The sequence below is a fragment of the Mauremys mutica genome, chromosome 9, assembly GCF_020497125.1.
Source record: "Mauremys mutica isolate MM-2020 ecotype Southern chromosome 9, ASM2049712v1, whole genome shotgun sequence".
Classification (NCBI taxonomy): domain Eukaryota; kingdom Metazoa; phylum Chordata; order Testudines; family Geoemydidae; genus Mauremys; species Mauremys mutica.
This window is the reverse complement of record NC_059080.1, coordinates 37,903,592-37,970,976: the sequence shown is the minus strand read 5'-3', so window position 1 is coordinate 37,970,976 and position 67,385 is coordinate 37,903,592. Positions and strand designations below refer to the sequence as shown.

General features: G+C 50.6%; 3 protein-coding genes across 13 annotated transcripts; 2 read left to right on the top strand and 1 right to left on the bottom strand.

Moving 5' to 3' along the window:
• Positions 1 to 8,499: 8,499 nt before the first annotated feature.
• Positions 8,500 to 37,207, top strand: SYTL4 (synaptotagmin like 4). Of its 6 annotated transcripts, none has more exons than XM_045029767.1 (17): positions 8,500 to 8,575; positions 15,346 to 15,527; positions 20,042 to 20,257; positions 21,024 to 21,133; positions 21,421 to 21,535; positions 23,343 to 23,456; positions 24,240 to 24,369; positions 24,480 to 24,570; positions 24,868 to 24,971; positions 25,695 to 25,781; positions 26,517 to 26,695; positions 26,996 to 27,098; positions 28,639 to 28,800; positions 29,975 to 30,080; positions 31,226 to 31,325; positions 35,454 to 35,662; positions 36,006 to 37,205. In XM_045029767.1, exons 2-17 carry the CDS (start codon positions 15,418 to 15,420, stop codon positions 36,146 to 36,148), a joined length of 2,079 nt encoding a protein of 692 aa, XP_044885702.1. In that variant the 5' UTR covers positions 8,500 to 8,575; positions 15,346 to 15,417; the 3' UTR covers positions 36,149 to 37,205. The 6 variants fall into 6 exon arrangements, with proteins under 6 accessions (XP_044885702.1, XP_044885701.1, XP_044885705.1 ...); XM_045029766.1 differs by lacking the exon at positions 8,500 to 8,575 and adding an exon at positions 8,577 to 8,647; XM_045029765.1 differs by lacking the exon at positions 8,500 to 8,575 and adding an exon at positions 8,675 to 9,158.
• A 200-nt stretch (positions 37,208 to 37,407) lies between these two features.
• On the bottom strand, positions 37,408 to 55,856 carry SRPX2 (sushi repeat containing protein X-linked 2). 4 transcript variants are annotated; one of them, XM_045029778.1, is made up of 12 exons: positions 55,625 to 55,856; positions 52,320 to 52,518; positions 50,298 to 50,486; positions 46,682 to 46,765; positions 46,255 to 46,446; positions 43,936 to 44,112; positions 43,237 to 43,363; positions 42,969 to 43,090; positions 42,316 to 42,495; positions 40,080 to 40,213; positions 39,882 to 40,003; positions 37,408 to 39,256 (listed from the first exon to the last, which is right to left on the bottom strand). In XM_045029778.1, exons 3-12 carry the CDS (start codon positions 50,365 to 50,367, stop codon positions 39,076 to 39,078), a joined length of 1,389 nt encoding a protein of 462 aa, XP_044885713.1. In that variant the 5' UTR covers positions 50,368 to 50,486; positions 52,320 to 52,518; positions 55,625 to 55,856; the 3' UTR covers positions 37,408 to 39,075. The 4 variants fall into 4 exon arrangements, with proteins under 4 accessions (XP_044885713.1, XP_044885716.1, XP_044885714.1 ...); XM_045029781.1 differs by lacking the exon at positions 43,936 to 44,112; XM_045029779.1 differs by lacking the exons at positions 52,320 to 52,518; positions 55,625 to 55,856 and adding an exon at positions 52,561 to 52,691.
• A 214-nt stretch (positions 55,857 to 56,070) lies between these two features.
• TSPAN6 (tetraspanin 6) lies at positions 56,071 to 66,447 on the top strand. Of its 3 annotated transcripts, XM_045029788.1 has the most exons (9): positions 56,123 to 56,243; positions 56,987 to 56,999; positions 57,837 to 58,025; positions 58,347 to 58,421; positions 59,876 to 59,974; positions 60,818 to 60,970; positions 61,830 to 61,913; positions 64,715 to 64,803; positions 65,610 to 66,447. In XM_045029788.1, the coding sequence occupies exons 3-8, from the start codon at positions 58,014 to 58,016 to the stop codon at positions 64,781 to 64,783; spliced, it is 492 nt and encodes a 163-aa protein (XP_044885723.1). In that variant the 5' UTR covers positions 56,123 to 56,243; positions 56,987 to 56,999; positions 57,837 to 58,013; the 3' UTR covers positions 64,784 to 64,803; positions 65,610 to 66,447. The 3 variants fall into 3 exon arrangements, with proteins under 3 accessions (XP_044885722.1, XP_044885721.1, XP_044885723.1); XM_045029787.1 differs by lacking the exon at positions 56,987 to 56,999 and having other exon boundaries at positions 56,071 to 56,243; positions 64,715 to 64,800; positions 65,608 to 66,447; XM_045029786.1 differs by lacking the exon at positions 56,987 to 56,999 and having other exon boundaries at positions 56,073 to 56,243.
• The last annotated feature ends 938 nt before the right edge of the window (positions 66,448 to 67,385 follow it).

Here is a 67,385-nt window from a genome sequence, read left to right as displayed (position 1 = left end):
TTACATAACTGCGCTCAAAAACAAAACAATGTAAAACTTCAGAGCCTACTAGTCCACTCAGTCCTACTTCTTGTTCAGTCAATCGCTCAGACAAACAAGTTTGTTTACATTTACAGGAGATAATGCTGCCCTCTTCTTATTTACAATGTCACCAGAATGTGAGAACAAGCATTTGCATGGCACTTTTGTAGCCAGCATTGCAAGGTATTTATGTGCAAGATTATGCTAAACGTTTGTATCCCCCTTCTTGCTTTGGCCACCATTTCAGAAGACATGCGTCCATGCTGATGACGCTCGTTAAAAAAATGCGTTAATTAAATTTGTGACTGAACTCCTGGGTAGAGAATTGTGTGTCCCCTGCTCTGTTTTACCTGCATTCTGCCATATATATCATGTTATAGCAATCTCGGATGATGACCCAACACATGTTGTTCATTTTAAGAACACTTTCACTGCAGATTTTACAAAACGCAAAGAAGGTACCAATGTGAGATTTCGAAAGATAGCTACAGCACTCAACCCAAGGTTTAAGAATCTGAAGTGCCTTCCAAAATCTGAGAGGAACAGGGTGTGGAAAATGCTTTCAGAAGTCTTAAAAGAGCAACACTCCGATGCAGAAACTACAGAACTCGAACCACCAAAAAAGAAAATCAACCTTCTGCTGGTGACATCTGACTCAGATAATGAAAATGAACATGCGTCAGTCTGCTCTGCTTTGGATCGTTATTGAGCAGAACCCGTCATCAGCATGGAAGGCATGTCCCCGGGAATGGTGGTTGAAGCATGAAGGGACATATGAATATTTAGCTGATCTGGCATGTAAACAGGGGCGGCTCTAGAAATCAGGCTGCCCCAAGCAGCGCGGTGCGCTGCGCCGCCCTTCCCCGGTCCTGCGGCGGGTTCCCTCTTCCCGCGGCTCCGGTTAAGTTCCTGCAGGCATGACTGCGGGAGGTCAACCGGAGCCCGGGACGAGCGGACCTGCCGCAGGCATGACTGCGGCGGGTGCCGTGGTCCCGCGGCTCCGGTTGACCTGCCGCAGGCATGCCTGCGGGAGCTCAACCGGAGCCGCGGGAAGAGGGGACCCGCCGCAGTCATGCCTGCGGCAGGGCAGCCGAGCCGCGGGACGAGCGCCCCCTCCGCAGTCATGCCTGCGGCAGGTCCACTCGTCCCGGGGCTCCGGTGGACCTCCCGCAGGCATGACTGCGGCAGGTCCGCCGGCCCAGCCTCCCGCCCTCCCCGGCGGCAGGGGACGCCCCCTACATTTTGCCGCCCTAGGCACCAGCTTGTTTTGCTGGTGCCTAGAGCCGCCCCTGCATGTAAATATCTTGCAACACTGACTACAACAGTGCCATGGGAATGCCTGTTCTCACTTTCAGGTGACATTGTAAACAAGAAGGGGGCAGCATTTTCTCCTGCAAATGTAACCAAACTTGTGTGTCTGAGCGACTGGTTGAATAAGAAGTAAGACTGAGTGGCTTTTTCCTTTCCCTATTTATCTGAGTTAGCTGCCCAAATCAAAGATGGTCGCTGTGTGCGCTGAGCCCTGGCACAGGGGAAGAGTGGCAGCGAAAATCAGCTACCCTAGTTGTTCCAGATCAGCTCTGTGTTTTCCTCCAAATGTCACTTGCTATTCCTTCACGGAGTTCATATGTGCGAAGGGGCTGCTCCCTCTACACCTCAGGATCCTGTTGGCCAGGCACATAGTTCTGGGAAGGCAAGCCGATGGGGGAGCCCAATGGTATGTCACAAGCCGATGTGTCAGCATAGGTGGTGGACAGTCAGGAGTGAAAAAAAATTACCACCATGCCCTTGAGATGAGCAAGACAGTTGCTGCCCTTCTTTGTTGGGAAGTTACTAGTTGGTACCCACAGAAAATGCATGGAATTGAGAGATCACACGTTGCTCCCTATTCTCATCTGCTCCTCTTCTCTTGCCCACTACTTATTTGTGACTGGCAGCGTACCAAGGGGTAGAGGTTGGCCCTCACGCAGGAAACAGAGCAGTTGGGTTGGTGTATTTAGCTTTGTATTCTGATTGCAGACCTGAAGCTATACTGTACACCTGCATGTCCCTGGTTACGAGAACTGTGCCATCCAAATGGCAGAGCCTCTCATTTCGAGTATATGCAGAGAAACAAGGGAAGTGATGAAACAGGTCACTGATACGCAGCTTTTTCAATAACACAAGATTCTCCCACAGTGAACAATCCATGAACAACCCCTGCTGGACATGGGCCAAATAATCCAGCCCAACAGGTCACACCCAGCTTCCCTGTCTGTGAGTTGCTGCCTAGGAGATAGCATAATAGCTGCTGCAGTCACCTCCTCTGTGTGTACACACGCTGCTGATACTGCAGTGATCTGGGTTGCCCAGGTGTTACATACACACCCACCCACCAACCAACCACTGCCAGCCTCCAAAGCTTCTGGCAGTCCACTTTGAAATGTGGCAATCTCTTGCTTTTGAGCGAGGGGCTGATAGCACTGACTACACCAATTACAATATGGAGGACAGACGGGTGTGATGCCTGCTGCACAATGCATCTGAATTCTGGTCTCAGAGCATCTTGGGCCCCAAATAGTTCTGCTAACACAGCTTGATCCTGAGATGCAGCAGTGCATGTAACGGTAAACTGCTGCCAGTGCAAATTCAGTTTTGGCCTATAGCACTTTGGGCTCTGCACCTTGTCCCTGTCTTAGGTCCTCACAGCTCTCCCCCAGGCCTGCTGTGCTGTCCCTGCAGCTCCAGCTCATGTTCCATTCACACTACCCTGACTGTACATCTGTGCCTGGATGACCCTACAGCCCTGAGAGCTGGCTGAGGGAGAAAGAGAGAGTGTGGAAAGAAGTCTCTTGTGCTTTTAACTCTCGCTCATTCCAGATACAGCATTGCCTTTATGTGCTTCCCTCTGCCTCTGATCTCTTTTCCCTGAAGGACAATAGCAGAGAGGCTGAGAACTCCCTAGAGGGTGGTTTTATGTGCACACCTAGGGCTCTCCTTTATAACACAGAGATAGAGCAGAGTGTAAATGATGGTGATTCATGTGTATTCTATGAGCCACCTCCCCACAGCACAGGATGTCACTGAATCTAGAGCAGTGCCTTAGAGTAGTAATTGAATTCATTTTAGGGAGCTCTGGGGAGCAGCAGAGTGGGCCAGTCAGGGTGAGGGAAGGAATTAACCCAGGTGATGCTGGCATGGTTTTTGAGGGTTCAGTCAAGAAGAAGTTCTGCGTGTTCCTGTCCTTTCCCTCTGCAGAGGGAGAGCTTTGCAAACTAGTCAGACCCCACCCAGATTAATTCCTACTGCAGCAGTTTCTGTGTGTGCTCTCTGGGCGGAGCTGGCTTCCCCAGCTCTCATGCTGCAGGAGCCTTCATGCAAATAAACCACAAGCTCTACTGCAGCAAAACACACTTTGGTAACCAGAGTGACCTGACCCAAACCTTTGGGTCTAACTGCCCCCACACTGGGGGGAAGGAGATGACCTGAACAGGATCTGTAGCTGAGTTTCACACTAGGTTCCTGTTTCTGTAATGGGCTGAACCAACATCTTGGACCCAAACAACCCTGACTATTAAGGATTCCAAAAGCCAGAAATGAATTGTGCTGCTCAGGCCCTTTTCCAGTGTAAAACAACCTCCAAATCCAGCATGCAGGGCCCTTCTAGAAACCAATCCTGGGAATCCAGGATAAAGCACTTATGGGGCATATTTGAGTAGTTCAGAGAAAGGGGAAGGGGCCCAGTCAGCTCTGCATGGTCAGGAAATGCTGGTGACGGATGCACATGTGTTCAGACAGGAGAGGATGGAGTCTCCTTGCCCTTTTCATTCCCACGCTTTTATGGCAGCCTTTGAAGAGCCTTCCCATGAGCATCTGAGCACTGGGAAGCAACACAAACAATTGAGATTTTGTTCTCCTCCTAAATAAAGAAAAGCAGTGATTGGTTCTTCCAAGACTGTCTGCTGTGGCACTATAGCCTGAATTACTTTAGCCAGTAGAATGGCCTGTAATCACAGCACCTGTCAAAACTATATCAAGGAGTTTTACTATATCCTTAATATATCTCACCTGTTATAATCAAAGCCTCAGCTTGCTTTATATCCTGTGCTTAAAATAAGCCTCTGTGGCTAAGGCACCGGGACATGTCTGCATAAGGACATGCCACTCAGAAGAATTTGAAACAGAAGAACAGATTCTATGTGTCCTTGGGTTGAAAAGCAACCTGCAAATGCAGATGATTGAAGAGGTGTTTAACCTGGCTACAGTATAGGAGGCAAAAGACATTCTTTAATGCTTTGATGAGCCATTCAGTGTGCTGAGATACGTTAAGGACATAATACGACTCCTGGGTATGGATCTCAGCGTGCTGCCAAAAAATACACTTACCCCAGAATGACCAATGGGCACGGATAAAATAAAACCTGAAATTGACTGGAGGGTAAAATTAGATCTTATTGAGCAAATACAGATGCCAGCTGACTGGGTTAACAGTATCCACACTGGAATCAAAACAAACAAGGATTTGTATATTTCCCTCCCTTTGTACTGGGCAGAAGTATAAGGAAGTCTTAATGTGAGCATTGGTTTAATATCATGTTTTGTGTTTCTTCCCTACATCCTAGGGACTGATTATGGTAGGGTTTGTCTTCTGTTTCTTTCCACCTTGTGTTGCTTGGTGTTTTGATCTTTATTTATTGGCTGTGATCATTTTGTTGTTAAATTGTACTAGTAAAAGAAGCAGCAGCAGAATTTATTAGCAATGCAGTGCAGTGGCTGAGGGCCAGTTTCATCTCAGCACATCTCACTTGCACCATGTGAAAATCACAGAATCTGCCAGCCAAGAGCTAACCCGCATACTAATTGCTAATTCATTTGCACATGCAAATATTATCTGGCTCACACAGGGCTGCTCCTCTGAGCTGGACCAAATCCAGGAGTTCTGCCCCTACCCTCCCATAGATTTTAGGGTCAGAAGGGATCAGTATGATCATCTAGTCTGACCTCCTGTACAGAGAATTTCATCCAGTAATTCCTCCATCTAGCTAAATAACTTGTGGTGCAAGTAGAGCAGATCTTTTAAACAGAGAGTCTACCATGTCCTTTGGGTAAACTGTTCAAATGGCTAATTATCCTGTGTTAAAAATATCTGCCTTGTTTCTAACATCAATATTCAGCCATTAGATCTTGTTATACCTTTGTCTGCTATATGAAAGAGCCATGTAGTATTGTCTGTCTTCTTCCTCTGTGAGTACAGTACTTCTAAGACCATGATCAAGTAACTCTCAACCTTCTCTTTGATAAACCACATAAAATGAGCTTCTTAAGTCTCTCATTGAAAGGATGGTTTTCCAGATCATGAATTGTTCTTGTAGCTCTTTTCTAGACCTTTTCAAATTTTTCAACATCCTTTTCAAAGGGTGGTGATCAGACCTGAATACAGTATCATCTCCCTACTCCTACTTGATAATCCCCCATTCAAGGATTGCATTAGCCCTCTTCCCCATCACATCACTTGGGGAGCTTTGGTTCTCTGCCATGATCGCTAAGTCCTTTAGTGTTCCCCTTTCACACCGCACATTTACAAGCACTAGCCAAGGGGATGCAGAGCAGAATTCAGGTGTGTTAGATTGCAGGACTAGAATTGCAGGGGATGCTGGTTTGTGCATGCACACGCTTGTGCATGTAGGTGTCAGCACTGGACTATCTGGGCTGCTGCATGTCAGAAGTAAGATGTGCCAGCAGAGTTGTGTGTAGGCCCAGGACTGCAACTGCAGTGATGCTGTGAGAGCAGGATTCAAGTGCGTTGTCAGAGGCATGCAGCTTGCCTGGTCACCCACCTGTCCTATGTACTGTAACTGGCTGTAGTGACTGCTATCAGCCCCTGATTTCATGAGCACTGGAAAGTTGCCTATGATTTTTCAAAGAGAGAGAGAGTGAAACATTTCAGAGAGGACAGTGCAAAGCTTGAGGGCTCAGCGGTGATGTCGTGTGTGATGTGGGGGTGGCACAGAGAGAAACGAGGCCAGTGTGGGATTGATTAGTGCAACCATTGTGCTGACTCTCAGGCAGCAGTCCCCAGATAAAGGAGCAGGCAGCTATCTACAGGGTGTGACCTGTTAGGCTGCAGTGGTTGGGCCCACGCAGATTTAATGCTCTGAATACTAGAAATGTCTCCTGGGTTAAACTTCGTTTTAGCCACTTACTGTGTCTTGTTTAGGTTGGGGCATAAGCTTTCGTGGGTAAACCCCCCCCCCACTTCTTCAGATGCCTAAATAAATCTGTTAGTCTTTAAGGTGGCACCGGACTCCTTGTTGTTTTTGTGGATACAGACTAACACGACTATCCCCAATACTTGTTTAGGTTGTACACTGGCTGTGCACTAACCTGAACTTCCTTTACGGAATAAACTACATTTTCAAGATAGGACATTCCTAAATCGGAACTAGAAGAGTGTAGTAAATGTATTGGGTCAGCATACTACCCTTTCACTTCCAGGATTAGAATTCACTGTGCAGATCACCAATGCATTGAGTTTGATGTTCTTAGACTAGGGTGGTGGAAGCATTTGCTCACTTCACAATATGGAAAAATGTATCACTGCTAGCAGTATTGGCTTGTGTTTGTTATATTGGATTACTCAACTGTGGCTTGAGGTGGGAGCACGCTGCCGGTCAGGATTAAGATAGACAGAGCTGTGGGCGGGCCCCAGGACTGGATTAACAGTGTGATTGGAGATCAGCAGTGAGGTGCATTGGTATTACTGTGCGTGTGTCAGAACTGACACCTGGCTGGCCTGATTTATGTCTGGCTCCAGACAAGTCCTGCCTGTCAAGCTCCTTCAACATCACAAAGCCCTACAGCTCATCAGATCCAACCTCATGCAAGACTGTTCAGGCAGCTGCATCACAGCAGGGTGGGTCTTCAGGGGAACAGGTGTGAGAGGGAAGTTCTGCAGTGTCACCTTAGCAAACATTTACTGAGCAGCCGTGTTAGGGCCTGCTCCTGAGAAGTGCTGGGTACCTCCAAATTCTAACAGATGCAGGTGCTCCACACCTATCAGGATTGGGCCCTCAGCACAGTCCTTTTCATTACTGCTAGGATGAGGGAACATCCTGGCAAGGGCTCAACATTCAAGTCTTTCTCAGTGTGACTGAGTTAGTTTCAGGTTGTGTAGTGTGTTAATGTGGCAGCTCTTCACCTCCAGAGACTGGGGTCCAGCTCTGGCTCAGGGCAGACCATGAAGAAAAATTAGTTCCATGGTTGCTTGCGTGTGCTTAGAAACATTTGTCCATATTGCAAAACTCACCATACGCAACCCTGGGCAATGCCAGAGTGGGGTTTCTGTTGTCCAGTGGCCTGTCACTAACACTGGCCATTACCAGCTTCTTCAGGGCAAGGTGCAAGAAGCCCCAAAGTGGACAATTCTGGAATAGCCTTCCCAGAGGGGAAGTTTCTCACCAACAAACTGAGTTGTTGGCTTATGCCTTCAGAAATAAGAGTTTATATCCCTTAACGTAGTTAATCCTTTCATCTCATTGGATACTCTCCTTTTCCACATCCATATCTAGTCCTTTTTTTAACCCTGCTAAGCTCTTTACTATCTTGTAGCAGTGAGTTCCACAGATTATTATGCATCATGTAAAAATGTATTTCCTTTCATCAGTTTTAAATGGATTGCTGTTCAGTTTCATTGACTGCCCCCTTGTTCTTGCACTGGGGGGTATAGGGCACCTGAATGGTCTCCTCGCCATGTAAAGCTATGCCGAGTTGATGTCTGATGCCAAGTGATGCCATCCCTGGAACTCTAAGGGGATGCTGCATTGTCATGGCCGAGATACATTGGCAGAGCTGGAGGTGGGACTGGAACAGCAGGTGTTGGCTGGGGTGGGGGGAATGGTCCTGGAACAGGGCACGCGGTGGCTCAGGATGGGGGGTTACCAGTGCAAGGGGGGCTGGAACAGGGCAGGCGGTGGCTCAGGATGGGGGGTTACCAGGGCGGCAGGGGGCTGGAACAAGGCACGCGGGGGCTCAGGATGGGGGGTTACTAGGGCAGGGCTGGAACAGGGCAGGCGGTGGCTCAGGATGGGGGGTTCCCAGGGTGTGGGGGTGGAACAGGGCAGGCGCTGGCTCAGGATGGGGGGTTACTAGGGCAGGGGGGCTGGAACAAGGCAGGCGGTGGCTCAGGATGGGGGGTTACTAGGGCAGGGGGGCTGGAACAGGGCAGGCGCTGGCTCAGGATGGGGGTTACCTGGGCTGGGGGGGCTGGAACAGGGCAGGCGCTGGCTGAGGATGGGGGGGCCATTACCAGGACTGGGGGGCTGCAGGGCGGCGGTGGAGCTGGGAACGGGGGCAGGCTTCCCGCCCGTCACCGGAGGCCCTTGGTGGGGGTGTCCTCCCTGTCCCCCACCCCGGTGCTAGGGGCCCTGTGCGCTCGCCGGCTCTTCTCCGGCTGGGCACGGTCCCTTTAAGGGCGGGAGCAGGTGAGAGGGGGCGCGGCCCCTTTAAGGAGCCGGCCCCGCCCACGCGGGGCGAAAGTTTCTGCCTGGTGCAGCCGCCGGGCCGGGAGACGCCGCAGGTATCGCCCCGGGCTCCGCCCAGCCCCCTCTTCCCTGCGGCTGCTGGCAGCGGATCGGGGCGGTGTCCGCAGGCAGGTCCTTGCGGGCGGGCCTGGGGCCGCGGTGCGTGCAGGGGGCGGCCTGGGCACTCGCTGTCTCCGGCCCCCACACCCGGTCCTGGCGGTGCCCGGCGCTGGGGGCCAGCGGGGACACGTGGGTGCCGGCCGGTCCCTGTGCCGGAGCGGGGTGTCCCCCAGGCCGGGGAATTGCTGGGACGCTGCTGTTCAGGGGCTGCGGGAAAGAAGCTCCTGCTTTGGCCGTGGCCTCACTCTCTCCTTGCCTAGCCAGGGGCTTTCCAGGGCTGAGCGATCGCTGAGCTTGCGGCGGAGCCCGGACACCGCCGAGTTGTGTGTTGCTTGCGGTGCTGGCCCCAGGCCAGCTCGCTGGGACGGGCTGCTGGTTGTGATCCTGACTTCCTGGCATTCTTGGAGAGGTTTGTCTTTCGGATAGCAGAGCCTGACTCATTACAGCCGTGTTTCCTACGTAGCAGCACAGCTGGGACAGCACGGGCAGAGTGTAGATGCCAGTTCTGGAGCGTGTGTGGTAAGCAAGTTTTTGGGGATTGCTGTGCGGGTAGCAAACCCCTTGGTGCGGTGGTGGGTAGATTGGGGGTGTGCCGCATAGTAGTGCATGGCTGGAGTTTGTCATGTGGTGGGCATGAGGGGTCAGGCTGCCTGGCAGTTCACTGCTTAAGCTGGTCAGGAATTTGCTTCCACTCCCAAACCTTCAGTCTCCAGCTCTCAGGGCAGGTCAGTGAGGTCGGGAGAGGAAGGATTGCAGCTTGTGTTTGGTGGGGAGGGAGAGTTTATCTCCAGCTCTGCGCTCAAGAGCAGAGTGAACTGGCCAGAACCTTGTACAGCAGTCCCAGGCTTCCTGCCACAGGAAAGGACCATGACTCTAATAACTCAGTTCCCTGTTTCATCTGGGTGGTGGGAGAATGCATTTATTTGCTTCCCTGAGGCACACATCCTGTCGAAGAAAGGGGGCTTATAAGTACGGAGGTAGAGGCTGTATTTCTCTTAGGTGCTTGGACATTGCTTGGCGTTCATGTGGAATAATAGCTATGGGACTGTTGTGTTGAAACCTTCTCCACTTGTTAGATCCTGCTAATCTTCATCTGTGAGTCACAAATACTTTCTCTCCCATTTGCAGAGGTGCTTCTGTGTGTAGAACACTGGAGACAGACCAATTTCAGAGTATGTAAGGTGATGCATTGTGGTTTTGTTTACGTGTACAGATGTCAGAGAGAGTGTGGTTGGTGTAATTTGTGTGGCCAGAAGGTGTAAATTAGAGAAGGGGGTGGTAGCTTCAGTTCACACCCTGCAGTCACTTTCCATGCTAACTCCTTTCTTCTGACCTTTGGCATGGCAGCTTGAACTTGGGGGCCCAATCCAGAGATGGTGTGGAAGGGAGGATGCGGGGAGAACGTGGAGGGATGGAACAGCTTCCATGTGAGCAGAGATTAAAAACTCTTGGACTGTTCAGCTTAGAAAAGAGATAACTAAGTGGGAATGTGATAGAGATCTATAAAATCACTTTCTCCACCCCGTCATGAATAAGGAAATATTAATTGTCCCTTCACATAACTCATGGACCAGCTGTCACCCAATGATATTAATAGGCAGCAGCTTTAAAACAAACAAAAGGAAGTACACCTCTACCTCAATATAACGCTGTCCTTGGGAGCCAAAAAATCCCACCACGTTATAGGTGAAACCATGTTATATTGAACTTGCTTTGATCCACTGGAGTGCACAGCCCCGGCCCCTCCCGAGCACTGCTTTACCGCATTATATCCAAATTAGTGTTATATCGGGTGGCATTATATCGAGGTAGCGGTGTACTGTCGAAGACAACCTGTGAAACTCATTGGCAGGGGATGTTGTGAAGGCCAAAAGTATAAAAGGGTTCAAAAAAGAATTAGATACGTTTGTGAAAAATGAGTCCATCAATGGCTATTAGCCGAGATGGTCAGGGGCACAACCCAATGCTCTGGGTGTCCCTAAACCTCTGATTGCTAGAAGCTGGGACTGGATGATGGGATGGATCACTTGATAAATTGCCCTGTTTTGTTCATTCCCTCTGAAGCATCTGGCATTGGCTGCTATTGGAAGACAGGATGGTGGGCTACATGGCCATACTGGGTCAGACCAATGGTCTGTTCTTGTGTTCTTTGGGCTATGGGTTACATGCTGGGAAATGAGAGCGTTTAGAGTTCAGCTAGTGTAACGCAGAGTGGGTTAGAAGAAGATGTAATCTAAAGAGGTATGCACTCCCTCTGTATTAACCAGAGTTGGTCCAGAGCTTATGCACTTCTTAAATACAGGTAGGTGATTGCTAGGTGAGGGAGGGTTCTTGCAGGGTGCCCCCTGGCAGCCTTTCCTGTGCAGTTCCACATACAGGAAAGCCTGACAGTCCCAGACATTGTGAGTAAGTAAGGTACTGCCAAATACCTGGTTAGCTTCCCCCTGGGTTGGAGGGAAGCCAGCATGTAGCCCTAGGGCTGTGTAGCTACAAGAGAATAAAAAGCAGTGGCCTTCCAGGCTGGACTGGGATCGCACGGCTCTTGGCTCTTTGGAGGTGGAAGTGGGTGGGTACTTCCGGGTCTGAGTCTTGCTCTGGCACTGTCCTGGAGGGTGCATTGTTCCTAGGGAAGCATTGGTTCTCTTGTCCTCAGCCCCTCCCCACTTCACTAAAGAAGCAAAGCCTGGGGAGTTGGAAGTATAGTGATCAGAGAACGTAGGAGGAGGTGAGTCTCCCTTGGGAGGCCAGTTCACTCTGTCAGAAACAAGAGGTTACTCAACCTGTTCAGCTTCATTCTTTCTCTTCATGGTCACTTGGGTACAAGAGGACTTTGCACAGGGAGAGGGGAATTGGGGCTGACCTCCTTGCATGTAGCTCCTGGGCTAATATTTTTGCATCTGCAAACAGCCTCCAGTGTCCTGGGTCCTTCTCCTAGTCTGAGTGTGGACACTCCATCTTCAAGTGGTGACCCTTCCCTGCTCTAACCCCTGGGTTGTAGAGGCCCTTGCAATGAGTGTCAGGGTGTTTACTGGAATGGCTGCTTTCAGGGGGGACCTACAGGAACAAAAGCACCTTCTGGAGTGGCTGCACTAAAGAGAGAGCTTGTTGAACTTCTCAGAAGAAATGTCTCAACTTTCATCTGTCTGGATGCATGACTGAGAACTTAAAAGTTAGTTTGAGAAAAGACCCGTCCAGTCCATCTAAGTATTGCGTCCAAAATGGGTACTCCTGAATCCAGAACTAAAAGGGAAGATGCTTGTCCCTCTGCAGACCTGCTTTATGATGCCTAAGCATTCATTTGGCTGGTAATTTAGAAAAGCCAGTTCTAAACCAACAGAATCTCAGCAACTTTCCCTTCTTCTCTCAGCCTGATTGGTGCGCCAACTACCTTAGAAGCAGCTCACTGTTGATTTTCTTCTTCAGGCCTAGAACTCTAGATACCCATCTATACAGATCCCATTTGTGAGGAAAAGTGCTACAGGGGAGCTGAAAGGGGAGAGAATAAATGAGGGCATCACCAAAGCCTACTGATGGTGGGATGGTTGAGGATATTGTCTCTTCCAGATGTTCGCCCAGTCCCAGTGAACCCTTCTTTCCCAGAACGTTATGCTACAGAAAATGTGGAAATGGCCAATACAGCTGTGATTCTAGAGAATACAGAAATGTGATTCAAATCTGCATCCTGCTTCTTAGCTAAAATCCCTGTAGCTGATACAGACTCAGCGGAATGTGTCAGGAGCATGGAGCTCCAGGAATGGGGAGAGCTAGGAATAGCCCACCATAACTGATTACTCTCGTTATAGTTAGTATGGCAACACACATTTTTTCATGTTCTCCGTGTATATATATCTTCCTACTGTATTTTCCACTGCATGCATCCAATGAAGTGGGTTTTAGCCCATGAAAGCTTATGCTCAAATAAATTTGTTAGTCTCTAAGGTGCCACAAGTACTCCTATTTCTACGGCTAAGAGTCTGAGGCATATATTCTGGGTAGGGCTTGATAATGGTGACTGAGGCTGTGGCTACACTTAGCACTTCAAAGCGCTGCCGCGGCAGCGCTTTGAAGCGCTAAGTGTAGTCAAAGCGCCAGCGCTGGGAGAAAGCTGTCCGTACTCCACCTCCCTGTGGGGAATAACGTACAGCGCTGGGAGCCGCGCTCCCAGCGCTGGGGCTTTGACCACACTGGCGCTTTGCAGCGCCGCAATTTGCAGCGCTGGAGAGGGTGTGTTTTCACACCCTGCTGCAGCGCTGCAAATTTGTAAGTGTAGCCAAGCCCTAAGTAGGAAGTGAATTGGTGTATATAAGCATGTTAACTGGGTGCTGGCAGAGAGACTGTGTCATTACTTTGCTTGTTCCTGGATGGTCTATCTAAGTGCCAATCACTGTATCCAGACAAGACTTGTAACCAACTTACTGCAAGTCGTGAAGTAAGAAATGCATCTTACTCCTTGACATGGGGCTGAGGGACTGTTTCAGAGAGGCTATGAATAAAGTACTGGTGGTGACTTCAATTAGCCCACTAATATTCCCCATTGCTTTTGATCTTATTGCTGTTCTTTTCTCCATTCCTTTGGAACCCAGATGCTACCTTCTTGCATGTTTGTAGAACACGGCCATTTAAAGGAACATGGGCAGTTTAAAATTCATATGTTACCTTTCTTAGCAACCTAAATAAAGGACATCTTGGGTTATTAAAAATGTAGTGGTAACGTTTTTTCATGTCGTTCTGCTTGAACAATGATATGCTGCTCAGTTTCACTCTCCAGTTCTCACATGGATTAGCACAGTACTGTAAACCAGAGGGTGATGCTTTTTAAACACTCCAGGCGGTATTTCTAATCTTCTCAGAATCTTGTGAAAATACTTTTTTTTTTAATGATGAAAAAACATTGAGGCCAAATCCCTTGGCTTTTTGTCTTTAACATTGCACCCATCACAATGGGAATGGTGTGCCTTTTTTTTAAAACCCCAAATCTTGCTTAAATAGACTGAAAATGGGACTAAGGAACCGCAAAGATGAGTTGCTTAGTAGAGGTGGCTCTTTAACTAAAGGTCAAGCAAAACCTGGAACCTAAGTACACCTCTACCTCGATATAACGCTGTCCTCGAGAGCCAAAAAATCTTACCGCATTATATCTAATTTGATTTGATCCGCTGGAGCGCGCAACCCCGGCCCCCCGGAGCTCAGCTTTACTGCGTTATATCCGAATTAATGTTATATCAAGTGGCGTTATATCGGGGTAGAGGTGTACCCTAAAGAGGCGGTTTACAAGATGGGGTTATTTGTACAGAGTTGATATTTGGTGCAGGTTTTTTCTCTATATAAACAAGTTTAGAAGTTTGTCACACCGGGTACAGTAAATTCCAATATGCGACTTATTTTTGCTTAGTGTCTTCAGTTTGAAAATAGCACGGGGTTAATATATGGCTCAGTCTTGATCTGTGCTCTCTTGTTAATTCATAGGCAAATCCTAAGGCCTGGGTTGGCTTTCTTTTGTATTTAAAAAATAACAAAACCAAAACAAACAAAAAACCCCAACACATTTGAGCTAGAACTCAATGAGATTCTCAACTTCCTTTTGGGAGTCCTGGCCTCCTGCTCCTAGGGAGTCCCTGATTCCCACTGTCCTGAGAAGTCACAGCACATCTGTAGCCATTACAATGAGTGTGATGTCATCTAGGAGGCAGGAAGGTCACTCAGGGGCAGCATCAAGGGAATGTGAATTTCCTGCTGGCAGTAGGGGCAAATTCATCACTGGAGATATTCGGGGTCCAGACCAGGAAACGAACCTGCAAGGCTCTGGGTGAACAAGGCAGGGGCAGTGCTGCTTTTGACAGCAGCGTATGCTTGCTGTTGTGTGCTTCAGAGCCCTGAGGAGCCTGTTCCTGAGATGGGAGAGGGACACTTTTTTTGAAGGCTCTTGTGTGGTGTATCTGACCCTGGTGTGCTGAGCTGGGACCTGGGAAAGTGACCTAGATACGGTCCAAGCTCTATAGAAATACTACAAGCAACTGCTCATGGCAGCTTAGCGATGGGCCTGATCTCTTTGCTCTCCTGCCTCTTCTGGGCTCCGAGGGAAGCCTCGTAGGCCAGATCCTACATCCTGTGCTTCGGGCCCTTGCAGTAGCCTTACTTCCTTGGGGTGGGGGAGATCTGCAGCTCACAAGGCCTTGCTGTGCCTGGACACTTGGGCCTGTGTCAGTAGGGGAGGCGCAACGCTGTAACTCTGAACTCCAATCCATCCTGTTTTGTTCTTCCCTCCCCCCCCCCCCATTCCAGGCTGGGTCTGTCTGCAAGTGCTGGATGCAGGCAGGAAACTCCAGGTGTGTTGGTGGAACGACTCAGCCACAGGATGTTCCCATGGGGGCTCATTAAGGCCACATGCAGGGGGCTAAGAGCTTCCAAAACACTGAACTCTCTGAACAGGCTGTGTAATTTAGTGCTGGGAGGGCAGCAGAGGCAGCATGCTCTTAGGCTGGGCGCAGGGATGAAGCTGATCATGCTTTAGTGACTAATGCAGGGACTTGCCACAGCCTTGCTGTGAGGTAGGACCAACAAAGTGCAGTGAGGCAGAGTAGATACAGGGGCAGTTGATGGCCACCTGGAGTTATCAATGAGTTATTGCTTCATGCAAGTGCACAGGGGCTTAGAAGAACCCAGGAGTGTTGCACTTGATTGTACTAACTTGCTAACTTGCCTCCAGCTCTGAGGAATCCAGCTGCTTCAGCTCGGAGGAATCCTTTCAGGAAAAGGCAGGCGATTCCCGGGATAAGCCATGTCGGAGGCTGTGGACCTGTCTTTCCTGTCGGAGGCAGAGAGGGATATGATCCTGCAAGTCCTGCAGCGAGATGAAGAGCTCCGCAAGGCTGAGGAGAGAAGGGTCAGGTGAGAGCCTGGGTAGGGGGGAGAGGTTTTTTTCCTTCAAAATCTTCAGCTGCAGTCTGCGTCCTTGATGGCTGGTAGAGTTTTGCCTGTAAATGGCAGGGTGGGGATGGACATGGGTCTTGTAGTTAGCTGCCCTACTGGTATTGTGTTCTGTTCCTCCTGGATGGAGAGGTAAATGGTGGCTGCCCAGACATCACTGCCCTGTCCTGACTTGCTCTAAGGGTACGTCTACACTACGGGACTATTCCGAATTTGCATAAACCGGTTTTGTAAAACAGATTTTATAAAATCGAGTGTGCGCGGCCACACTAAACACATTAAATCGGTGGTGTGCGTCCATGGTCCGAGGCTAGCGTCGATTTCTGGAGCGTTGCACTGTGGGTAGCTATCCCGTAGCTATCCCATAGTTCCCGCAGCCTCCCCCGCCCCTTGGCATTTCCGGGTTGAGATCCCAGTGCCTGATGGGGCAAAAATCATTTTCGCGGTACAGCCTCACCCCTCCCTCCCTCCCTGACAGCGGCAGACAACCGTTTCGCGCCTTTTTTGCTTGGTGAACCGTGCAGACGCCATAGCACAGCAAGCATGGACCCTGCTCAGCTCCATACCGCAATCGTGGATGTTTTAAACACCTCGCTCACTCTCGTGCAGTATATGCTGAACCAGGACCTTCGAACCGAGGCGAGTAAGAGGCGGATACGGCAGCGCGGCGATGACAGTGATGAGGACGTGGACACAGAATTATCTCAAACCGCGGGCCCCGGCGCTTTGGAGATCCTGATGGTAATGGGGCAGATTCTATCCATTGAACGCCGATTTTGGGCCCGGTAAACAAGCACTGACTGGTGGGACCGCATTGTGTTGCAGGTGTGGGACGATTCCCAGTGGCTGCGAAACTTTCGCATGCGTAAGGGCACTTTCATGGAACTTTGTGACTTGCTTGCCCCTGCCCTGAAACGCCATAATACCAAGATGAGAGCAGCCCTCACAGTAGAGAAGCGAGTGGCGATAGCCCTGTGGAAGCTTGCAACGCCAGACAGCTACCGGTCAGTCGGGAATCAATTTGGAGTTGGAAAATCTACTGTGGGGGCTGCTGTGATGCAAGTAGCCAAAGCAATCACTAAGCTGCTGCTACGAAAGGTTGTGACTCTGGGAAACGTGCAGGCCATAGTGGATGGCTTTGCTGCAATGGGATTCCCTAACTGTGGGGGGGCGATAGATGGAACCCATATCCCTATCTTGGCACCGCAGCACCAGGGCACCCAGTACGTAAACCGGAAGGGGTACTTTTCAATGGTGCTGCAAGCACTGGTGGATCACAAGGGACGTTTCACAAACATCCACGCGGGATGGCCAGGGAGGGTTCATGACGCTCGCGTATTCAGAAGCACTACTCTGTTTAAACGGCTGCAGCAAGGGACTTACTTCCCAGACCAGAAAATAACAGTTGGGGATGTTGAAATGCCTGTCGTTATCCTGGGGGACCCAGCCTACCCCTTGATGCCATGGCTCATGAAGCCATACACAGGCAGCCTGGACAGTGGTCAGGATCTGTTCAATTACAGGCTGAGCAAGTGCAGAATGGTGGTGGAATGTGCATTTGGCCGTTTAAAGGCGCGCTGGCGCACATTACTGACTCGCTCAGACCTCAGCCAAACCAATGTCCCCTATGTTATTGCTGCTTGCTGTATTCTCCACAATCTCTGTGAGAGTAAGGGGGAGACCTTTATGGCGGGGTGGGAGGCTGAGGCAAATCACCTGGCCGCTGATTACGCGCAGCCAGACACCAGGGAGATTAGAAGAGCACACCAGGAAGCGGTGCGCATCAGAGAAGCTTTGAAAACGAGCTTCATCAATGGCCAGGGTACAGTGTGACTGCTGTGTTTGTTGATGAACACCCAACCCCCTTGATTGACTCAGTCCCTGTAAGCAACTCCCCCTCCCCCTTCGAGTACAGCTTACTTATGCAAATAAAGTCACTCTCATTTAAAAAGCATGAATTCTTTATTGATTCATTATAAAAAGAGGGAGAGAAGTAAGGGTGTGCTTTGGGAGGAGGAAAGGAGGGATGGAGAAGGCCATTAAAAAAATAAAATTCAGAGTAACGACATCCTTCTGGTTGGGCTGTCCACGGGGGTGGAGTGGGCGGGTGCACGGAGCCTCCCCCCACGCGTTCTTACACGTCTGGGTGAGGAGGCTAAGGAACATGGTGAGGGGGGAGGGTGGTTATACAGGGGCTGCAGCGGCACTCTGTGATCCTGCTGCCGTTCCTGAAGCTCCACAAGACGCCGGAGCATGTCAGTTTGATCACGCAGCAGCCCCAGAGTTGCATCCCGCCACCGCTGATCTTCCTGCCGCCACCGCTGATTTTCCTGCCGGTCTTCCTGCCGCCACCTCTCATCTCGGTTGTCCCTCCTGTCCTCACGTTCATCCCTCCTGTCCTCACGTTCACTGGCCTCTTTCCTGTAATTTGAAACCACGTCCTTCCACTCATTCAGATGAGCTCTTTCATTGCGTGTAACTTCCATAATATCCGAGAACATCTCATCTCGCGTCTTCTTTTTCCTCCGCCTTATCTGTGCTAGCCTTTGGGATGGAGGAGGGACGCTTGAAATATTTGCAGCTGCATGAGGGAGATAAATATTTAGAAAGATACATTTTACAGAACAATGGTTATACTCTTTCACAGTGAAAAGCACTATTCACCGTACATAGCACATGTGATTTCCCTACAAGGTCGCATTTTTCATCTTAATAGTGCCTGCTTGCAACTCTTGGGTTACAGATATCAGACACAGGTCCAGGCATCAGGATTCAGCTTGCATGCGGCCATGGTAAGCCACTGTCTCAGTGATTTACCCCTCCCCCCCCAACGCATGGCTAATACCACGCTAGCTCCCTGCTAATCCACAACCTTCCCCCTCCCCCCCACCCACTGCTTGTCCGGTAGCTTGGGGAAGATCGCCTCGCCGGTGACCAAACAGAAAAGATCATCGGCATTTCACTCCTCCCCTCCCCCCACTTCGCTACGTGCAGGAAAGTGTTTTTTTTAAGATGCTGCATTCCACGAACCCAGTAGAAAAATGGCCACCCCCCCTTACTTAAATTCCTGATTTCTAACCAGGTTATCCTGAACGATATCACTTTGCTGAGGATAACAGAACAAGATAAAGAGCGCATGCTTCTTGAATGCCAGCAGTCACCGGGACCATACGCCGCTATGCTTTGCCACGCAATGATACCTGATTACTTGCTACATGCATGGCGTGGTAAAGTGTCCTACCATGGTGGGCGGAACAAGGATGCCTTGCCCAGAAACCTTCTGCAAAGGCTTCTGGAGTACCTACAGGAGCGCTTCATCGAGATGTCCCTGGAGGATTTCCTCTCAATCCCCGGACATGTTAACAAACTTTTCTAAGTAACTATACTGTCTGCGAATGCGTCCCAAGTCCTCAGGGCAAATCAATCATTAAAAAAGGCTTGCTTAAAAAACACTGTTTGCTATTTGCAAAGGTACACTCACCAGAGCTCCCTTCCATGGCGTCATTCTCTGGAATAGTTGCTTGTGAGGGCTGGGAGCAGGGTAATTCCGTCAGGGTGATAAAAAGCTCCTGGCTGCTGGGGGTCACGGAGTGCTGTGTGCTCTCTGCGAGGTCTTCCTCTTCTTCTTCCTCTTCATCTTCCCCGTCTGACATGGCAGAGATTACAACCCCCACCTCGGAATCCACGGTCAGGGGTGGGGTACTTGTGGCGCAGCCCCCTAAAATTGCATGCAGGTCATCATAGAAGCGGCATGTTTTTCGACCTGCCCCGGACCTTCCGTTTGCTTCTTTGGTTTTCTGGTAGGCTTGTCTGAGCTCCTTAACTTTCACTCTGCACTGCACGGAGTCCCTGCTGTGGCCTTTATCCGTCATAGACTTAGAAATTCTTTCAAATACTTTTTCATTTCGTCTTTTGGAACGCAGTTCTGTTAGCACTGAATCCTCTCCCCATATAGCGATCAGATCCATTACCTCCCGAGCGGTCCATGCTGGGGCTCTTTTTCGATTCTCAGGAGACTGCATTGTTAACTGTGCTGATGAGCTGTGCGTGGTCACCTGTGATGATGAGCTCTCCACGCTGTCGAAGCAGGAAATGAATTTCAAAAGTTCGCGGGGCTTTTCCTGTCTACCTGGCCAGTGCATCCGAGTTGAGAATGCTGTCCAGAGCGGTCAGTGGTGCACTGTGGGATAGCTCCCGGAGGCCAATACCGTCGATTGCGGCCACACTAACCCTATTCCGATATGTTAATACCGATATTAGCGCTACTCCTCTCGTCGGGCAGGAGTACAGAAACCGATTTAAAGAGCCATTAAAATCGATATAAGGTGCCTCCTAGTGTGGACGGTTGTGGCATTAAATCGGTTTTAGGCTCCTAAAACCGATTTAAACGCCTAGTGTAGACCAGGCCTAAGAGGCAGCATCGACGCAGGGCTCGGTGTGGTTTTTAACTGCTCCTGGGTTTTGCATCTGAACAGGCGACTGAAGAATGAGCTGCTGGAGATCCGGCGCAAAGGGGCCAAGCGGGGCAGTCAGCGCTACAGCGAGAAGACGTGTGCCCGGTGCCAGCAGAGCTTGGGCCGGGTGAGCCCCAAGGCCAACACCTGCCGTGGCTGCAACCACCTGGTGTGTCGGGACTGCCGCTCCTACAGCATCAACAGCACCTGGCGCTGTAAAGTCTGCACCAAGGAAGCGTGAGTGTTACCCTGGGGAGAGTTCAGGCTGAGTGTCTCTCTCTGCCCAGACCATGCCTGCCTTCCTTATCCTCCCTGTCGCCAGGCTTGCAACCTGGATGCCATCCTGCTCTTCTCTTCCCCTGCTCCCACACACAGTAAGGCTCTTTCAAAGACCTCACGGCTTACTCCGACATCTGTAAAACCCATCCGTCCTTCTCTATTGCTGCTGATTGTTGTCCTGGTTATCTCCTGCCACAGCTGTTCCACTCTCCACCTACCCTGGAGTCCAGCCTTTCTTCTTCCCTCCCAGTCTGTTCCAAGCACTTCTGCAATGAGTCTTCCCCTCCAATGCCCCTCGTCCCATTCTCTTTCTGCACCAAGCTGGCAATAGGCAAGCTTTCAGTGGTGAAAAACAGACCCCTCTCACCTCTCCTGCCCTGCCTTACCTGTGTCCCTTGTCTCTCGCCCACTTGTAGCTCTGCAGCATCTCTCCTGCTGCTGCTCACACCGGGAGAGCTTCCTGCTGCCTGTGCACCAGGCATCCTGTATCTGTTCCTTGCTGACAGTGTATGTAGGCCTTTTTGGAACTGCATGCCCAGGGCTAGCCTGACAGCCCTTTGGGGCTGAGATCTTGTCTTTCTATGCATCTGCATCCTAAAATTGCCATGCTCATCTGTATTGCTCCAACAGTGTTTCCTCCTGCAGGGTGGTAGAGTAAAGGAAGCAGAGAACACTGACCTTACACAGGGTGAGAATGACCTCTCACCGCCTCTTTCCCCTGCAGAGAGCTGAAGAAGACAACCGGTGACTGGTTCTATGACCAAAGAATCAATCGCTTTGCAAACAGGCTGGGGAGCGACATAGTGAGAATGTCCCTTCGGCGCAAACCTCCAGGTAGGAACAGCCAAGCTCTGGGTGGGGAGGGGCCCTATCCTAAAAAACCACCTCTGGGATGCAGCCTAGTTGGTGGCCTCCATGTGGAGAGGCCATGGACACAGGCCCCATTTCACCCCAGGGGGCCCTCCAGGTTGGATGGAGGCACTTGTTTTCTTGCTCACGGCAATGTCAGAGTTAGCACTTTGATGGGGAAATAAGATGCCTGAGGTCTCTGCAGGCTGCCCCTCCTGGGCTGCTCTCCTGCCATCTTGGTTGCCTTGGCATTGTTTTTTATTTTCTTCCAGCCAACAAAAGGGAGACAGTGGGGCAAACCCTTCTCCAGCAGGCACAGTCGAACGATCCAAAAGACTCCCCCATGGCAAAGCAGAAGAATCCCCAGGAGCGACAGAAGGAGCCCAGGTGAGTCTTGAGTCCATCCTGCAGGTGTCCGCTATTGGAGCCTCTGCAGAAAGAGGGAACTAGATCCCACCTTCACTGCATTCACCTCAGATTTCTCAGGGAAGCAATGACCTGAAATCCATGTGCATGGGGCAGAGCAGTGGGCTTTGAGAAGATGTTCTCTCTAATGGGAAGAGGGCTGGTAGCTGTAGCGGGCATAGACCAGCATTTCTCAAATGCGGCCATGTCAGCCTCCAAACCATGGGTGGAGATTGGGGCCGGGGGCAAAGCAGTGCCCAGCTGTTCCCCTGAATAGCTGGTGCCAAAGGCAGTGAGCTGTGCTGCCTTGGTGTATGTGCTGGTGCCACCAGCAGGGATCAGTGCCCTGCACCGTGCAACTTCCTCAAGCACATCTGGAGACACACGAGGTCAGAGCGTGCAGTGCTGGAGGCAGCTGTGGCTTTTGGTCCCCGGGGCACTCCTTTAGGCAGCTCCCCCATTCCTGCCAGGCCACCCAGCTTTCCCCGGGGCAGGCTCTCAATGAAGAGCTGTGGGAGGCAGGGACAGAGAAACAGGTTTGTTAGAGTGGCCATCGGCAAGAGTTGGTGGCTGCATTCTGAGGTAACCAAAAAATTTGTTGTGAGAACCCCTGGCACAGACTGAGTCTTGCTGTCGGATGCGACAGCAGATGACTGTGGATCTCTAGGCCTTGGCAAATAGATTGGGGAAGATTCCTTCCTCAGTTGCCCTCCCAGCCGTGGGGCAGGGGACCTGGGCTGTCTGTCACTCCCAATTTCCCTCGCACAGACAGTCAGATACTACGCCTGATGGGCGTATTAGAAAATCACTTCAAGGTGTGATGTAAGACTGGACAAGAACCATGAATTGCAGAAGGGCTAAACCAGTGCTGTTGCTCTTGCCCTGTTCCTTCAGCCAGAAGGCCCCCAGCATGATACCCTCCCCTTGTTGGTGAGATGCTTTGGTGCTTGTCGGTGGCACTTGATCAGCTGGCTGTGCTTGTGTCCCATGGGCTTTGTGTGATATTCTGCCTCTTGTATCGTTTCATATGGTCAACCATGTCCTCCTGTTGCCTGCGGTGGGAATGATACAATCCCTTGGCCACGGGGCGCTGAGCTGGAATCTATTGTCCCAAAAAAGGAACCATGGGAGATGGGTGTTATCCCAGCCCATTATGCTTTCTGGCACATAAATGACTAACATGGCTACCTCTCTGATATCTGGCACCAAAGTGGCTTATCTGGGTGATGGCATGAAAATGTAAATTACGGTGGCTGTCCGGTAATGCCTCTTAGGCTTATGGAGACCGTATACAGCTAAAATAGACCAGACCTTTTTAAAGCTCCCTCAGCTTGTTGATGCTCCTTTCCAGGCCCCTTCCTGATGCTGTTAGATGAGGAGGATTTGCTGTTGTGTAACCCAACCCTCCAGTGGAGTTTTCCAGAGAGCTGCAACAGGTCTCCAAGCCGATCCAGCTCTCCCATGATCAGTGTGGTGGTGGTCTGATGCAGGTCTAATCTGATCAAACCCTTCTCTTATTGATCTACAAATCCACCATGTGGCTCTGCTTATCTTAAATCCATCTCCTGCCCTTATAAATAAAATGGCTGCGTTCAGGGGCTGGTATTTTCCTCTAGGCCCTGTGCAGCAAAAATCAAAGTGCTGCCAGTTGCCCCAAAGGCCAATATTGCCATACAGCATAGTGGCTGACACCCTGGATCTCCCTGTCTCTCAGGAGGGGTGGGGCCTCCTGCACTGCAGTCTGGAACTGCCTTTCCTACCATAGGGACAGATCTGTTCTTTTTCCCAGCATGCCTCCTGAAGCCTTGGACCCCCGAGATGGGAAGAGTGATACCGAGTCCATGGAGAACATGAGTCTGGATGGGTATAGACCCAATGCCGCTGGCACAGGTGTCAGCTCCAGGTTAGAGATTGATTCCTGTGCCCCGAAACTGTCAACAGGAGCTGTCAGATGCTTGGCTCTTCCCACTTCCTGTGTTGCTGTCTTCTCCCTGCCTCCCCCTCTCCCCCTGTCTTAAGTAAATGGTTCAAAGGGCAGATGGAGGGTCCTTTAAAGATTTGGAGTAGGAGGAAAAGGGCACGCTTTAGGGATGCTTCTGAAGGTGAGCTGGGATCCCACTTCCCAGGAATGCTTAGCTGAGACACTAATGGGGAGATGACTCCCTAACCTGTTCTAGATGCTGCTCCCCTCCCCTTCCAACAGGTACAGCTGTCTCCCAAACCCTGGTCCCTTTAGAGCCCATTGCTGCTCTGGTCCGTGTGCTGAACAGGCTGGTGCTCAGCTGCCTGTAAAGTCCTGATACGCCCAGGAGGCCTGGAGCCACAAGAGGAACTGGGAGCAGTGCTGCTGCAGCCTAAACAGTAGATAACTCTGAGCTGGCTGTGATGCAGGCAGAGTGGCAAGTGCAAAATGCAGTGCTAGGGGAAAACTGTGTTTAAATCTTACACGGGGTAGGCGGGATTCCACCATGTCTTCCCCTGCTCATTCCTTTAGCACATGGGCTGGTAGATGGAGACGCTCTAATGTCACTCAGAAGGCTGTCCCGATGCTTGTTGAGAAAGTCAAGATATTGGCTGATAAGCAAGCTTACTCTGGTTGCTAGGCAGTACCCCCCCCCCCAAAAAAAAAAAAAGCTCTCATGCTGGATGGATACAGAGCTAGTCTGACTTTTTCCTCTGTCTGCAGGAGAAACTCCCTGGATAAAACTGTCACTTTCCAAGAGGGGAAGCAAAGGCCTGGTCCTGTGGGCTCCAACGTATCCACCTTGCCCATCCCCACCCGCTCCAGAGACACTACTCCTGCTGGCTCAGAAAGTGTATGTGTCCGCTACCACCGCTGCAGTGATCGGGTTCTCCTGCCCTGTGAGGTTGGGGGTTATACACAGTCTAGTTCCCCCTCTCTGAACAGCCTGTTTTCCCTTCATAGGAGGCTCATGTGGGGAGCCATGGTGCAGCGTCCGCAGATGAGAATGAAACCATATTCAAGAAGAATCCCAGGAGAACCCTGAGACCTGCAGGTGAGTTGCCGCCTGAGGACCCTGGCAGCTGTGCTCTGGGAAACAAAGCACAGGGCTGAGTCTGGATACCTTGATTCTGTTCCTGCCTCTGCTGCTGACCTGTTGAGCGACCTTGGGCAAGTCACTTCACCCCACCTCAGTTCGTCCGCCCTCAAAAGGGGAATAGTGAAGCTTCCCCACTTCTGTAACACACCTTGACCAGTGGATGAGCAAGCACTAGATACGCCCGTAACAGTGTGCTAGCACTGCACTAACAGCTGGGATTGGAGGCATCTCACCTTCCTGTCTCTGACACAGACTACACCAAGTCAGTGATTGATCTGCGCCCGGAGGAGCTGGGAAGTGAAAGTGGCTCCATGGGAGACAGAAGCAAGTCAGTCCCAGGTCTCAAAACTGAAGTGGTGAGAGCCTATTAAGCTGCATTGAATCAACTTGTTTGCTTAACAGAGGGAGGCTTCTCCTTCACCCCACCTTTCTCTGAGGCCTGTGGGATTGAGGGGGAGTTGCTCCCCACCCGGTCTCCTTCCATTTCAGTTCAGCTGCAGACTACCATGCTGTTATCTTAAACTCCCAGTGAAGCTCAGACCCTATTGCACATCTGCGGGTCTCCAGCCTCACATCTTGTCTGAATGAGCTCTCTGGGGCTGTGGGGGAGGAAGTTAGTCAGGTCACTGCTCTCCTCTGTGCTGGCCTGCCTGCTCAGGGCATCTTCCCCTCGTCCAAGGCAAGTACACCTGATGGGACTGGGTGTTGGGCAAGAAGCCTTCGGGTATGTCTACACAGCAAATAGCACCCCGCTGCAGCAAATCTCAGAGCCTGGCTTAACTCACTCGGGCTTGCAGTGTGGGGCTACAGATGGCCGTTTAGAGATTGAGGGTTGGTCCAGAGCCCGGGCACTCAGACCCTCCCCGCTTTCCGGGTTTCACCAGACCGAGCCTGAACATCTACATGGCTATCTTTAGCCCTGCAGCGGGAGCCTGAGTCAATTGACCCAGGCTCTGGGACTCACTGCCGTGTAGATGTACCCGTAGTGGCTGGGGCTGCTTCCCTGGCAGGGTTGCTGCCAGAGGGTCTAGCTGCCTTGGTTTTCCGGCTGGTATGGATGGCCATATCCCTTGTTGCAGGATGAGGAAGAGGAAGACATTGACAACCTGGTGGAGATCCATCGCCGGAGGACGGCCAGAAGCAGCATGCGCAGCGGCACCTCTTCGGTGAGTCATAGACTCATAGAATGTTAGGGTTGGAAGGGACCTCAGGAGGTCATCTAGTCCAGCCCCCTGCTCAAAGCAGGGCCAATCTCCAATGAAATCATCCCAGCCAGGGCTTTGTCAAGCTGGGCCTTAAAAACCCAGGGAGATTCCACCACCTCCCTAGGTAACCCATTCCAGTGCTTCACCACCCTCCTAGTGAAATAGTGTTTCCTAATATCCAACCTAGACCTCCCCCACTGCAACTTGAGACCATTACTCCTTGTTCTGTCATCTGCCACCACTGAGAACAGCCGAGCTCCATCCTCTTTGGAACCCCCTTTCAGGTAGTTGAAGGCTACTATCAAATCCCCCCCTCCGGCTTTGCCACCAGAGTCCCTCTGGCTCTGCTGCCACTCCCTGCCTCCCCCCCCCCCGCCCCGCCCCGGGACTGCAGGAAGAAATGCTTGAGTGAGGATTGGGGTTAGGAAGCAGGGAGGCAGCACTGTTTCGTGGTTAGAGCACAGGGTTAGCTAGGTACTGTGCCAAGCTCTGCCTTGGACTTTCAGCTTGAGCTTCTCTCTCTGATAGAGCTCACAAGAGGGTGTGAAAGGTGCTGAGTACTTACCACAGCAAACTGGTTGGGGGAAGGGGACTCCAGTCCAGTGGTCAGGAGGGCAAACATGGGGGGAGGAATTGGAAATATGCTAGTTCTCTGCGCACTAGGGGCGTAAATCTTACCAGGATCATGACTTTCAGAGCACGCTGGGGAGCATGGTCAGCATTTACAGCGAGGCTGGTGACTTCGGCAATGTCTGTGTCACGGGAGAGATCGCCTTCTCTCTGAGCTATGAGCACAAGACTCAGACCCTGTTCATCCACGTGAAGGAGTGTCGCCAGCTGGCCTATGCCGACGAGGCCAAGAAGCGCTCCAACCCGTGAGTGCTGAGCAAGCTTCCTCTGGCCCGGGATATGGGCATGGGGCTGGGTGAATGGGGAGTTGCCTGCCACAGGTGCTGACCTTACTGCGGAGGGGGGGGAGGGTTGGACTTGTCCTGCTCTACATGCTGCCATACTGATTAGGCAAGCTCCTGTGCTAGGAGTCTGAGATGGGCAGCTGCCATCCAGGAACGGAGGTGTGGCTGGCGGTGGCAGGCGGGGGGCAGAGAGCAGGAGTACGTGCTAGATCTGGGGAGATGCCCGTGAAATGGGTGACACTGCCTGCTTGCCTACTCCAGATATGTGAAGACGTACCTCCTGCCTGATAAATCCCGGCAAGGCAAACGCAAGACAACCATCAAACGCAACAGTGTCAACCCACTGTACAATGAGCTGCTCAAGGTGAGCTCTGGGGCAGGGTTACTGGCTGTCTCCTGCCCACCCCAAAGAGAGCTCCATCACAAGCTCAGTTGGGGAGGCAGATGCTTGGCCCAAATCATAAGAACCAGGGCAGGGGGCTTCACCACCAGATGTACCTCGCTTCATCCTTTTGCTTCGCTGATGGAGTGAAAATAGCCCCTTCCTTCTTGGACCTCAGCTGGGGCTGCTGGGAGGGAGAGAAATACTGATTTCCCATGGAGACCAGAGTCAGAGCTCTGAAAATCCTGCAGGAAGCTCCCAGCACTGGGGCAGGGACCAAGATAACTGACAGTCTCTGTGCAGGGCTGTCTTGCTGACGTCACTGCATTTTTTTTGTAGCCCTGTTGCCGTGGTGACTTGGCCAGGCATAGCTAAAGCCCTGAACTGTGTGTCGGGTTGCCATGACCTCCCTGCAGATACATCACTCTCCTGCTCTGCTTGCTTCGCCTAGCATCCTGCCACCATCACTGGAGGGTGGGCGGTTTCCTGTTCAGAGCACCCTTCCCATCTCTGAAACGTTGCTTTCTGTGGCCCTTCCCGGCCGCAGCAATGTCACCAGAGGGCAGTACAGTCACTTGAGCAGGGAGCCAGCTAAATCCAAGCTGTGTGGATCCAGCAGGGGGAATGCTGCCAGATGCATCTTTCGCTTACTGGCTTCTGCTGCGGAGTTTGTGCTGCAGCCAATATAAGTAAATGCCAGGGCAGCCCCCCTCCCCTACTATAAATGCAGGGAGCACAAAGGACAAAGGGTGGCAATTAAAGCTTTGGAATCCAGAAAGCTCCAGTGGTTTCTGGAGCCTCCTGTTTCAGTAACCTTCATCCCCAAATCTGTGAGCAATTCCACTGTGCCTGCCCAAGGCCAGGCCTGTGCTCACAGATGGACTGAGCAGAACTCTCTGCTTCCCAGCCTCCAGACCTCTACCCTAAAAGTGCTTCCCACTCCCCCAGGAGGTCAGGGCTGCCCAGTGCAGAGAGTCCCTAGAATGGGTGTGTGCAGCCCCAGCTCCTCTGTGGGTCTTGGATTAGTCACACAGCAAGTGAACACACCTAAAGCTGCTGGAGCAAAGCAGGTAGTGATGTGTCCAGCCCACTTGCATGTGTGCACGTACCTTAGTCTCTCACGTTGGAGACTTGCTGAGGCTCAAGTTTTCAGTATAAAAATCCTCTAAGCTCCTGGGGCTGTTTCCCAGAATCTACCCTCCCTTTTCTGTGGGCAGCTTTTGGAGTCCCTGCTGTGGACCCAGAGTACATGCCTCCTCTGTGTGGCTAGACTCCTGGAGTGCAGCTGGGCAGCCATTGCCTGGTACCTTCCTCACAGTGGGTGAAACCCTGAAGAGAAAAGGCATATGTGACAATAGTCAAACACACCAGTTAGGCTCTCAGGAGGGAGTGGGAGGACTTCAGTCTCCCTAGGAGCGCTAAGGGGCATCTCCTCCTTATAGTGAAAGTTTCAGGTATGGTCCTAACTGCTCTGGGAAGCCACCACTGGCTCACCTGGCTCTGTGGTCTCGTCTCTCCACAGTACGAGATCAGCAAGTCCCTCCTGCTCACAAGAACCTTGCAGTTCTCAGTCTGGCACCATGATCGCTTTGGCCGAAACACCTTCTTGGGGGAGGTGGAGATCCCGATGGATTCCTGGAACTTTGAGAGCCAGCTGGAAGAGCGTCTCCCCCTGCATGGCAAGGTATGGCCTCTGTAGCTCTTGCATCTGACCTACCCTCGGAATCTACCACAGCTCCTCCCAGTAAGGACGGTGGCTCTGGAGCAGATGTGAACTTCCCCCGACCAGTGCTCTTCACTAGTCTGGCCAGTGCCTTTTATTGTGGGAGATGCTCTCTTTCCTCTAACATAATGACACAGGTCCCTCACAGGGTATGTCTGTGTTTGCACTGGGGGTGATTCCCAGCTTGCATAGATGTACATGTGCTAGTTCCGCTCAAGAGAGCGCTTGAAAAAAGCAGTGTAGCTGGAGTGACACAGATGGCTGTACGAGCTAGACACATGAGTATGTACGCAGGGGATCTTAGCACTCTGGGCCATCAGTCTGTATATAGAAGTGAATGTTAGCAGGCAGTCCGCTTCCTAGGAGGGTGATGGACACCTGGTTATTTTATAAAGTAAGACACTTGCCACATAAACCTTCAGAGAACTGGACTTACTGAACAAGTCAATCAATATGTCCATAGTCATATAAAGTCCTTCTGACTGAGTCTGGCTTTCTGGGTCTGCTTAGGTACACCTGCCTTATGTGACAACAGGGGAGTCCATGAACATTCATAAGGTGGTGTAGATTCCTGCTGCTGCAGGGTGCCAACACTCTGGCATCGTCTCTTCTGCTGGGAAGGTCTGAGACTGTTTTCTCCCATGGACCTCTGAGGACCTGATCCAAATCCTGTTGCAGGCCAGTGAGTGCCATTAGTAAGGCACTGTGGAACAGCTGCCGTCATGGCAAACTCGTGTTTGCACAAGCAGTAGAGGTGGCTGAGCTTCCAGCTGTCTGCGATTCTGCATGAGTCCAATTCTCCTTGATCTCTGGGAGACGTTTGGGAGAGCTCGACCCTGAGAATGTTTGTCTGAGTGGCAGCACCTTCAGTAAGGCCATATCTACACACCAGCTTGCACTGGTTATCGATATAAGAAACCTATCTATAGTTAAACAAAAGAAGTGTCTATGTGGGGTTTGCACCAGTTAGATGTCTGTCTTTATGATCAATCTGGTAAAAATCATTTTGAGTCCCCACACATCTGCACTGATTTAATTAAACTGGTTTTTAAAAGAATAAACCCTTTGAACTGGGGCACATTAGAGTATAGACAAGACTGCAGTGGTAATAATTTAAGATTTACCCATTTTTCAGGCTGGTGCTGACTCTGCTGGCTCCCAGCAGTACAGAGGAGAGTTGGTTGTTTCCATGAAGTACATCCCATCTTCCAAACACCCAGGGGCGGGTAATGGAAAAAAGGGTGAGTGTCTGAGCTGCTGCAGAACCTCAGCTCATAAGGTAATATGTGAAAACAAATCCAGATGCTAATCCACACTGGCGTCGAGTATGTAATCCCAGTCTCCAAACATCCAGAGCTCACCCGGGAACGGGAACTGCATGTTGTTTTCAGGAAGAAGCTAATCCATTAATGGACCAAGCAGCTGTAATATTTTAACCTTCAACTCTGAAATGTGACTCTGATCCATGGTTATTTCAGCAGTGCTACTAGCTAGGCTTTCCTGCTATGCAGATTTATAGTAATGGGCTTCTATTGCAGTAAAGTTTTGATGCAAGCTAGAGCAGGGTTCCTGGAACTCTTCTGAGCGGAGAGCTGCACTGGCAATCTGCATCTGGTTTGCTTCTGGAGCAGATCAGCTGCCCTTGTCTTATGTTGTGGGACAGTTCTCCCAAGATCCAGGACCAAGCTTGAATCGGGCCAGGCAATTCAGGGGCAGATAAAACACAGCATGCTGGGACCTGTCCATCTATTACAGATGAGGATGTCTGGGGCCAGCCTCTCTGAGATTCAGTGAGCCAGCAGTTCTATTTATTTGTATCACCTTGGTGCCTAAAAGCCACAGTTGTGGACTAGGCCCGCATTGTACTAGGTGTTGTACAAACACACAACAAAACTCTCCCTGCCCCGAGGAGTTGACAATGTAAGTATAAGTCAAGGAACAACAGATGGACACAGATAACTGGGAGCACAAGGAGTCCACATAACAGCCAGTGGTCCTTGCAGACTAGCAGCCTTAACTCTGTCAGGTTTTCTGTAGGCATCACAGCAAAGGAGAGTTTTAAGGTAGGTTTTGAAGGAGGACAATGAAGTAGCTTTGCAGATGTTTACAGAGAGCACCTCCCAAGCATGAGGGGAAGCATGGGAGAATGCACTTAAGGGCTTGTCTGCAAATTTAACAAGTGAGCGATGGAAGCTGGCAGCATGGGCCAGCTGCAGGTGAGGATTGATGACTCAATAGTGAATGAGAGCTTGACCGTGAAGAGTCTTGCAAGCGAAGAAAGCGGCTTATGTTTGATGCCAGTGGAGGGATGCAAAGAGGGGTCACGTCCCATGATTGGAGAGAAGCTGTGACTGAAAACATGGATGATTCAGACTTTCTCTTCCAGGCAAACGGGAGGAAGGAGGCGAACTCCAGGTCTGGATCAAAGAGGCCAAGAACCTCATGGCTGCCAAATCTGGAGGGACCTCTGACAGCTTTGTCAAGGGGTGAGTGTGTCGGAACCATGCCAGTTACAGCGTAGATGGATGGCACCTACAGACCCTGGATAATGCTTTGCAGTGGAGTGACCCAGGGGCCTGGGAATGAATGGGCCTCTCTGTCCCCAACCCTCTCCCAGCTGCCTGGTGTTGGGACGGGGGTTGAGGGTTGTGTATTTATGCTGATGAGCTTGTGCTCCTGTTGTGGTGAAAGGTCCTAAATGCTGATGGGAGGGGTCTGGAGCAGCTCGCCCCTATGTGCTTCAGAAGTGCTGCGCATCCGCAACTCAGCTGAAATCTGCAGTTTGTCGCCAAGAGAAGCACAGCGTAGTCCACAGACTTCCTCCCAGTGCCTGGCCACAGAGGGCTCCTCTATGAAGCAGCGAGAGGCGAGTTCCAGCTCATGGGCATGGATGGAAGTCACAAGCCAATATAACCACACAGACTTCCCAGGGGGGAGGAGGGAGCTATTAATTAGGATTCTCCATATGTAGTAAAGAGGAGAGGATGGAAGTTGATGAAGTGCAGGCAGGAACTGAAGAGAGAGAGAGTCCCATTCAATTACATCATGTGCAGGCAGACAACTAAAGACGGACAAATTCTATAAGTGCTTGTATACAAATGCTAGAAGTCTCAGTGCTAAGATGGGTGAACTGGAGCGCCTGGTATTTAAATGAAGCTATTGATATAAAATCACAGAAACTTGGTGGAATGATGACAGTCAATGCGACACTAATAGGGTACAAAATATATAGAAATGACAGAATATGTTGTGCTGGTGGGGGAGTGGCACAATATGCAAAAGAAAATGTAGAGTCAAATACAGCAGAACCCCGTTTATCTGATCTAATTGGGACCAAGGCCAGCTCGGATAATCAAAAATTTGGATAACTTGGAGAATGGGAAAGTGCAAGGCTGCAGCACCATCTAGCAGCCACAGAAGAGATCGCCTGCTGGTCTGTGTGTTAGTTGTTCATTTAATACAAAGAGCCAGTTAACGGATGGTTGAATAAATGGGGTTCTGCTGCATAGTAAAAATCTTAAATGAATCACTGGGTATCATAGAATGTTTATGGATAGAAATTCCATGCATGAATAAGAATATAGTAGTAGGAATGTACTACCGACCACCTGACCAGAATGTGAAATGCTCAGGGAGATTAGAGACACTATAACTATAAAAATAAATTAGCTCAATAATAATGGGGGATTTCAACTATCCCCATATTGATTGGGAACACGTCACCAGAGGATGGGATGCATTGATAAAGTTTCTAGACACCATTAATGACCGCTTCTTAGAGCAGCTAGTCCTGGAACTCACAAGGGGAGAGGCAATTCTTGCTTTAGCAATTCTTGCTTTAAGCAGAGCACAGGATCTGGTCCAAGGGGTGAATACAGTGGAACTATATAAATTTACCATGCTTGTGGGGGAGGAGGGGAAATACCATAAAGCCCATCACAGTAGCATTTAATTTAAGAAAGGGGAACTACACTGAAATGAAGCTAGCTAAACAGCAATTAGAAGGAAAAGTCACAACAGTGAAATACCTGCAAGCTGCATAGAAACTTTTAAAAACACTAAAATAGAGGCTCTAATTAAATGTATGCCGCTAACTAAAAAGAGTAGTTAAAGTACCAAAAAAAAAAAGCCACCATGACTAAACAGAGTAAAAGAAGCTGACGGAGGCAAGAAGGCATCCTTTAAAAATTGGAAGTCAAATCCTACTGAGGAAAATAAGTGTAAAAGTATAATTAGTCAGGCCACAAAAGAATTTGAAGAGCAACTAGCAAAAGTCTTAAAGATGAATAACAAAATAAGTTCGTCAAAAGCAGGAAGCCTGCCAAACAATCAGTGGGGCCACTGGACACTCAAGGTGCTAAAGCAGCACTCAAGGAAGACAAGGTCATTGTGGAGATGCGAAACTAATTCTTTGCATTGGTCTTCACTGTAGAGGACATGAGGGATATTCCCACACCTGACCATTCTTTTTAGGTGACACATCTGAGGAACTGTCCCATGTTGAGGGGTCAGTAGAAGAGGTTTTGGAACAAATTGATACATTAAACAGTAATAAGTCACCAGGACCAGATGATATTCCCCCGAGTTCTGAAGGAACTCAAATATGACATTGCAGAACTACGAACTGTGGTATGTAACCCATCACTTAAATCAACTCTGACCAGATGATTGGAGGATAGCTTATGTGACACCAGTGTTTAAAAAAGGCTCCATTGTTGATTAGGGGTGCTGGAACAATTTTTATAGTCGGGGGGAGGGTGCTGATGATGGAAACCATGTATTTGGGTGGTTGTTACTACTTCAGTCCAGAGGGTGCAGCAGCACCTCTAGTTCCAGCACCACTGGAGGTGATCCTAGCAATTACAGGCCGGTAAGCTGCACTTCAGTACCGGGCAAATTGGTTGAAAACATAGTAAAGAACAGAATGATTAGAGACACAGATGAACATGATTTGTTGGGAAAGAGTCAACACTGTTTGGCACAAATGAATTGCTAATAGATTTTACAAAATCTATTCGCATTCTTTGCGGGAGTCAACAAACATCTATACAAGGGTGATCAAGTGGACTTGGTGTACTTGGACTTTCAGAAAGCCTTTGACAAGGACCCTCACCAAAGGCTCTTAAGCAAAGTAAGCTGCCATGGGATCAGAGGGAAGGTCCTCTCATGAACTAGTAATGGGTTAAAAGACAGGAAACAAAGGGTAGGAATAAATGGTCAGTTTTCAAAAGTGGAGAGAGGTAAATAGCTGGGTCCTCCAGGGATCTGTCCGCAGGCCAGTGCTGGAAAAAGGGGTAAACAGTGAGATGGCAAAGTTTGCAGACCATACAAAATTACTCAAGTTAGTTTAGTCCAAAGCAGACTGTGAAGAGTTACAAAGAGATCTTGTAAAACTGGGTGAATGGGCAAGAAAATGGCAGGTGAAATTCAGTGCTGATAAATGCAAAGTAATGCTTGTCAGAAAACATCCTAACTATACATACAAAATGATGGTGTTGAGATTAGCTGATACCACTCAAGAAAGATCTTGGAGTCATTGTGGATAGTTCTCTGAAAACATCTGCTCAATCTGCAGCGGCAGTCAAACAAAAGCTAACAATATTAGGAACAATTAGGGATAGGTAAGACCAAATATAATGCCCCAATATGAATCCAGGATATGCCCACACTTGAAGTACTATATTAGAAATAGAAAAGGTACAGAGCTAGGCAACAAACATGATTGGGGTATGGAACAGCTTCCCTATGAGGAAAGAGTAAGATGACTTGGACTATTCAGCTTGGAAAAGAGATGACTAAGGAGCAGGATATGATAGAGGTCTATAAAATCATGAATGATGTGGAGAAAGTGATTAAGGAAGTGTTATTTACCCTTTCTCATAACACAAGAACCCAGGGGTCACCCAATGAAATTAATAGACAGCAGGTTTAAAAAATAAAGTACTTCTTCACCCAACGCACAGTTAACCTGTGGCACTTGTTGCCAGGAGATGTGAAGGCCAAAAGTATAACTGGATTAAAAAAATAATTAGATAAGTTCATAGAAGATAGGTCCGTCAGTGGCTCTTAGCCAAGATTGTTAGAGATGCAAACCCATGCTCTGGGTGTCAGAAGGTCTCTGAATGCCAGATGCTGGGACTGGATGCCAGTGGGTGGATCACTTGATTGCCCTGTTCTGTTCATTCTGTTTGAAGCACCTGGCATTGGCTACTGTTGGAAGATAGGATACTGGGCTACATGGACCCTTGGTCTGACCCATTATGGCCGTTCTTATGTTCACACTCCAGAACTGACTCCCATGTGTTGGAGCTGCACTGAAGTCACACAGCCTCTTCCCTAGGGTCACTGAACGACTATTGGATGCAAATTACTTGGCCAAATCCAAAGCTGTCCCTTCGGCACTGGGAGTATTGGCTGTAGTTTGGGGCCCTAACCCCACTTGTTTGGGTCCGCTACAGCTCTAGAGAAGAGCTGATCCCTGCCTTGGTGGGCCCACTGTCTGAAATCCCCTAGCCTGTTACCAATCTCCTGAGCCATCACGGTCTCTTCTGCTCAGGTGGGAGGGGGGGCACTGTGAGGGGGAGTTGCTAACTATATAAGGGCCTCTCCCACAGCTACCTGCTGCCGCTCCGAAACAAGGCCACCAAGAGGAAGACTCCTGTGATGAAGAAGACCCTGAATCCTCACTACAACCACACCTTTGTCTACAATGGCGTCAGCCCAGAGGACCTGCAGCACATCTGTCTGGAGCTAACTGTCTGGGACCGCGAGCCTTTGTCCAGCAATGACTTCCTGGGAGGAGTCAGGCTGGGAGTTGGGAATGGTGAGGTGCCCCCTGGTCTCAGTTGTTGGGTGGGGCTGCCCCTGCTCTCCTGGGGGGTGTAGCAGAGTGTAATGGGTGGGCTGGCTCACCCAAGTTCTCTCCCCCCCAATCCCAGCTTTGCCCTGGAGAACCCCATTCCCCATCCAGTGAAGCTGAATGCCTAATTAGGAAGATGAAATCCCTTGGGCACCATGCTCACATTCAGCAGTCCCCGTCATTACCTACCGCTGCTCCGTTTCCCAGCACCCCTTCTGTGCAGCTGAAGGCTGCTCTTGTGTGCCCAGGGCTTGGGAACGGGGCTGTGCACTGCAGTAACTCACCTCTGTCGCTCCCCTTCTCTCAGGTATGAGTAAGGACCAGGTGGTGGACTGGATGGACTCCACGGGAGAGGAGGTGAGCCTGTGGCAGAAGATGCTCCAGTTCCCAGGCTCCTGGGCAGAAGGAACACTACAGCTCCGCTCCACCATGGCCAAGCCAGGAGCATAGCCATAGCCTGGGCCTGAAACCAGCTTTAGCAAGGCAGCACCAGGCGGAGGCAACAGAGCCAAAACCACGGCACCAGCAAGGGCCACATGTAGGATCTAAGGGAGTGGGAGCAGGCCCTGGCTTTCGCCTGTGTAGTAGTAAAGCTAATTGTGTCTTAAGCAGGCTCAGCCCAACAGCCTGTTCTTGGCAGCAGCTTATTTTATGTAAAGGGTTTTTGTCTCCTAACTTGGCTGGAATTGAATTCCATAGGGTCTCCCCCCTTGCAGGGGCTAAGTGCTTTTAAAACTTCTTGTTCTTAGTTTCTTCACCTCTCCCATGTAGTTTGTTTGATTGCCCCACCTACAGCTTCCACTGTTGTCTCCCCTTCTCTGTCCTCCTGGGATGGTGCAGATAGAATCAGACTGTACAAACTAGAGGCTGCATGAGCCTAAGCAATCAGTATTTGGTATGTAGAGCGTGAGAATACCCAGTGCTGTTGCCACACAGGCTGGTGTGGGGAGGGGGAAACAAGCCCCAGCCTGTTCCAGGACTGTGCTTTGATCAGGCTATGGTGTTTGTGTCACTGGCAAAGGGGAAAGCAGCTCAGAGAGCTCTGTGCTGATCTCCCCTGGGGGAGGTGGCTCTGAAACAAACATCCACATGCTGTCTCCTCTTGAGCGCAGGCATGCTATTGATCTGAGCTGGTAGCTGGGTATGGGTCATGCCGGAGCTGCAGGACTCCGCGGGGGCGGTGGTCTATTTCCCCTTATGCTGTGGGTTGTTAGTCCTTACTGTTGCTTCTGCCCGCCCCCCCTCCACCCACCAAGCCCTCTCCTCTGCCCAGCATGCCCACTCCAGCTATTTTACACAGATTTATTCATTTAAAATACAAAATGTTGTGGGGGTCAAAAACAGTGCCCAGCAAGAGGGCAACAGCCCCTCTTGGAGGAAAGAAAAGGCAAATTTTAGGGTATGAGTTAAAATCCACATCAAGCAACTGTCTGGGAGGGCAGTCTTTGTACTGGCAGATGCACTGTAATGCCTGCTTGGTTACTGTGTCAAGGCTCACCACAAAGGGCCATCTGTTTTAATAAAGGTTTTCTTGCTGCTGCCGGTGGTGTCAGGACTAGTCATTCAGAGGGGTTGGCGGCGGGGGGGACTTAGTGCTGGCTCTGGGAGGGAGTTCCTGGAGCTTGGTAAGAAGGCAGGGAGCAGCATAGAGAGACAAGGAAAAAGCTGCCATTAACTGTGATGCAAATAGAATCTGGTCTGCCCCAGCCAGCTGCCTTCCACTGCAGATTGTTGTCTGCTCTGCTTGTGTCCGGCTATCAGTCTTAGCACTGCTTTGTGGCAGCATGTCCTGGAGCTGTGTCCCCGAGGGTCTGCTCCAGGAAAGAGAGACTTTGAAACTTGCAGTGAGATGGTGCTGAGCTAAGGGGCCCATCTCTGCCACTGGCTAAGCGGCACAGCAGGGGCAAGCTCTGTCAACCCTTCACTGCTACCTGCACTCTGCCCCATGGTCTGTCCTTGTTTCACCTCACTACCCATCCCCATGTTCCTTGGAGAAGGGGAATGATGGATGGGGGCAAGAGACACTAGGGTTACAAACCTGTCCCCTATACTACTGGCCTTTCTTCAGTAGGTAAGTGTTAATGAAGTCCTGTAATGAGGCAGGAGAATGGACTGTGGCCCTAAGACTGTTGGCCAGGCCCTAGTGTGCAGGGAAGCTGGGGGCTCTGGGGTGGTTTTGCTCTTAATGAACCAAGCACTTCCCCACCCGCTTTTAAAATAGGAAAGAAACCTCCTGGGTGGCCAGATCCTGGTGCCTGAGGAAAGGTGTGGCCTTCACCAGCTTCAGTCCCTATCTGAGCCAGGTGGCCTGTTCCCCATATGGCTTTCTTTCTACTCTCCAACTCTTACCTCGTGCCTGCTCGGGTCTAAACAAAGCCCAGCCTTTATCGCTGAGGGTGTCATTCAAACATCTTCTGTTCCTGCTCTGGGATTCAGAGAAGCCATCTTCTCTGGAGAATTGTCAGGCTCTTGGTGGTGGTGGGCTGCAGCTGGCCTAACCCTCTTCCAGCTCTTGGGAACAAGCCTTATGCAGCAGGGATTCATAGACTGCTCTGGGCAGCCCCACTGTGGGCTGCTGTCATCCCTTGCCAGAGCATCACAGCTCCACCTCTGGTGGCTACACAAACATGGTTGGTGGGGATTGGTCCTGCTTTGAGCAGGGGGTTGGACTAGACCTCCTGAGGTCCCTTCCAACCCTGATATTCTATTATTCTATCTGTATGGTGTGTTGGGGTAGAGTGCTATTGCTGGAGCCACATATCCTCTGCCAAGGGGCTAGTGTGGCATAGGCAGGGCATGCTATGCTGGCACTGCATGGCAAACCTGGCCTGGGGTGCAGGCAGGGCCTGCTGCATGGCTGAGAACCCTACTGCTGTTAGAGCATGCTTGTTTCTTACAAGAGAGGGGAATGAAATAAGGGGGGGTGACTTAAGTTTACCCATTGATGTTCTGCTCCTGAGATGCAGCAGCTCCTGCTATTCCAACCTGAGCTTGGACCCTGCTGGGCTTGTGTTCCCTCATTCCTGACTGGCAGCCTCCCCCTGCTGGTCTGATAGTGATGGTTTGGGCCAGGGCAGAGGCTGATTTGGGGGTGGGGGAGAGAGGGAAGAGAGAGAATGCCCCTAAACTCCTCTTTTCTCCTAACCTCACTGCTGGCCTGGTGTAGTAAAAGGCTGCTGCTACAGTGGCTTGGCCCAGCTAGCTCCCCCCTCCGCTGAAAAGTCTGTTACCTTTGACACCATTTCCTCCCTCACAGCTGACCCAAGATGATGCGGAAAGGGAATTCTCTGTCCTGAGGTTGTGGGGTTCTGAATGTGAAGGGGTGGGAGCACTGGCATCCGGACTGCAGGGATCTGCCCCCACCCATGCAGAGTCACTCATTCACACATGTCCCTGCTTTGTGCTCGCTGGGTGACCTCCTGGCTGCTCAGCAAGTAGGTGTCAATGAAGGTGAAGAGCTCCTCGGGGGTGACGGGCTCGATGTAGCGTTCGCGGTCCACGCCCTGCTTATCGATCAGCACCATGTTAAAAGTGGAGCGGGTGACGTGCAGGAATTGTCTGTGGAAGGAATGAGTGGGTAGATGAGAGCCTGCTATGCCCGCAGAGACTGACAGCGTTTACATGCGTACATCACAGCACCAGCCTGCCCCTTCCCCACTGCCAGTACTTCAACCCCTGAGAGCTGGGTTACTGACTGCTGGATTTTGTGGGACCCTCTGGCTTTTCCACAGGCCTGTGCAGGATAATTTAGGGCTAAGATACCACCCTGCTGCTCTGTGGGGATGGCTCAGTCTCTGACATAGGCAGGTGGCAGGGCTGGAATTCACTCTCCCGGCTGCACAGGCAGTAGGATCTATCATCTGCACTTGTGACAGGATTCAGGCCGCCAGCACTCAGGAGTCCGGGTGCCTTTCCTGCAAGCAGGCGTCTCTAATGACTCTGTAGCTGCACTTCACCACAGTCACTGCTGGGACCTGCAGCTGGGGGACACAGCCCCAAAAGCACTACATGAGCTAAAGCAGTAGCTACAGGATCTCTAAGGAACAGGCTCTTATGGTTGCTAGGAGCTGCCCCATGACAGAGACAGCCATCTACCCCGGCAGTGTATTGCACCCACATGTTGAACTGGGGGTCATGATCCCACTTGCTGTAAGCTAGTGTGGCTGTACACCGCCCCTGATACCTGAGCTCCTCGATGATATCAGCCGGGAGCTGGTGTTCACGGATGCGGCCCACCTCGTGGGGGGGCTGCCCCACCAGCTCGAGAATGGTGACATGCCGCAGGTCCAGCCCACAGGTGGCTTGCTGCAGACAGGAGAAGAGCCAGTCAGATGCTGTTGGGTGGGATTGGGGCTGGAGGAGGCACAGGGGAGGGGCTCACCTGCAGCATGGTGATCTGCATCTTGTAGTAGCGAGTGGAGGGGTCAGGAGCCGAGACTATCAGGAGCCGGCGTTTCTCATAGAACTGATCCAGGAGGCCAGCGGCCGAGTTCACATCCACGTTGATCTGCATAGCTGACATGGGAAGGTGAGCTCGTGAGCACAAACAGGGAGGTGGCTGGTGGGGACTTCTGACCCCTGCTCTGTCTGCAGGAACCTAGTGTAGCCTACATGAGAAGTCAGCTGCCTTCCCCCAGCAAGCTGATGTGTCTTGCCTGGATTGGGGCTCTCTGTTCTCTATCAGCAGGAACCATTTCACCAGCTTCTCCAGCACAAGGCAGCAAATATGGCAGGGGAGCTGCACCCACTGTCACATAAACCAGGGACTCTACGTCTCACCCAGTCGAGAGTGGCCAGGAGCCAATGGCTTGCATCTCATCAGCCTGAGAGAGAGAGAGAATGCCCCAGGGCCATGCCATGCAGATCAAGGAGGAACCCTGTGCCTCAGCAGACCAGACCTCCATCTCAGTGTTGAATGTGGTCAGGGACTTCACGGTGGCCAGCCTGGCTGGCTATGTTGCATTACTGCTCTAGGAGTGGCCAGCAGGAGATGGGGACTAACCAGGGGATATAACCTAAGGATGGTGTTTGTGACCGTTTTAATGAATAGCTGAAAACAGGATGGCTTTCAGTCTTTTCCTCTTTCCCCAGACTTACGCTGGGGCAACTCCAGTGGTTTCTGTGGCTTTACCCCTGATTTGCCGTGGGATGAGAGAAGCAGTAAATCTTGGGCTTTCTAAACAATGATATGCGCAAGATGAAGGGGGTGGTGCAGGGGAGCCTTTGCCTAGCCCAGTCTAGGGAGGGCAGCAGGTTCAGGGTTCAGTTCCTGTACCATGGCCATGGGTCTCCTGGGTTTTAAATAGCACTTATGAAGAGGAGAGGGGGATTTTCTCTAGGCAGTGCAGGTGCTGGGATTCCCGTGCAACCTGACCTGGGCCTACGCCACAAGACCCAGATCTGGATCCAACCTGCCCTGGATGCAGGTGGTGGTCAGATCCAGGGGTTGGTTTGGCACATGGTGCTGAGAGGGGTCAGCTGCCAAGTCTGGATCTGGATTCCAACTTTCCCAAAGGGCAAGGGGGTTGGGGTGGGGGTTTGGTTCAGGCCCATGTGTGTATCTGAGACAAGGCCAGTAAGAATAGCATCATGCCCAGCTCTGCCACCAGGCAGGCTCCGACAACCAGTACCAAAGTAAGCCCAGGGACAAGGCTGGGTGATATTAACAAAGAGAGAAAGAAAATGAGAGTGAACTCAAGGTGAGGGGCTGCTGAGCAAATCAACTCTGATGGAGGAGGTGTGGGGGCTGCTAGAGACAGCTGCACTGTACTCCTTCCTTTCCCTTATCCAATTCATCCAACCAGCCCCTAAAGGCAGCACGTGCTGCACTGAGGGCTTCTGTGCAGTTGTTTTCTAAGGAGGTGATGCACAGAGAGCATAATGGCCTAGGGGGTGTCCTCTCCACGTTCCCGAGTAGCGCATTAGAGCAACCAGAGAAGAGGGCCATTTGGAAGATCCCATCTCAAGTTTGTCAGCAAGCATGGGGCAGGCTGGGACAGGGCTCGGGGAGTTTGCTCAGACTGAGGCAAGCTGCTCAACCCGCCACTGCCCAAATGGGGGAGGCACAGGTGACAGGGCCATCTTGGCCGAACACCTTCAGAGCTACAAGCAGCTCCAGCTCTGAGGTAATCACAGACTCATCCCCGCTGTGGATCAGGCCCAGAGTGAGCCTCGGAGTCACATGCTCAGCAGTAGGTGAGACAGGCTGGGCCGGAGACCCAAGAGGACCGTTGTGAGATGCTATTCCTGTCTGCCAATGGCTCCCAAGCCTTGGCACTGCCATTCCTTGTTTCAACCATAAGTGATTTTCCACCATAGAAGGGAGGAGGTGCCACATCTGGATGGAGGGGGATGTCCCTCACCAGGAGGCTGGCTGAGGGATGCTCAGGCAGTGTGGATGCTGCCAGGAAAGCCCTATGCTCACCGATGAATATCAGGGGCTTGATTTGATGAGCTCCTGGGAGCTGGAGACAGAACAGACCCAGTTCAGCACAAGGGGGAGCTTCCTGATTCATAGAGCCCTGTGCAGGTGTCCTGGTGAGGGCAGTTCAGTCATTTCCAGGCTATAGCCTTAGCCTGCACGCAACCCCGCCAGCAACTCTCCCCGTAACACTTACGCGCACAAATGGGCTGGGATCCCGACCAGTGGCGGCTGGACTGGCAGACGCGGGAGGGGCTCCCTTGGCGTTCATAGCCCCCGTCACATAAGTACTCACACGTGGCACCGTAGTTATTGCCCTCAGAGGTGCAGCTGAGGTAGCCGTGCTGCGGCGGCTTCAGAGCAGGGCAGCGTCTCACTGCAAAAGGGAGAGCAGACGTCAAGAATAAGGGACGCCTTGATCTAGCACAGGCTGCAGTGCTGGAGGAGTGTGGAGTGGGCTAGCCAAGGTGCCAGGAGGCCCTAGAGGGATTTGGGCCAGGAATGACCTGAGTGCCCATAGCTCCAAGGTCCAAGAGAGCCAGGGATGCAGGACTGGGGAGGTGGCACCATGTGTCCTGGTATGGCCAGAGGTTATAAGACAGGGAGAGTGGGAGAAAGTGCCAGGTGGCCTGGAGTGGCTTGGGCTTAGTAGGGTTCTGGTGGTGGCAGGAGCACAGAACCTGCAGGTGACACTGATCACATGGGGGCCAACGTGCAGGAACCAAACTTGTTCCCACACATCCTTGGCGTAAGCATGGCTCCTGAGCCCACACACGGGAAGAATCGTCTCCTCCAGCCAAGGTGTGAGGGAGCTGGGGTCCCAGGTGCAGCAGGTGACCCGTCCCTTACCTTGGACTCGGACGATGAATTTGCAGCTGGCTCGGTTGTAGGCCTGGTCGTAGGCGATATAACGGATAATGTGCTCCCCCTCTGGAAACTCAGACCCAGGTTCTGGGCCCCGCAGTGTCACTCTGGACCCAAAAGACACAGAGTTGCTTCAATGTGTGGTGCATTTCTCCCAGCTGGGCCTTTGTTTTGATCCCTACGAAGCGGCTTCAGGGCAACAAAGCCACCAGACCCTGTTTGGGATGGGGGTCCTGCAGCCCTCAGCACTCACCGTTTGATGATGCCATCAGCAGAGTCCTTCACATGGGGTGGGTCCCAGTACACAGTAGCTGTCAGCTTCTCTGGCTCTGCCATCCTCTCTCGTGTCTCTGGGCATCGGATCTTGGGGGGCTCAATATCTGCCCAAGCAAAGCAGAGAGAAACTCCAGGGGAACCACATGGGGCAGGGCCACAGTACAGGGTGGGTGACGTTCAGCAATAAACCCTGGGAGGAGGCAATAAAACCCACAGGGGCAAGGAACTAGGAGAAAGCACAGGGACATGCAATAGTTCCCTCCCTAGGGAAGCTAGCCAGGGTGAGCCATGCAGACAGCAATGCCCCCTGGGGCAGAGACCCAGAATAACCCACTGAGATGCCATGCCCAGTGTGAGGGAACTAGGACAAAGCATAGGGATATGAATCGTTCCTTCTATGAGCCAAGCAATCACCTCAAACCAAGGGGAATACAATGCCCCTGGGGGAGGTAAGCAGGGTAAACCATGGGCAGTAACTTTGGTACAGCAGTCCCCAGTGAAAGGTATCCAGGATTAGCTGGGGTTTGTAATCTCCCAGGAGCGAGGGGACCAGGGATCAAACACTAATATCCCCACAGAGCAGGCACTGAGGAGACACTCTGGGCAGTCCTAGTCTCTAGGGCATATGTGCAGGATGAGCCAGGCTGGCAGTAAGGATAGCAGGGTGAGAATTTACCTACACAGATTGGCTCGCTGCCGCTCCACCGCCCGTTCTCCATGCACATCCGGCTGCGGTCACCCTCCAGGTGGTACCCGGGGAGGCAAGAGTAATCACAGTGAGAGTCCAGCAGCGCCCCGGCTGAACACTGGTAGGAGCCGCTCATCACTGCCGGCAGCACATGGCACCGGACCTCTGCAACAGAATGAGCAGATCTGCTCAGCAGACAGGTGTGCAGAAATCCCTCTGGGGGGCAGCACATGCTTCGAGTCTGCAGCACTGGGGTTGGGGAGGGTTTGGAATGACACAGAGCCAGCAAGGATGGCCTTGAGCTCAGCTGCTCTGGGCCATGGGGTGGCTTGGTTTATAGGGCTCCTGAGTCTTTTTTCCATTCCAACCCTCATGCAGCTTTGCTAATGTGGGGCAATAAACCCAGGGGAAAGCTGCAGGAGGGGGAGCAGGACATGGAAATGAAGGGCCTTCCATCCAGGCACTCAGATATTTGTGATGGTTGTAGGACTTCAGTAGGGTGATCGTGAAAGAGCCTCTAATGGCATGTCTATCCCCACACTGGCAAAGAAAGAGTTAATTGGAGCCAGAGAGCAATTAGTGCTCCAGATCCACCTGGCCCAGCTGAGAGGCATTGGGTGATAAAGAAAGAAAGGAACCTAGGCACGAGAACATGGAAAGAATGAGTCTTGGGGTGCTGTCTGCAGAGGGAAGCCTAGCTGAGGGTTAGAAATGACTGTGGGAAGGCACAGGAGAGGAGCAAGCTCCTGGAGTGATCTTGGACAAAAGGACCCAGGAACCCCTCCATCCCAGCTAGCAAGGGGGGTATAGGAATCTCCTGATTCTGGTATGTACCTTCTGGTTCAGCAAAGAATGCCAGGTCAGGCCTGGAGGAGAGTGCTTGGAAGGCTGACAGGCTGGTGGTAACAGGGAGCTGGCACCTAGTTAAGCACAAGCACATTTTCCTCCCAATGCAGGCAACACGAGTAACAAGGTGACTCCCAGTCCTGGGCACCCTGAGAACCATCACAGGCCTAAGGAGGTAGGACCTGGGGTCAGGTTTCTGGTGGAAAGAGACTGGACACAGAGAGCCTAGGAAGAGGCAGGTGGGAGCTGGGGCTCCAGGGAGAAAGAACTCTCCAGAGCCCGGGAAGGGGTTGGAGAAAGGGCCCAGAACCAAGCCAAGATAGGAAGTTCCAGGGAAGCAACAAGGATGCTGAGGAAGCAGAGCTTAGCTGCCAGCTACAGGATCCCTGGGCTGGAACCCAGAGTAGAGGAAGGGTCTAGGTTCTCCTACAGGCCACCAAGGAAGGTGGGGTGAAAGCCCCTGAGGTAAGGGGTGGAAAGACCATCGAACCAGAGTCGGGGGGCGGAAGGCCTGCTGTAAGGTCACTGGACTATTGTTTGGTGGGATTCTCTGTTACCCAGAACGGGACCTGGGAGAGGCTAAGCCACGAAAAGAAGCCAAGCACCGCAGAAGTGCCAAAAGAGGGCCTGCTAGGCCGTACCCAGCCAGGATTGGGGGGCACTGGCCAGTAAGTCCCTCTTCTACAGAGTCCAAAGCGCTTTACAAGCTGCACACTGCAGTGGTTCTCAGTGTGTGGTCCAGGGTATTGCTCGGTGCCTGATAGAGGGGCTGCTGCCCCAGCAGGTGCCATCTGTCAGTCTCCAATGTGGTATTGTCATCCCAAGCATTCAGAAATGAGTCTGGCTTAGAAATCATGAGAACTTTTAAAAGAATAATAACTGTTGGGGGTCTTTGTCTACTGGTTCTTGAGCCCTAAGGATGTGCCTGGGTCACATTCTGCTGCTTTTCTCCCCAACCAGGAGGGCCGGGACCCTATGTTTTTAATGAAAGCTGAGAGTCTCTCCTAATCACACGAGTCCCAGAGCTGCGGCTTTAAGACAAACATCAAATATCAGGAGACTTGTGGTAAAATCGTGAGAGTCAGCGACATTGTCACTGCCATTTCCTGTTAGGGACAGCTCAGGTCAGGACTCCTTTAGGGCTTCCAGGGTTTGGTTTTAAAAAGCCCTTCCTCACCCTGCCCCCTGCACAGCTGCTTCATGTCTCTCTTCAGCAGTCTCTTCCTTTGATGTAAAAAGAAAGGCAATTTCAACTGATGCAACACCAGAGCCTGGGGGTGGGCAGCAAATAAGCAAGAGACTAGAGCAGGCAGTGAGCGGAGATCAGGTCCTAATGGACATGAAGTGCTGCACCCAACACAGACACCAAACAGTCCCTCCCCATTGCGTTTGTCGTGTAACCCAGCACTAGTCACCATCAGGACAGCATGCACGCACACCCCTTTCCCATACAGGACTTACGTCTGCAGTAGGCGGTGCCAGACCAGCGCCGGCTCGGCAAGCACTGCACTGACCTCCGCCCTATTAGCCGGAAACCTCGATCGCATGAGAGTTCGCAGCGCGTCCCCAGGCTGCTGCGGTAATTCCCTCCCCTGGGGGAGTAGCAGGTCGCCTCTCCGTTGTGGACGTTTAATGAATAGCACCACTGGGGAACTAAGGAGAGAGAAGAAAGGAGGGGAGATGTCAGTGCTAAATGTTCAGATGGGCTAGTCTAGCTGGGCAAACTGTGCTTCATTTCCAGGGTCTTGGGGCAGCATGTGGCCCGGATGAGGCACAGCCCAGCATCAGTCCCGGTCAGGGGCGCCCTTCTATGGGCATCTGGGGAGCCATGGGGAAGGCTTGAGATGACTTCCCCTGGCCTGGTGGAAGGTCAGTGTGCAACTGTTACCTCGATAATCCAGGGCAGGAGCTTGGGGAGCCTCTTCCACATACACTTCATTGTTGTACCTCTCAGTAGTGTCGTAGCCAGAACCTTGTGGGAGGAGAGAATGGTGAGGAGGGGTCTCAACCAGAGTGTCTTGCTTCTGCATCCCACCCCTGATTCTCCCTCAGAGTAGCGTAGGAGGTGCTGGGGGTCTGCAGAGAAATGGTGACAGGAGCTGCGCTGACGTTGGGCTCTAGGGAATTATCCCTCTCCGGAACTCCTGGAAAGAGACTTGCTCCCTGAGCAACATCTGCTTCCTACAGCAATGCCTCCCAGCGTGGGGCCTCCCTCAGGGGGAACCATCTACAGACTCTGGCTTCCCCCTCAGCATTTGCAGCCCTTGTTAAGATATTGTCTCCAGCCCCCTGGCAACCTGGAATGCCTGTCTCCTCTCAGGCTCCTTGGTATCGGGGAGGGAATGGTGTGCTGAGGCAGACACTAGACTGAGAGAAGCAGGGGGAAGGCCTGCATTGCCACAGCCAGGGGGGTAAAAAACTGCCATTCAGAGCTGGTAGCACTTCACACCCACTCTGCCCTGGTGTGAACAGCTGCCTGAGGTGCAGGGCCAGGGGGAATTAGGTCTGAGGGGTGCGCAGCAGTGGGTGCTATCTGATGACAGTGCTCACCTATTATATCCACTGTGCATGGGTAAAGGGCTGCACCAGCAGCAGGCCTAGAGTCCTGCATGGATTGGCTGCTGGAGCAGTTTGGGGGTTGTGCTCCTTTCTCGCTGACACTTGATTTTCTCACTCTGTCCCTGTCTCAGCTCCTCCACAGACAGGGCCCCAGCCAAGCGCTGAGGAGGGAGCACATCTATGCAGAAACCTCAGCTCTGGCAGTGACATGGTTTGTGTGGCTGGCACTGTCCAGCAGACTAAACAGCCTGGTGTGCCAGGCTCATTAATTACAGGAAGTGGGTGTCGGAGCAGAGCACAGCTGGACAGGGGACAACTCAGTCCTTTCATGAACAAAATTCCAGGAAGTCGCATCCCATCACTCCCCTCTCACACCTCCACAACGGAGTTATGGGGTGAGTGGTGGGAAGAACAGGATTGGGCCTCCACTCCTGTGCAACTCAGCAAAGGGAACCCTCATCATGCCAGGGCCGGGACACATGCAGACGTCCAGAGCTGAATGAACATGGAGACCGAACTTCCCTCTTAGCCATGGCCAGCAGTGGATGCATTTGAGCCCCAATGAATGAAATGTGCTGACGAGTGGCATTCTTGAGCTGTGAGCTCACCTTTCAGCTGGATTTCCTCTCATTCCAGACTCTTTCTTTCCCTCTCCACTCCAGAGGCTGCATGTGAGCGTGCTCAATTTTGCTCCCTTTTTTTTAAGTGCCTGTGCCCTGTGCATTGTTTCTGTATTAGCCTTGAAACCAAATGTCTATGCTAAGCAGGATCCCAGATGTTTCTCTACAAGCTTAGCCTGCAGGCTTCTGTGAGGAAGGAGTGGGGAAAGGAAACTCCAGCTCAGAGTGACCAGGGAGAGCACATTACCCTGGCCTTCAGGATCGGAGCACTACAGGCTCTTGGGGAGTAGGGTAAGTCTCACTGAGACCTGCTCATACCCTCCTCTGACCCACACTCAGTCCAGAGACTTCCCTTCTCTCTCTCCCCTGCTGTAGTGCTGATGGGTTGGGGATGAAAGGAGAGGGGTTGTCACCTGAGCACACTCCATCCACCAGTCCCTCTGAAGAGCCTCCACGTTGGAGGAAGCTTTATGAACCATAATAATACAACTTCCCCTACCCCTTCCTGATCCCCAATTAAACTGCCCTGTTCCTCTGACCCACTCGTTTCTACAGAGCCTTTCACCCCAGAGCCCTTCACACACTTCATACCGGCAGTGCCACTGAAATGCAGCCACCTCTGGGCACCCATCCAGCATGCAGGGAGCCTCCAGAGGGGAAGACCGTGGTTCGAACATCGAGGCAAACCACCTACTCTGCTGCAAAGTGCTGTGAGGTCTTTGACATCCACTATAAGCAGCCAACACCTCAGTTTTTAAGGCTCACACACAGCAAAGCGCATAGAACTCAATGCATCTACCTCATAGGAAGGATGGGCTGACTCAGCCCTGCTGGGATTTGAATGTATGGTTGAGGGGGTCTCGTTATTATAAACCTGATGCTGAGGCCACAGAGCCATCCCCTCCAGGAGAGAGTGATGCATACATGGAAATGTGCTTTTTCATCCCCAGTCTGTATTTATTGAATGATTTCATGGCTCAGTATGAATCAGGCAGAGAGCAGAGCCTGAGACAACAAAGCAGGGAGGATCTATTAGTGCAAGGATGAGCTGGGGGTGGAAACTGAGACCAAACTAATGCATTTGGGGGTCAAAGCTCTCCAGGGGGTGGCAGAGGCCTTTACAGTGTTGGGGAGCGGGGCTCTGGGCCTCCTGAGAGCCCCTCCCATGCTAACCTGGCAATGGTTTGTAGCTGTGATGCTGGGGGAGAGAGTTTGGTTTCTATAGCAAACAAGCTGAGGGGTTGTAAGTGGGCAGGTTAGCCAAGGATGGGAAGAGGCTCGGGTTTTGGTCTGTGCAGCTGTTCCAGACAAACAATCGCCTGCCAAAGGCTCCCGAAGGAGCTGAGGGCATGTGGAAAAATTTAGTTCCTGCCACTGTGGCTGGGATGGGGGAAGTTTGTTGTTTACTCCTCTCTGGATGTGTTCCTAACCCCAGCGCTGAGTCTGTCTCTTCCCTTCCCCACCCCCAGCAGAGAGATGCCAGGGCCCTCTGAGCAGTCATGTCAGCTTCCCGGGCATAGGTTTGTCTTTTGTTATCCAGCTCCTCCCTGGTGCCCCCTAACCCAAACCTGCTCCCTGGCACTCAGCAAACTGCTGCCCTCAGGGCACATCCACTTTAAGTGATGCGTTAGTTGAAACCCCCACAAGGAGAGAGAGAGACAGAGCACCTTGCTGAGGTTCCTCTGGCCTCCATCAGTAGGCCTTGAACCTGTTCCAATCTGGGTCACCTTTCCCAGAGTACCTGGAGGAAAAGCGGTCCTGGGATTTGGCTCAATCCTTTATTCCAGCAGAGTCAGAACTCCCCACCATGCTCCCTTTCCCCTCCTCCTTCACCAGACTCCCCTAGTGTTCCCAGCTATGAACTGCACCTGCTTCCCTCTGCTTTACTCATTTAGGATACGTCCAGACTGCCCGCCGAATTGGCGGGTAGCGATCGATTTTGCGGGGATCGATATATCGCGTCTCATCTAGACACGATATATCGATCCCTGAACGCGCTCCCGTCGACTCCGGAACTCCACCGGAGCGAGTGGCAGTAGCGGAGTCGACGGGGGAGCCGCAGACGTCGATCCCGAGCGGTGAGGACGGGAGGTAAGTCGGGATAAGATACTTCGACTTCAGCTACGGTATTCCCATAGCTGAAGTTGCGTATCTTACCTCGACACTGCCCCCCAGTGTGGACCAGGCCTTGCTCTTAGACACCACAAAGAACAAGAGCAGCTTCTCCTGTGCCCTGAGAGAGTCCTACTCGCCCCTGTCGATTCCACACTCTCTTGTAGCGCCAGCTGCTGTTGACTAACTCTCCTGCGCTGGGTGGACACTGACCTTCATACCATGTTGATGACACCAGCCTGGTGAGGAAAAGCAGCAGGAGTGGTGCTTCTCCTTGTGCCATTCTAGCATGTAGGGTGGGCCCGGGCCACGGGAGCTAGCACCTTGCCTGGTAGTGCACTCTGACGTTAGCAGGCAGGCTGCAGCCCGGATTGCCCAGCAGGCAGCAGTGTAGACTGGTACCTAGAATAAAGGGAAGTGGGTTTAAAACAGAACAACCCCTGGCCTTTGGTGTGTTATTGACTCACACATGCTTGTATTCTCCCCTTGCTTTGCTCTCCAGTCCATGCTGGTCAGATCCAGATTTTTCCCTAGTATTGTCCACCCCAAGCATTCAGAAATAACGACTCAGATCCCTTGCAAGTATGAGTCACTTAAAAATCATGAGATTTTGAAAAATAACAAATTCTGGGCTCTTTTTATGTGCCTCCTGGGGTTTTTAAGCCTCCGGGGAGTCATGTTTTCAAGCTTTTCTCTGCAACCAGGAGGGCTAGAAACTTCCTTTTAAAAAAATGAAAGGGGAGGTTCTCACTGGATAACCCAAGCTTTCAGAAATCCCGCCAAAATCATGAGACTCCTGATAAAATCATGAGAGTTGGCAACACTGTTTTCCACTGAATCAAGGGCTTTTAAATGTGGAGGAAATTCATGCTGAAATTAGAAAGGAGTAAAACTTGTTGCTAACTCCAAAGTGGGTAGTTTGAAAGCAGGCCCCAGGTTCTGATAAGTGACTCTAATCTGGGCCCATTTCTAGCTGAAATTCACCAAAATCTAGAGCACATGCAGATGTTATTTATTGGAATCAAAGGGCCCAATTCACCATTGCCCTACACCTTGTGTGATCATTTGCAACATTGCAGTGAGTAGAAAGACTATTGGAGCAGAGTGTGAGTGTTTAACATCTGCTTGGTGCTTGTGCAAAGGACTGCACAAGGCAAAGGGGGATTGGGCCCCATATGAACAGATAGAAAAGTGGAGGGTATGGGAGAGAGGATACACCTTCAAGGGAAGAGGCCAGCTAAATGTACTGATTAGTAAGACATCTGTCCAGAGCAAGAAGGGGGTTGCTTGCTCCAGACTCTCCAGCATGGGGAGAGTTTCTTTGTGACTGACTCTCCAGGTTTGTTTGCTGTCTGAGTTAGAGTTTCACTCTCCTCCTGTAGGATTCAGGCAGTGCAGAGCCTGGAGGCAGATCCATTGAGTGAGGGCAGGTGTTAGGGCCAAGGCAGGGGCGCTAACATTATTTACAGACACTTTGACTGGAACAGGCATGGGAAAAAAATGTGTTCGCTATTTACTGTGGCTTCAGGTCAGTGCTACTGCAACAGAATGAGTGCAACGGAAATGCATGAGGGAGGGGGAACTGGGGTAAGGGACAGAGAGAGGGGAAGGAGGGCAGACAATGAAAGACTGAGATCGGGGGAGAGACACACAGACAGACTGATTGGTTTCCAGGAGATCTTTACTTGGGAACTGCAGGTTGGCTGGATGAGGAACCTCTAACAAACACAGAGAAGTAGCCAGGCAGACTGAGCAGATTGACAAGCAGCATTTGAGTAGAAAAACAAAATAAGAAATTCCTGCTCCTTCTTGGTGATGCTGATCTGTATATTTAAAGACACTCCCCACCCCCACATTTCTATTCTAAGTCCTCCCTCTAGCTCAGGGGTTCTCAAACTGGGGGTTGGGACCCCTCAGGGGGTCACGAGGTTACTATATGGGGGGTCATGAGCTGTCAACCTCCACCCCAAAACCCCCTTTGCCTCCAGCATTTATAGTGGTGTTAAATATATAAAAAAGTATTTTTAATTTATAAGGGGGGGGATCACACTCAGAGGCTTGCTGTGTGAAAGGGGTCACCAGTACAAAAGTTTGAGAACTACTGCTCTAGCTCATATGGCTCTAGGGTTTTACACCATGCTCATCACCTTAGTACCTGAGCCCCTCTGGGGCCTTCTCTATACAGAGGAGCCTGTCCTGTCACTAGCAACAGTTCAGTACCCCCTAAGTCTTTACCTGCTATATTAGTGAGAGTCTTGCAACAACTGGTGGGATCCTTCCCCTGCCTCTGCTGGAGGAAGGTGCCTGGAGGGAGGCTTGTCACACAGGACAACATGCAGGAACATCTGTCTATCCTCTGCTCCAGGGGAAGCCTGCTAGGCGGTGTAGCTTAGTTCAAAAGCTTTCCGTGTCCACGCTCCCCAGGTCCCTTTCCCTTGTGGATAGAAGTCAAATGGCTGGTTAAAGCAGATCTTACCTGCCTCAGTGCTGCTCCCTCTCCTTGCCTTCTCTCTCCTCTCAGCCTGTTCAGGAAACTTGTGCTTTAACTTTCTCAAAGTGCGTGGTTTGTTCCTGCATCATTTGAGACTCAGCTAACGCTGCCCAGATGTTCTGCGTCTGCATCTGCCAGACGTTTCCTTAAAGCTGTACTGTCCCCCAGAGAGGAGGGGGAGAAAAGAGAGAAGGCTAGGGAGGAGGCCCCCAACTGTGGCTGAAGGGCTGTCACCCTATGCAGAGATCTAAGCAGCTAATCTACCCACTGAAGACCAAATGTGGGCAGGACGATGCCTCTCTCCTTGGCCTGCAGCCCATAGTTAGAGCAATAGCTACTGTAGCTAAGCCTGAGTCTAGGATGTGGAATACTGAGGGCTGCAGGTTTCATGACTCAGCATGAGCAGGCTCTGCAATCCAGGGTACAGCAGAGCAACATTTCATAGGCTCCACGGAGGAAAAGCCACATGGGAGCCACTTTACCACTTTCCTTCTGGCTGCACCCTTCTCAAATCCATGCCCAAAGCCAAGGATCAGAGTGAAGCATGCAGTGTCTGATATTGGGCTGGGTGATCTAACCCATTTCATGTAACGATTTTGGCTGCGGCTTACCTTTTGAACTCTAAGGGCCAAATTCTTTGCAGGTGTAAATTGGTGCCAGTTTGCACATGCAGAAAAGCTGGCCATAGGACTTTTTTCATTGGAGCAATTTAAAGATTTTGCATCTTTGAAACACTTCCCATACGCCCTTCCAAGGTAGGTGACTTTGATTATCTTTATCCCCATTGTACAGATGGACAAAATGCAGAGAGTTGCCCAAAGCCACGGAGGACATGAGCATCAGTGGAATTCAGAAGCTCCCAGCTCTCCAGTGCTCATATCACTAGACTGTGCTGAATGCATCTGAGCAATCTGGTTCTTATAAATCCAGGGCATAGGGCAGATGCTCTGATAGGACACTACAAATGTCTGTTGGCCACAACCATTAATATGATGGCTCCTGAACTACTCTCACAGGGGCATGACACTGCTGCAAATGAAGAGAGAGAAGAGGAGACTAGAGGGCTGCTGACAGAGGTCCAGAAATGAATCTAGTCATCTGCAGCATAAGTAGTTTCTATACTATTATTTCATGGCCATGATGAGCAGTAAGAGGTTCTTCTCCTCTCCAAATCCTAATCAATGGAACTCCTCCAGCTATAGGGTGACCAGATAACAAGTATGAAAAATCAGGACAGGGAGTGGGAGTAATCTGCACCTATATAAAAAAAAAAAAGCCCCAAATATCAGGACTGTCGCTATAAAAGTGGGACATCTGATCATCCTATCCAGGTAGAAGTCTGCCTACTAGCTCAGAGTGCCTCCAGCTGGCTCTGGAGGTAACAGTTTCTAGCTGACAGTAGTTTGCAATCTTCACAGAGTAGGTTGGTTGAATTTGGAGGGTGACAGAGTCAAAGTAAAAGTGCCACAGACTCTGACTGCATTTCAAACAATGTCCCAGTCAGATGTTGTGGTGCTGCAAGTGGTATGCAATCTGGCAATCAGGCCCTGTGCCCATCCTATATGGTGAAAGGCTGCAGGAAATGTATGGGTACTTTATTGAAAGTACTCATTAATGTCCCTCTCAGAGAAAGCAAGCTGCCAGAGCATTCAAACAAGCTATAGTTTAGATATGCTCTAGAAAACAACTGTGAGCACATTAGTATCCTAAACAGCCGTCATCCAGTCTCTAACCTCCCTTGCTGGGAAAATTCACTGAGAAGGTTGCACTAGGCCAACTGAAACAATATTTGAAATCCCCAGGATCCTTAGAGCCCATCAAATTCAGTTTAGGAGTGGGCCACAGCCCAGAAATGGTGCTCAGATTCCACCATGATGAGTGTGGTATAAACAAACACCTAGACAAAGGAGGGAGAATTGCTGTTGTTGATGATTTCCTCAGGGCAGTGTTCAAAAGCCACATCTTTTATGACATGGCTTGATTTTTTTTCAGTGCTCTTCCATCATGGGGTATTGCTAACACGGCTGAATGATCTGGCAGGGTGGAAAGAATCCCTGCAGAGTGGTTCCACTCAATGATTTCCAAAGGATCCCAGAGTGGAATTGATGGGTGACTGCTTCTCCTCTCTGAAAGCTCCCAACTGTGGGGACCCACACGTTACAAACCTGTCACCTCTCCTTTCCAACATCTACATGAAGCTAGTGGTTGGGATTGTGAGAAAGTGCTGTGTCAGTGTCATCCTATGCTGGTGATAGTTCTTACTTCTAGGTCTCCTTTTCATGATGTAGACTTGATGATCATTGACAGACTATCCAATGCCGGACAGAAACTAGGATGTGCAGAAAAGCCAGCGGGCTGCAGTTTAAACCAGACAAGATACAGCTGATGCTGATCAGCAAGGGCAAGTATTTAGAGGACCTAGCAAAGCCTATAGCCACTCCAACACCTGGGATGGTCTGTGGTATGGGACTGTTGCTAGAGCCATCACTGCTCTTGGCTTCTCCATGATTGCACTGGTCCCCAGAACAGCAGTCTCACTGAGAGCCAACAAAGAGACTGTGCACCATCCTCTAAAATGCAGACCTCACCTCAATCATCCATGCCACTGGGACCTCTCAGCTGAACTATAGCAACAGGCTTAAACATGAAAGCCCCCTGGAAACTTCAACTAGTCCAGAGGGGAGCTGTTCCCCCCCCCCATCTGAATGCAGTAGGCTGATGTGCATGCATTTTAGCTGTGCTCTGTGTGCGCTGCACTCACTGCTATTTGCTTTCCCTGTCCCACCACTGATGCTTAGGGAAGCTGGAGGCTGTGTCACCATGTTCTCACTAGCAGGACCCTGGAACCTGCAGAGGCCAACTGCTTCATCTGCAGCTTCTCTACCTCCCCCTCTCATCTCTGCTCCCTGACTGGAAATTGTTATAATTGATTAAGTGATGGTCTGCTCTAAAACAGCGAGTCAAGTTGAGTTACTTTCTGGATCCATTGGGGGTGGAGGGAAGTTCACCACAGGCTAAAGCTGAAATAAACCAAGCTGAACTCACTTACATCCTGGCTGACTTTAGCCCATAGTTAGGACTGCATCCAGCCATCCTCTGCCATAACAAATAACCCTTCTGTTTAACCGCCTCTGACTTGGTTATGAAGCTCGCTGCCTTCCATGTAAAACATGGCAGGGCCTAGTTCCATCAGGCGCGGGGATGGGGGTGCAAAGCAGGTCCAAGGGACCCCGGGCGGGAGGGGGGCTAACCCGGGCTCACAGCTGGACTTGCAGGGAGGGTTTGCAAACCTCGCGGGATGTTTCTGAAATCGGGAGTTGTGCGATTCGAATGTTCCAAAGGGAGGGGAGGGGGCACCCAGCGGAGCGATACGAGGGGTTTGCCGAGTGTCGGGGGCGGGCTCGCGGCGAGCCGGGCGGGGGCGGGGGCGGGGGCGGGGGCGGGGACGTGCGAGGGGGCTCAGGCTTCGGCAGTTCTCGGCCGTTTCCGGCTCGGGCCGCCCCAGCGCTTTCCGGCCAGGCGCGGCCGGGGCCGCTCGGGGGCGGTGCCGGCGGCGGAGATCGGAGCGTGGCCCGGCCGCCATGGCGTCCCCGTCCCGCAGGCTGCAGACGAAGCCGGTGATCACCTGCCTCAAGAGCGTCCTGCTCACCTACAGCTTCGTGTTCTGGGTGAGGGGCCGGGCGAGTAGGGGGCCCCCGGTGGGTCCTGGGGGAGGGGTCCCGGGGTGGTTGGGGGCGCTGGGGCTGGGGGAGTAGGGGACTCCTGGCGGGTAATGGGGTCCTGGGGGAGGGGTCCCGGGGTGGTTGGGGGGGGCTGGGGGAGTAGGGGGCCCCGGTGGGTCCTGGGGGAGGGGTCCCGGGGTGGTTGGGGGGGCTGGGGGAGTAGGGGGCCCCGGTGGGTCCTGGGGGAGGGGTCCCGGGGTGGTTGGGGGTGCTGGGGCTGGGGGAGTAGGGGGCTCCTGGCGGGTAATGGGGTCCTGGGGGAGGGGTCCCGGGATGGTTGGGGACACCTGGGCGGTGGGGCAGGGGCCGGGGGAGTAGGGGGTCCCGGGGGAGGTGGGGCGGAGTCCTGAGGATAGTGGGGGCCTAGGCGAGAGGACCTGGCGGGGCTAGGCTGGCTGGACCCCTCCAAGGGTGGGTGCGGGGACAGGGCCCAGGCTCCAGAGGGGTTCTCCTGTCTGGTTTGTAGGGACCCTCTGGCCAGGTGCCCCCCATGGGCTGTAAGGTCCATGCGCCCCCCCAGCTGTCTGTGCCCATCATGGGGCTCCCCCCACCCCGTGTCATGGCCCTGCACCTGTGTGGCTGGTGATGTGCCCGTCCATGCCCGGTATTGGCATGGCAGCCCCCAGGGAACAGCAGTGCGGGAGGAGTGCACCCTGTAACCTTGTCCCTTTCCTTTCACTGCTCCCCAGGCTCCTCCAGCAGGTGAGTGTGTCGGATCCATTAGCGCTGGGCCTGTCTGCCCTACCATTGACTTCTTTGTGTCTCCCCTCTGTGTGCGTGTGCATGAAGGGTTCTGGAATGTGGCACCCATGGGCATGTTTGTAACAGAGCAAATCATTTCCACATGGGGAAAGTTAATTCCTAAAAGGCAGATTCATCTGAGTTCCTGTTTATACAATGCCTGAGGGACTGAAGTTCAGAGATAAAATGCTCTGATTATACAAGTTCTTCCTGGACTCCCAGCTCTGCCCTTCTGATAAATGATTTCACATAAACAATTTTATTGCTCACTTTCAAGGACTTCTGCCAGGCAGTCTTTCTGGGAACCTCTCTGCTCACGCTGCCCTCCCATCCCCAGTTTATCTGTCCTTAACCTCCCATTTCTCTCCTGTGGGATCCCTGTCTTCTTGCACACTTCCAGAGTATCTTGTGGTGTGTCTCAGGCCTTGGCTACACTGGCGCTTTACAGCGCTGCAACTTTCTTGCTTAGGGGTGTGAAAAAACACCCCCCTGAGCGCAGCAAGTTACAGCGCTGTAAAGCGCCAGTGTAAACAGTGCCCCAGCGCTGGGAGCTAATCCCCAAGGGGAGGTGGAGTACCTGCAGCGCTGGGAGAGCTCTCTCCCACTGCTGGCTCCGCGACCACACTCGCACTTCAAAGCGCTGCCACGGGAGCGCTCCCGCGGCAGCGCTGTACGGCTGCAAGTGTAGCCATACCCTTAGGCTCTCAGTGTGTGGGTTTAAGTGACTATGGCTAAGTAAAGTGCTTTGAAGTGACAAGTGGAGTAAGGATGATTGAGTCTCAATTCTGATTTCTCCAGATCTCTGGCATTATCCTCCTGGCAGTTGGCATCTGGGGCAAGGTGGGCCTAGAGGTGTATTTCTCCCTGTTAAATGAGAAGGCCACCAATGTCCCCTACGTACTCATTGGCACAGGCACTGTTGTCATTCTTCTGGGCACTTTTGGCTGTTTCGCCACCTGCCGTGGAAGCACATGGATGTTAAAACTGGTAAGTGGCCATTGACTACCAGAAGGCTCACAAATCCAATACCTGCTTCTACAACCCAGGACTTCACCAGCTGTCTGCATGTGCTCCTTGTTTGTGCTGTGCTCTGTGTGTGTCTGCCTGCCTCAAGAAACTCTCTCTGAACCATACATTCATTGACTTTCTCACATAGCCACAATTGCCAGAACCTCAGCTCTGCCAAAGAGGTTGAGTCTGGGATATGTCCTAATAGATGCTCTCCCTGTAGCCTTTTTTTCTGTGTACCTGTGTTAGCCCTGGAATGTATTTTGCTTGCACTGACTCTCTCTTCTTTTCTGTCCACAGTATGCCATGTTCTTGTCCCTCATCTTCTTGATTGTGCTGGTGGCTGCTGTTGTAGGATTTGTGTTCAGACATGAGGTGAGTCTAGGTGTGACCTATCTCTCGGTACTTTAACCCCTTCCCTCCTCTTCCTGAGGCAGCCTGAGGCCAGGATTTGGATGCAGCCCCTGCACAGGACGAAGTTCTCACTTACATGTTGTTTCCTCTTACTTTGTGTAATCCCCTGGTTGTTGCATACTGAGGGCCAAATTCTGTTCCTTGTACAGGTATAAATCTGGAGTAATCCTTTTGACTTCAGTGGCGTAGTCGGGTTCACAGTGTTGTTGCTGAGAACAGAATTTGGCTCAGTTTCTGATTCCGAATGTTCAATATGCTGAATAAGAAAAGTCTTTGTCATATAAAGATGTAAAAAGTGCTAAAAAAAAAAGTCACATCAGAAAAGTTTAATTAGTTCAACAGGAAAGTTAAATGAGAGAAATTTAGGGCCAACATTGGGGGACCCACATGTAGGGGTTCTGAACTGGGAGTGGGAACTAAATCTGAACTGTTTTCTTTGAATACAACCTTTAAATAACTAGCATTACTCCCTTTGCCAGCATGATTGTTTTTTTACAAATCTCATACCATAACCAACACAGCTGGCCTCTTTCTAACTTTTGTATACATGTGACATGTTTGGAATGGACTTTTTTTGATTCACAAGAATTAATTTGTAGTTGCACTGCTGATGATTAATCAAAATATTAGCAAAGATAAAATTAAAGCTAAACTTGAACTCAGTACTTGTGAAATACAACTGTAACACTATCTACCAAGTTAACCAGTATTTAACATCAACAGGGGTTTAGAGAGACTATATGTAGAATGCCTAGAAATAATTGCAATGGGTGCATTACACTATCCAAGAGAAATGTTAGTCACTAATCCCTTAAAGTTCCTTAAATCGGGTAGAAAAGTATTTCAGTGATTAGAAATAACCTGACTATAATGAGGTGGGGGAGATGTTCAAAGGCATAAACGGCTATTAGACACCTACCTTCCATTTGTGCCTTTGAACATCTCTCCCAAGGAGTGAAAAGTGGAAACCAAAACCATTCCCTAGTTCCTCCTAAACTTGACAGACATGAACATTTTTATAAAAAACAGACTTTTTAATTTGTAAGTTTGATCCTTCATCTGAAATGTGCCAGTCAGATTGATTCTGCAAGTGTCTTTGGCCATAAATGAGGCCCACACAAACCATGATTTTATTTGTGATGTCACAGTGATTAGGTCTGCCTGTAAATGCAAGAATTAAGTTCTAGTGATTGGTGCAGTTGGGGCAGTGCTCCCTTCCCTAATCCCCAGTTCATAGCCACTCTCACATCTGGATAGTAACAGGAATGACTTTCTAACATGGTTTAAGCCATTCCTGGTTCTCTATTTCTGATGGAGCTGTGTTTTTAAGACAAAGAAGTTCTTGTGACAGGGAACTCTTTGGGACCTGTAGCCTTCGGAGGCTTAGCTTATGAAAATCTTTCTCTTCTCTGCAGATTAAGAACAACTTTGAAAGCAACTACAGTCTTGCTCTGAAGAACTACAATACAACAATGGATCCCCACAGCGAGGCGGTGGATACCATCCAGAGAACTGTGAGTGCTCATATTTGGTTCCTTCTAAAGAAACTGGTGGGGAAGCCTATCCTCCAGATGCATGGCCCAGGACACCCTGATACTTGGGTTGTGCAGCAGCTGAGGCTGAGCCTCCCATGCACGGGCAAAGTATAATGCAAGGAAGGCCCTGTTTTACCAGGAGGCATTAAACATTAGATGCCTTCTCTACTACTGCCAGAGCTGTTCCTCAGAAGAGTGTGTTGCAGCCTCCCCTTGCCTCATTCCCCATGTAATTGGCTCAGAATACTAGGGAGCAGTATTGCCTTAATGTTCCCAGTTCTCAAGCATACAAGGGACAGCTGTTACGATGGACAGCATAGAGGGTGTCTGTGTTCACACAGGAGGCCTTGCAGGGTATGTGCTACACAGATCTTATCTGAGTGCCTAGAGTGTGCTTGTCCCTGTACAAAACTGGCAGACACTGTCCTTGTCCTGCATATATCTATATATCTAGGGTGACCAGATGTCCTGATTTTTATTTGGGGCTTTTTCTTATATAGGTGCCAATTACGCCCCCATCCCCGTCCCGATTTTTCACACTTACTATCTGGTTACCCTATCTATATCCCTAAAACTGTCTCAAAGTGTTTGCATTTGAAGAAAAATAGCTGCTATGTGCTGTTCAGAGGAGGTGATAGGTAAAGGGTAGGAGGTGGTGGAAGCTGTCTACACAGGGCTGTTGGGTTGCAATGAGGAGGGGCTTAGGGGAGGCCAAGGGAGGGAAAAATTTGGAGTGCCTGCAGTGATTGGTATAGCCTTGGGGATGTGGTGCTTTGGGGTTCATGCACTACTCCTTACTGTTCTAAAACTTGATTTTCCTAGTTACACTGCTGTGGAGTCCAGAGCTACTCAGACTGGGTGAACACTACCTATTTTGCACAGAAGGGAATCCCTCTGAGCTGCTGCAAGTTCCAAAACTGCACAGAGAGTGATCTGAAGGAGCTGGATAAAGCCAAGGCTATGGTGTATGGTAATGTAAGTGAATCTCAGAGACTGTCCCTCTCTGTGTCCTGGAAGCAGGCGTTGGGAGGAGAGAGCTGGGATACTTTGATCTTCTTTACCTGGTAGAGAATCAAGTCCTGTAGGTGGGAGGGAACTTCGTTCCAGAAAGAGGGTTATTGGGCTACAGGAAACGTGTATGCAGTAATGGGGGTGAAGGCTGTGTTGCTGCTGATAGCTTCTCTGTGCATCTTTCCCCTATCTCCAGTGTTTTTTCTCAGGTTCTCTGGCAATCCCAGCTACTCCCTGTTGGTGGGAAAGAATCTGTCTCTGCATTAGCTTGCCTGCACAGTACCACTTGCCCTGTGTGTGAGAAGGGGTTTGTGTAAGATACTGTTGTATAATGCTTTATGTTCCTGTAGCGCTTAATCCACACAGCTTCCCTGTGAAGAAAGTATGCAGGGGAATGAACAGAGATGCAGAGGCAGGTAGTGTTACCTAGTGGCTAAACTGGGACTAGGAAGTCTGAGTTCAGCTCCTGGCTCGGACACTGATGTGCTTGTGTCCTTCAGTGAATCATGCTGCCTTTCTGTGTCTGTACATCCCCATTCGTAAAACAAGGCTAAGGCTCACCTTGGCAAAGTGCCCCGGATGAAAGGTGCAAAGTACAAAGCTTTGAATGACTCGCCCAAGGTCGAACAGCAAGTCAAGTGGCTGAATTCAGCACAGATCCCAGGAAGTCCTGACTCCCAGGCCCTTACTTGGATTCCTTCCTGAGCTTGTTCACACCTCCAGCTGCCTGTGCGGTGTCTGTGGGTTGGAAGGATGTGCACTTGGTGTCTGGCGGCCAGGAATTGTCCATGCTATACTCTCATGCTAATTCTTTTTTCTGCAGGGTTGTTTCAGTATGGTAACAACAGTTATGGAGTCCAAAATGGGCATTGTGGCTGGTATCTCCTTTGGCGTCGCTTGCTTCCAGGTAAAATCTCCCTTGCTGTTCTTCTGTGGTCCTTGAAGAGCTCTGAGTCTAGTCTTCGTGTTTAATGTCTTTTAATGTTTTCTTGCATATGTAAAGGCACAGCATATTTCAAAGAGGAGGAAATGGTCGACCATTCTTCAGATTCCCCTGCCATTTTATCTAAGTGCCACCCAGTCACCCATCTCCAAAGCTGGGGATGAAAATTCCTTCCAGCAAGCCTGTGTATGGCTTGAGAACAGCCCACTCTGGAAACAGCCAACTTCTAAGAGATGCCAGTGCAACCAAACCTCTCCTGTTCTGACTCGGTGTTAGCTGTCTGAATTACCTCTTCCAGCGCACAAACTGTCACCCTTGCTTCCGCTGCCCTTTCAGGATGATAGTTTAACTAAATGAAAGTGCTTGTACGTAACCTAAAACATCCTGAAATGCCTCTCTCAAATTCAGACCCAGTTAGTACAATGACACCATCTTCTGTTAGCCACACTGCAGAACAGCAAGCACAATATTACAGACTCCCTCTTCTCCCCCTGCTGTTTCTTCCCGTCCCTCTGATTCTTCAACCTAAGGTTTTATCCTGGTGGTGAAGAAGCATCGTGTCTCAAGCAGCAATGGAACTAATGTCTCCTAATCTGATCAACCTTGTCTCAGTAGGAAGCAAGAGGCCTCTGGCCTGAGCTCCTTGTATGCATGGGGAATGTTTTGAAGTGGGCTTTCAGAAGAGCTCCCTACATTGGGTGCATGTTGAGTGCTGAGCAGTTACGAAAATCTGATCACGTGTGTCCCAGTGGGAGTTGCTTGGTGCTGAGCACTCTTGCAAATCTGGCCTTTATTTAGTTGAGCTGCTTGGAAAATTTGACCTCAGCTTTTGTTCCTGAGCACTTGAAAACCTGGCTAATGGGCTACGGTTGGCAGGTTTTACCTTCATATAGGATCGCTCTGGCTGATGGAGCTTCCTGCCTTATTTGGTCTCAGTCTCTCTCATCTGAGAAGGTGATCAGAATGGTGTCCCTTAGTGTGTTTCTTTCATGGCTCTATCACATAGGCATGTGCTCTCACCATCTCTGTAGCGTCATCTTTCACTCTTGTGTGTGTCAGAAGTCTTAGGGAGAATTTAAAAGATAGCTGGTGCAGGCCTTCCTTATCCACAGGCTCTCCCAGAACGCTGATAACTGCGACAGGACATCTGTGTGTATGAGTACGTAACAGGGCAGATATCTGAACAAGTTTCTGAGTAGTATGTCAAGTAAGATCATCTACTGTACTGTGTAGGTCTTGCTGAATGCCTCAGTTGTGGTCTGAGCCCTTGAGTCTTTCTGCTGCAGCTGCAAGGTTTGCTGAAATCCCCCGTGTTCTGTGATGTTTGGCTGTGATTGTTTCTAGGAACGGGGACACCTTGCAGTCAGCAAGGAAAGTGGCAACAGAGACAAAGACACAGATGAACTACACTTCATGACTTGACTTTTTTTTTTAACTCTTGTTTCGAGGCGATTTCCATTCTTTCTGAAATTCTCAAACGCAGAGTCTCAGATCTCTGTATCAATTCCAAATGGCAGAACTCCTTATTTTCTTCAACACGTGTTTGCTTTTGATTAAAGAGTATGAAGAAACAGCAGCTTGGGATTAATGCAAAGGAGTACACAGACCCAGAAGCCAGAGAAGAGACTGAGAGAGTGAGATTGTGTATTGATTGCTTGGTTTATTTTAGCTTTAATTTACTCTTCATTGAAGGAAATTGTCTGAAAGCAGTCTGTTAGGTATACAGGCACATCCTGTCCGAGTCAAGGTTTAACATGTAATAGCACAGCACAGAAAGAAGAATCTCGGCCAGCCTGTTTTATTCTGATACTAGTTTGCCACTGTGCTGTTCTCTGTAACAGACAGACACAATGAGGATTGGGAGAGGTTGGAGCACAGACCTTTATCTTGCAGCTGGTACATTTGCAAACTGTCTTCATTGCATTTTGTTGTCAGCTTCCTAGGGCTGGAGCTGCTATCCATTTCCTCCCTCCTTCCTGGGATGTGCATATCACACTCTGCTCATTACAGCTTCCAAATGGGGCAGCTGGAGTTTGACTGATAAGTGGGTGGGCCCATGTGCTTCCATCAGCTCTAGGCATGTAACCGCATTGTAGCAGTTGCAGTTATTGAGGAACGTGTCATTGTTTGGGGTTTAGAATCATAAACATTTCATGATTTATTCTCAAGTGAACTTTGTTGTGTCACACAAGTGAAAGGCCCAGTTCTGCAACTTTGCCTCCCGTGAGTACAGTTACATGCATGAGTGTTTTTAGGATCCTAAATGTCTTTGGTACAGAAAACAGCTGCCTGGAGCCCACACGACAGTAATAACTGATGTGTGTCCTTCAGTATTTTCACATCAGAAACACACTAACTTTGATTCCATCATTGTCCTTGCAGTGGGGAGAGGCAGTTGATATTTTCTATTGGTTGTGTAATGGTCTGTGACGCTCCTGAGAGCCATATAATATCTGTGAAATTACCATAAAACAGTAGATGGTTCATAAAGCAAATTCTAAAAAGAAGCAACATTGACTCTCTCTCACAGGGAGCTCCTTCTCATTGATGGCTGCCAGGATCCTCTGACTCTGAGCTTTATCCACCCTAAAGTGAAGGAGCCCAGATTTTGGTTTTGCAAAATCTGCATCATCTAGATTTTGCTTTTATAAAACCAAAGCAAAGTGTCCAGTGCTTCAGACCTCAGTTGCATTGTTTCTAAATCATTGCAGTTTGGATGTCTGGTTTTGGGCGACCTATACTTAGTTTATTTTTTCACATTTCAGTTGGTTGGGATCTTTCTCGCCTGCTGCCTTTCCCGGTACATCACAAACAATCAGTACGAGATGGTGTAATAAACCAGCGTTTGACCCAGGTATGTCTGTCCTGCAGTGCTGTGTGTGTGTGTGTGTGTGTGTATATTCATATACTTGTGCACTGAATCTAGGGATGAGGGAGATCTTCTGTAGGCTTGCGCTTTCATAAGGCCGTGTGCGTACGTGCAGAGAAAGGTCTGGGCAGGGAAGCATGCGCACCCATGTGCAGGTCTACCCACTCAGGGATGTGCAGGGCTCTACTCAAATCTGTGTTTCTTCTATAAGCATCTAGCAAAGAGAAGAACCCACATTTTGTAGTAAGCAGTTCTTTGACTCTTAAAGTTTAAAGCGAAATAGAAACCTTCATGGATCTACCTATGTGCAAGGACAGAGCAGACAAGTGCTGTGGAATCTCCTACACATGCTTGCTCATGCACCTTGGTTACTTACCTAGACCTCCTTCCCATCACCCTAGACCTAGATGCATTACCTAGAGCACCCTTTCTATCACTCCCTCTATGGTACTAGTTCTGCTTCTTCCCAGCTCTTTTAGTGCACTACAGTTCTAGCTTGCAGTGCTCCCTGCTATTCTAGTACTGCCTCTCCTCCTCTTGTTCACCACACTACTCTGCTTCTGCACCTCAATGTAACCCACAGCTCCCTTGCTGATCCCATATTGGGCCTTTCAGAGCAGGGGTGAAGATGTTGAATGGTGGTACATTTTGCAGTGAGGACCAGTATCTGCTGTGGATAGCATGCGACCCACAAACTTGCTTCCACTGTGTGACTTAAGCTCTGTGAGATTCCTGATCTCTAGAGCTGGGGAAACATGTTCATTAACCATTCTTTGCTTTCTGAATTTTAGGAAATTTCCTCTGATCTCCCTCCTCTGGAGAGCACTTCATGACCTCCAGTTTTCACCTGGTCCCAGCCTGCTGAAATCATGTTTGAACTGACTGATCCTCTTCAGAATCAGCTCACGGAATTGTGTACCAGCTGTTCTGTTGCAGTCGGGGAATTGTCAAAACACTATTCTTTTGTAACACTGAATGAGGTAATTAGTATACCTGGGGTAGTTATAATAACTACATTCCTCCAGGCCCCCACAACCCCACCTCTTCAGTTTGATTGCACAATGAAGTAGCATGATATGACACTGCTCTCATGTCATTCTTATACTTTTTGCTTGTTATTTAACTGGAATTCACCATTAGTTTTGGAGGTGTATTGTCTGCATTAGGAACGAAGCACTCATTGCTTTCTCTTCTGCCGTTGGCCATTTAAATTATATTATGCACATCAGCCTCTGTCACTGATCCATTGAAACACACCTATTGTTGCAACTGGCTGGTCCTATCATGCTTTTCAGACACATTGCCATGTCTATCTGAGGCTCTGGTTCAGTAACATCTGTTTCCAGGCTCTCTCTTCCCAATCAAGGGTTTTATATCACTTTTTTTATAATTGTATTTTTTAAAGGGCCTCGTTCCTCTCTCCTGATCAGGTTGTAGTGATTTTCGTAAGTTGTAGCATGAGGTTCGGAGGTGTAGCTGTCTGTGCCAGTAGCATTGTAGATCTGCCTCCACCGAGTTGAGCATGATTTCATCATCAGTATTATGTTCTGCTTTAACTTGTTTTTTGTATTAAATAGAAATCCTCTTGTTTTGAAACACAATAAATATTAAATATTTTACTCTACAATATCAACTCGGTTGGATTTTGTCTCTGGGAAATTCCATGATGATTTCAGTGCAGGAATCTATCAGAAGCATAGATTTGTTTGCCACTCATCATGCATCCATTCTGGCCTGGCACATAACCCTTGTAGCATAGCAGCACATAGTCTCTCTAATCCATCACTACTGTGGCTCAATTTCAATTAGAGAAAATTTGTATTCTCTTTCTAAAAACTGTTGTGCAACGTTGCTGATGGAGAACAGCCAACTCCTGGCATGGAATGCTGCAGGCAAAGTTCTGCTGAGGGAACCTTAGGCAGGACAAAGTTCAGTCCTCATGTAAGCAAGTACATCCTCTGCTATCTTTGTTGCTGAATTTCACCTGTTCTGTAAAGTGCTTTGGGATTCTTTAGAGGAGAGGGTACTCTGTAACTGTACAAAGGGGGATTTGCTCTTCCTGGCTTTCTATGAACAGGTCCCAACCTTTCTCCAATAAGAGAGCACAGGGTGGTGAGGCCCTCCTTTTTCCTGAAGACATTACAGTATGTTCCTCCTTCACCTGAGCTTGGTGCTCGGTTGAGTCTGTCTGACTAATCCTGTGCACTGGACTGGGAATTAATGCTCAGGAAAGTCTGGGACAGGGGAATGAGGTACACTCAGCCAGGCACTGTTCTATAATCACCGTATGAGCATGAAAGGAGGAGGGATTAGAAAGGGCTGGCTGAGCTACTGGACAATGACAAAGGGTCTCCACCTTGATGCAGAGAGTGCTTTTCACACCATTAACCTGCCCTTCCTGTCACCAAAACCAGTACTGCTGAGAGGCAGTGTGCCCTGGCCCCAAAAGCCTGAGTGGAGGAGCTGAACTACATCAGTGTTCCAGCAGAACATAATTGCCCTGTTCCGTACCCCCTGAAGCTCTGTTACAGGTCACTGCCAGAGAGAGGATACTGGGCAAGATGGAT

What these genes read in the sequence shown, in the direction of transcription:
- SYTL4 (XM_045029767.1), top strand. Translation starts at nt 15,418, where the DNA reads ATGTCGGAGGCTGTGGACCTGTCTTTCCTGTCGGAGGCAGAGAGGGAT. An exon ending in GCTGAGGAGAGAAGGGTCAG is followed by an intron (nt 15,528 to 20,041) that starts GTGAGAGCCTGG and finishes GCATCTGAACAG; the next exon opens with GCGACTGAAGAATGAGCTGC. An exon ending in GCCAAGAAGCGCTCCAACCC is followed by an intron (nt 26,696 to 26,995) that starts GTGAGTGCTGAG and finishes TGCCTACTCCAG; the next exon opens with ATATGTGAAGACGTACCTCC.
- SRPX2 (XM_045029778.1), bottom strand. Translation starts at nt 50,367, where the DNA reads ATGGCACAAGGAGAAGCACCACTCCTGCTGCTTTTCCTCACCAGGCTG. An exon ending in GTCATCAACATGGTATGAAG is followed by an intron (nt 46,766 to 50,297) that starts GTCAGTGTCCAC and finishes TCCTCCCACAAG; the next exon opens with GTTCTGGCTACGACACTACT. An exon ending in TGCAGATCACCATGCTGCAG is followed by an intron (nt 40,004 to 40,079) that starts GTGAGCCCCTCC and finishes TCCTGTCTGCAG; the next exon opens with CAAGCCACCTGTGGGCTGGA.
- TSPAN6 (XM_045029787.1), top strand. Translation starts at nt 56,157, where the DNA reads ATGGCGTCCCCGTCCCGCAGGCTGCAGACGAAGCCGGTGATCACCTGC. An exon ending in GATTTGTGTTCAGACATGAG is followed by an intron (nt 58,422 to 59,875) that starts GTGAGTCTAGGT and finishes TCTTCTCTGCAG; the next exon opens with ATTAAGAACAACTTTGAAAG. An exon ending in TTGGCGTCGCTTGCTTCCAG is followed by an intron (nt 61,914 to 64,714) that starts GTAAAATCTCCC and finishes TTCACATTTCAG; the next exon opens with TTGGTTGGGATCTTTCTCGC.